A 60,948-nucleotide genomic window follows, 5' to 3' on the forward strand; every position below is an offset into this window, starting at 1 on the left:
CACGCTGAATGGCCTGAGTCTTCCTCTCACTCTTACTCTTCCCCTAGTGCTGGCTGGGGCTGATGAGACTTGTAGTCCAACAACATCGGGAGGCCTCCAAGAGGGTGAAGGCTCTCCTGGAACATCACAACCTAGGCTTTGTCCTTCTTGCTGGTTATTCCCACCATAAAGTTCGCTTTTTATGTTGGGTACTCAGTAGGGCGTTCCCTTTAGTAGGGTATTCCCAGGCAAATCTGACTAGATTCTCCAAGCAGCAATATAAGAAGTATTACATTTGGTTTACAACTGTCATTGTTCCCTGGGTTGGAGTGATAGGAGGAAGAAATGCTCACTAATCTGGAGCATTACTGCAGCCCAAGGGTTTGCCCCATATCCCAGAAGTACTGAAACAAACAAACCGGCGCCATCTGCCGGTCTGAAGAAGGACCAAGAGAAAGGCTGGTGATAATAAACAGAGATCGAGATGCTCCAAGGGCAGAACAGCAACTGCGCACGTAAAAGAACTACACCTTCACGCACGAGAAAGACACCTGCAGTAACGCACACAAGAATCTACACTTAGGAACATGTAGATTTCAGATTGTGTATGGTTTCATGAATCTGATATGCTCAGAATCGGCTTCTTGCATTTGCAGATACACAGCTTTTAAAACGAAACTTGTCCCACTTACTTTGACCCACATTTCCCTTTTGCTTTCCACTTGTGAGACTTCTCGGGTTTCAAAGACCTTTCCAGCATTAATCCACACAACTGCTTGTGGGGTTAATTCAGACCATGCAAACATTATCTATTTCCCCCGTTCGTGGACAGCATGTGTATGTGTCAAGCTGGTTGCTGGCTCTGGTTTGGAAGTTATAACCTGTGTGGATTTTGCACAGCCTACCCTGCATATTTTGACATACAGGTGTATTTGTGATCATGGGGAAAGACTGCATGGTCAGTCTCTGCAAAATAAAAAAAACAAAACAGTTCCTCATCATCATCTCTAACCATACTCAACCTAATTGACTTAACATAGTTGTTGTAAGTATTATTGAGAACTTAGGGGAGTTTGTTGTTGTTGTTGTTGTTGTTGTTGTCGTCTATATAGGCAGAATAATAAGTCCAACATAAACAGGTGAGCAAGCTCAGTCTGCACCGGGGCTGAGATAATGCTGATCCGCAGTGGAAAATAAAGATCATGGTCATCTGCTTTTAGAAGAAGTAACATGACAATCCCACTCACCCCAGCTCTGGATTTATCAATGGGTAGGCGGATCCCACTTCCCCATTGTGACTCTGCATCACTATGCGGGTTTCACAACATATTTTGGTCAGAGTTTACGAGAAAAGGCGGGGGGGAGGGAAGGGAAGGGGAAATTCCAGTAAATGCCTCTAGTTCTTCATTCTTGAGAATAGGAAGTTACTGGACTTCTTGTTGGGACTTTTCAGTTTCTGCTTTAACAAGGAAAAAGGTCTTTGTTTTCTAACCTCTGCCTTATGTCAGGTCCTTGCAGTAGCTGTCAAATACTTATGCCTTTCCCCCGTTAGCACTAGAGATACAGCTTAGTGTAGTGGTTTGAATGTCGGACTATGACCTAGGAAACCAGGGTTCAAATCCCCACTCAGCCATGAAGCTCACTTGGAGAACTTGGGCCAGTATCTGATTCTCAGCCTAACCTACTTTACAGAGTTGTAGGGATAATGTGAGGACGAGGAGAACCACGTGTGCCACCTGAAGCTCCTTGGAGAAAAGGGTGAGCTACAAAGGCAATAAATAATAATAATAAGACTGTGTATTATTATACTGGGCACCTTCATGAGTTTCCCATCAGAGCTTTGTGGCAAAGAGAAAGGAATTGCCTCCCTTTAGAACAAGTCACTGATGAAGACGTGTCCTGGAGTCTTATCTTCCTCGCTGATCTGGTTGGGGTCAACAGGTCTTGATCTGGCGAGGGACTAAGAGTTCCCAGCTTGTAAACAAGCAGCCTTGGCTGCTAGCGCCCCCTCTGGGGAGAAACCTGTTCTCCCTGATTCTACTAAAGCCGGTCACTTGCAGCTTCTGCTGTCTGTATGATGACACATCTGAACTTTGGTACCCCAGTTGCAAAAGGGGCCATGGACCTGGGATGATCAGGGCAAGTGTCTGCTGATCAACCTGTGACAGCATGATGGTGATGAGTGTTCTTGGAATGGAAACGAAGACTTTGAAGTTCAGGGAGAGATCAGGATGACTCAAGCTGTGCCCTGAATACAACAGACATTCTTGCCCTTTCACCTACTTTTCACACTCGCTCGGTTGTAACACCACGTTATACATCGCAGGCACATAGGAAGCTGCCTGTACAGAGTCAGACCTGAAGTCACCATCCAGGAGTTTGGTTTTCTAACTTGACCTTCATCTGAATGCATAGGTGCCAACTCCCTGGGGCACTGAGTTCCCAAGCACCCACAAAATTCCCCATGAAGGGGACAGGCACTCACAAATTTCAGTGCCAGGGCCATACACGCTACATGGCATCCATGGCCCTGGGCACCCACGGTCACGGGTCCAAGCTGGCACTTCTGTCTGAATGGCTGCATAAAAATTAAAAAGCACTTTGATGTGCTTTCGAACTGCTAGGTTGGCAGGAACGGGGACCAAGCAAAGGGAACTCACCCTGTCGCAGGGATTCGAACCGCCGACGTTCCGATCAGCAAGTCCTAGGTTCAGCAGTTTAGACCACGGTGCCACCCGCTATGGGGTAGAAGGGTTTAGAGGGGTGCAAATGTGATCGACTAATCAATCAATTTGTCATTAGTATTTGGGTGGTGCAAAGCTTGCTGGTATGTGTGTCTGTATTAACCAAAGACAGTTCTAAACAACATTGCACTTCAATATCAAGAAAGCTCTAAAGTGGTCCATATTCATTCAGCTTCTTTCTAGAAGATTCAAAACTTAATTCTTCTGATGTGTTTTTAATTGGGTAATTCCCTGCCCAGTCCTGTAGCTCAGGGCAGTTTGCAGCATTTCTACGATATTTCTTCATGCTACCCCAGGGATGTGAAATTCAGCTTTATTTTGGCTTGAGCTTTTTTTTGCTACCTCATCTTCACATGGCTAACCCTTCCCCACCCACTTTTTTTTTGACAATGAGACTACTGTGGAAGGCAGCATGTGGCACGGAACTGAAGGCCACAATGGGAAGGTCCAGAATGGTCATAAAAATAGAAGCAGGGTGACCTTTGACTAGGAAGCCATTTCTCAGTTTTATTAGCTTGAGGAAAACAGGAAGTCTCATGGGTGTAGCCAGGATTTTTGTTGGGGGGGGCTCAGTTTACTATGTATTTTTATTGATTTTTATTGATTGGGGGGAGCTGCCCTTCCCTGCCCCCCCCCCCTTGGCTATGCCCATGAGAAGTCTATTATTAGGATCAGAGGCCCACATGGGTAATGACAGCTTGACTGTGCCGTCTTGTTTAGTTCGTCTCTGAAATGCAGGATGATGCTAAGAAGATGTTGAGAAGGAATTCCAGAGTTTGATATTCCAGCACCCAGTGGGGTTTTCCTGGTTTTTAAAGGATGTACAAATTCATTAGGGTGACGCTAGGAGTAGCCAGAGCAGAGAAACAATGGACACTTCCAGACAATCACTATTTTTGGGTAGAATTCAGTCACATACCACCAAAGCCAGGTTGTGCAATGGCAGCTTTATTTCAACAATTTTTAAATTTATTTTGACAATTTACATAACTGCTGAATTACGATGGTCTCTAAGCAGTGAACAAGAAAGCCAATAGATAGGAAACTAAAAATCTGTTAAAGTGATGAATTCAGAATTAAAATGCCTGAAGGAATAAAGAAAAATCATCAGCAGGTACCAGCAGTTCAACAGTCAGGGGCCCTGTCTGACCTCATCTGGAAGGCAGTCCCATAAAATTGGGCTTGCAATATGAAGTGCACGGCTCCTGGTGGATAGAGCCACGCATCTGAGCCATGGGGGACCATTTACAGTGACCCCAGTGAAGACCTCAGTGACCAGGCAGAGATATAAGGGATCAGGCAGTCCCCTAGGGTATTGTAGATTAAAGCAACCTGTCCCCGTAGCATATGGGCAGCCTGTGCAATTGGAAGGCCTTGCACAACAAACCTGCTTCCCCAAAAGAAGATCAAATATTTTGCAATAAGGAAGGTGATGGGGAAATGAACTGGAAAGCATGGGACAGCATTTGTTTTGATGCAACGTTGTCTTACCTCCCTGCAAACAAGACCGAACAAATGCTCATTATGTAGCCAACATCGTCTAATCTCCCTGCAAACAATTTGAGATGAATGCTCAGTAAGCAGGTTGTCTGGAAGAGTCCCAAAAGCATTTGAGGAAAGTATACAGGAATGGAGATGCAAGGCAAAGTTGCTCAGTGACTACTTGGCACCAGAGCTAAGCCTTCTTCTGGCTGGGCATTGGTTGGGGGCTTAGTTGCTATAACAGGAACAGGGCCGGTCCTAACATTAGGCGAGGTGGACTTGTGAAGCAGCTGGTTTCAGGTGTGATGAAAGGCCATTGTTGTATTTTTGCTGCCAGGGTAGGCAGAGGTGCTTGTGGGATTTCCTGCCTCAGGCACCCAAATCTCTTGACTGGCTACTATGCTCCTGGTCTTGAGAGGAGGGATGCAACTTGCTGCCCCACCTTGTGCAGCATTGGGTGGATGGGTAAGGACTATCTTTCTTAAATGCTGTCTCCTTGCCCTTCTGACTTGCCTCTCGCAGCAGCCTTGAGACAAATGTGCATCTCTCTGAGCTCCATGCACAGAAATGCATTGCCAAGAGCTGCTTCCTGCTCTTGCTCACACTGTGAGTGACTGACCTTATACAGTGGTGCCCCGCAAGACGAATGCCTCGCAAGACGGAAAACTCGCTAGACGAAAGGGTTTTGCGGTTTTTGAGCTGCTTCGCAAGACGATTTTCCCTATGGGCTTGCTTCGCAAGACAAAAACGTCTTGCAAGTTTGTTTCCTTTTTCTTAACACCGTTAATACAGTTGCGACTTGACTTCGAGGAGCAACTCATAGAACGCGGTGTGGTAGCCTTTTTTGAGGTTTTTGGCGATTTTTGAAGCTTTTCCAAAACTTTTCCGACACTGTGCTTCGTAAGACGAAAAATTCGCTAGGCGAAAAAACTCGCGGAACAAATTAATTTCGTCTTGCGAGGCACCACTGTATAGAGATATCTATGATACTTTCATGTGTGCAGCCAACTTTCCCCAATAACTTATGATGGCATTTGGCTGAGTATCCAGCACAGGATTAATGCTGCATTAAGTAAACCTGCCTTTACAACCTCCCCCGCCAACTGAGAACGTCCATCAGCAGCTGAGATTTTTCTGTGCCCTGGACCCTTAACACTGTAACATGAATAAGAGCCCTTATTCACAATACACACATATTTTTAATATACTGGCTGATGCATCCTCCACTAAACTTCTACTTTCTCTTCTGGACTTCTAGACCTTTTCAGGCCCAAATCTCTATTTTAAAGGGGGGGGGGGATCGGTCTTGTCTTCTTCATTTTCTCATTTCCGTATCTTATACTACCCTCTGGTGTGCAGAATATGAATTACAGAAATCTCCAGTGAATTACTGAGTAGTCAAAGTATCACAGGATATTTGCTAGAGCAGTGTTTCCCAACCTTTTTTGGGCAAAGGCACACTTGTTTCATGAAAAAAATCTCGAGGCACACCACCATTACAGCCCCGTGACGTCAGCGCGCAGCGTCACGCCGGGAAGGACATGAATTGCTAGCAAATTACATAATCACCTCCTTGAGGGCTGGCTCATCTTCTCCGAAGGCAGAACCCCATTAATTAACAGCACAGACTCATACCATAGCCAAGACGAGGGGGGAAAACCTCAGTCATGTACAGTCATGCACATGTGGGGGCTAAATGAGGACGAAGACAGGGCACAGAGCAGGGTTCAAATCACCCCACCTGGCCAGGACAATCCCTGGGTGCTCCCTTGGGCTGCTCGCCTGACCCACCTCGCAGGGCTGTTGTTGCGAGGATAACACGGGGAGAACCACGCACGCCCCCGGGAGCTCCTTGGAGGAGAAAGCGGGCGATGAATGCAATGCACGAAATATATGAGAGGCGACCAGGTTTTGCAGGTGAGGGGCCCCCGCCAGCCTCCGCTTCCAACACCCGGCACAATGACGCCGAAGTTTCCCCCCGGGCTCGGCTCGGGGAGCAGCGCTGCTCCCCCCGGCTCCCCTTCGCCCTCCCGGCTCTCTCTGCCGCCCACTGGGGACCCCCCTCACCTGCCAAGTCCAGAGCGCCGGTGGAAGTTGCATGCATGCATGCAGGGCGCCGCGTTGCCATTGCATTGGACTGCACTCCATGCAACGCCTGCACGCATGCATTGCCTTGCACGCCCGCCAAGGGGTCTCCCCGCGGTCCGATGCGTCCCCTCCGGCGCGGATGCAGCATTGCAAAAATAACCCCCCCCCGACGCAGCCCTACCTGGGGGGCAGCCTCCGCCGCTCCGCCTCCGCGGGGATCCCCGGGCTCCATCCTGCCGCCCGATCTCCGCGGGGGCGCAGGCAGGCTGCGCGGGGTCTGCGCGGAAGAGCCCCTGCCCGCCCGGCCGCCGCCGCCGCGCTCATTCCATGGCCGGGAGAAGAGCACTTCAAACAAAACGCCCGGCCCGCCAGGCCACGCTGGGAAACGTAGTTCGCGCACCCCGCGCGGGCGCGGAGCCCAAGGGCGAGGGGACTACGGATCCCGGCAGCCCCTGCGCCAGGGACGGAGGGGGAGAGGCCGGGTGCAGGGATGGAGGGACGGGTGGGCGAGCGAGTGAGTGAGTGGCAGCCGCCAAGCCTTGGCCGAGAGCCAGGAAGGGCCTCCCCGGAGGAGGAGGAGGAGGAGGGAGGCGCAGAGCGGGAGGGAGGGAGGGAACCCCAGGGGTCATCTAGTGACGGCGCCCCAATCGAAAATTTGACTTTAAAAAAAAAATCTTTCAATTTTTTTAATTTTTCCCGCGGCACACCAGGCAACATCTCGCGGCACACTAGTGTGCCACGGAACAGTGGTTGGGAAACACTGTGCTAGAGAAAACAAGCACAGCTACCCCTCTGAAATTTGAACCCAACAAACATTTATCAGTTGCAGGTATGTTTGATCTTAAAGGCCCAAGGGTGAAATGCCTCTGACTAGAACCTAATTTTTCTAGATTCTTAACTTTCAGAAGTAGTGAGATAAAATATTTTGCAGCTATAAATCATGAACACTTGTAGCTTATATACAAAATAATAAAGCATGCAATAGCAATTTTTAAGACGAGGGTTCAAAATTGGTTGTATCTTTAAAGGGGGCATGAAAATAAGTCAGAAGCCAAAGATATGAAATTTTGGATTTATTATTAATAAGGGAGATAATCCATAAGGAAGCCAATGCACAAATTACACAAAAAGTGACACACACACCTTTATATGACCGGTGTAGGAAGCAGCCATTCCCCCTAGAAACATAGCACTTAAATTTAGATTATCTGGTGGCTATCTCTTTTTATCCCACTGACCACGTGCAGTCTTTAAGATGTGCATAACTGCTCAGCCACCATCATTTTTGCAAGAGAGACACTGCATCTGAGCTGTGCTTTTTTTGGGGGGGGGGGGTTGCACATGGCCACACTTGTGCCAGAAAATGGTGGGAGTGGTATCTTTCAAACCACCAACCAGGGCTTCCAAACCAGGGGTTCCTAGTGCTTTCCAATCATTGCACTTCCACTGTAAGCTGCAAGCATGCTATTGAGAAGTAGTGGTGACCCCTACTTTGCCCATGGTGCACTTGCTCCTGGACCCTCTAATCTGCAATAGTTATCAACCAATTACTAATATATATGGGAAGGCTATTGAGAGGGTCATGACACAGCAGCTGTAGATGCTCTTGGATGAAATTGATTATCCAGACCCATATCAGTGTGGCTTCAGACCTTGTTTCAGAACCAAATTGACCTTGGCTGTCCAAATAGATGGCCTTCATAAAGAGAGGGATAAGGGGAGCGCAACCTTGTTTCTTCTGCTTGATTTCTCTGTGGCTTTCAATGCCATCACCCTGGGCATCTTCCAGGACTGGTTCTGCAAGGTGGGTGTCAGGAGCATTGTCATACAGTGGCCGTTGTCCTTCCTGCCGAGTGGATTTCAAGGAGCAGTGATGGGGAGACACTCTTTAGGCCCCTGGCACCTGTGTTATGGGGTGCCACAGGGCACTGTGCTATTAATATCTATGTGAAGCTGCTGGATGTGGTCGTGAAGGGAGTTGGAGCAAAGTGTCAGATGATGCACAGTTCTATTTCACTACAACATATGAATCTGGAGGAGGTGTGCAGGCTGTGGACCAGTGTCTGTGTGCTGCGGTGAGCTGGCTGAGGGCAAATTAACTGAATCTGCAGGTGCTCCTGGATCCGTCTTTGTTACTTGAGGCACAGGCAACCGTGATGACTTGGAGTGACTTTTACCCACTTTGGTTGGTAAGACAGCTACAGTTCCTGGGCAAAGATAGCTTGGCCACTGTGGTCTTGGCATTGGGAGAACAGCCTTTACCAAAGGTGGCATGGGCTTTGAAGATGCTCAATCTCAGGACAAAAAGAAGAAATGTGCTAAGAGGAAGGCACACTTGGCAAACCCTCGCCGTGATCAACTCCCACCTGGAAACCTATGTCCCCATTGTGGATCCAGAATTGGCCTCCACAGTCACTTATGGACTCGCTGTTAAGACCATGTTCATGGAAGACAATCTTACTTGGCTATGAGTGATTGCCAAAGAAGAAGACTACAATGCACTCTCTGTGAGGCTCAGCCCAGAAGCTGCAGCCAGTACACAAAGCAGAGGCTAGATTGTTGACTGTGGTACCCCACTGAGGAAGCTGCACTGACTTCCAATATGCTAATCGAGCCTTGAGTTAAAGCCTTAAACAATTTGGGACCAGGTGACATAAAGGACTGCCCTGTCTGCATTCCTCAGATGGGACACTGCTCTGGGTATGGCATGCCCCAAGAAATGTCTAGTTTATTACTGGGTTTTTCATGTTGCAGCTCCAGTCTGTCAGGAGCCGGCGTGAGAAGCAGGTCAGCAATAAAAAACACTGGTGTGAGTGAAGTTAACTCTTTATTCAAAGAAACAAAACAGCTCAGCCCTAGTGGTCCCAGCAACCCATCCCAGTAGGTCTTGCCTCAGTGAGGCAGTTGTGAGGACCACTCTCTAAGGCTCCTCTCCCAATTCCTTCCCAAGCAGCTTAAGGCTCATTGCTCCGCCCTCTTCAATTCTGTGTGTGTTTTGGGAGACTGGAGGGGAGCAGGTTGCAGCAGGAGGGGGAGACTGTTTGGTCACTGTGAGAACAGGATGCTGGGCTAGATGAGTTTTGGACAAGACAGGGCTCTTCTTATGCCATTCTGTTCTTCTGGGCCAAAGAACTCACCTACATTTGCTGGTAGACACAAGTCGAGGGAGTCTAAGCTTCTCTCACTGTCCCCATTCCCCCATCATCCTAATGGAAGCTTTCTTGGTGCATCTGCAGGTGAGACTGCTGTTCTTTTTGTGGTGGGGATGGAAAGGAGCATCTAGATTCTGCAGCATAAAGAGGTACAGGGGCAGCATCCTTAGGAAGATGTTAGTTTTGCTGGCCAGGTTATAGGGAATTAGTGGGAGTCTAGGTGCATATAGGAAATCCCGTTTGCAGCAATGTTTATAGGTGTGTGGGTGAGCATGTGAATGGGAAGACACATCTGCAAACGTTGGCAAGTCTCCAGTTCTAACAATGTACTGTGTGTGGCTTGAGTGATGCTTTTGACACAATTCCACATGACAGGCTCATAAGCAAACTAGGGAAATCTGAGCTAGGCAGAAATACTGTGACTTACAAAACTGGTTGGAAAGTTACAGCTGAAAAAATAGTTTTCAAAAGAATCCAAATACTGTTTTCATTTTGCAGATGTTGAAATGGCGGCTCAAGATATGCAACAGCCTCTCAGCAAGGCTCCAGTCATTCCAGCTCATCAAACGAGTCGTCCTCCTCTTCCCCACGAGCCGAGTGTGTAATGGCCTTCATCCACCGCTGCTTCAGCTCCTCTGTCTCTGCCACCAATGTATAGACCTGCTTGGACTGCACCACTTGGAAGATGTGACGGGGGTCGCTCTGGGGCATCTCTTTGACTTGGTAGCCCAGCAGGGGGATGGAAGTGTGAGCCTTGACGTCCTGGGAGGCAAGTGGGAAGAGAGGGGGGGCGAGAGGCTCAAAAGGAAGCAATTCCAGATGTTCCAAACTGTCTCCACAAAACCAATCCAGAGTTGCTCCCTGTTTAACAAGGGGATCATTTTCAACGTGAGCTGGTTTTGCAATGTTTAAGGACTAAAACTATTCATGGCATGCAGCTGCATGTATCTTCTCACTTACGTAGTTATTTCTTGGTTTTTACCAAAGGCAGCCTCAAGAGGCCACTGTAATTTAAGCAGAGAAATAGCAGGGGATGCAGTTGCTTAAGCCTTTCCTCTCTAGCCATTTTTGCACTCAAGGTTTCTCCCAACAGGAACTGCCAGAGGAAGAGCTGGGAGCCTCTGCTCCTGTTTATGGTGGGCCTGTGTACTGAGCACTCAGAACAGCAGCTTGGGATATCTTGGCAATTACCGTATTTTTCGCACCATAGGACGCACCGGACAATAGGACGCACTTTGTTTTAGAGGGGGGAGAACAAGAAAAAAAATTCTCCCCCTCTCTGCCCAGCGCCCCTTCAGTGAAGCGGCAGGAGGCGCTGCGCATAGAGGGGGAGAACTTTCCCCCTCTTGTTTTCCCGCTCTAAAACAAGGTGCCGTTTAAGGTGCGTTCAGGCGGCTACCTTGGAAGCCTGGAGAGCGAGAGGGGTCGGTGTGCACTGACCCCTCTCGCTCTCCAGGCTTCAGGTTCCTTTCGACCTGCTCTTTGGGGCTGGTGGGGGGAAGCCCACCACCAGCCCCAAAGAGCAGGTCAGGGAGCAGTGGAAAGGCGCAGTGGAGAGGCTCCTGCCATAGCCGCACGTCACCTCTCCAGCCGGGAGAGGGTCGCGGGGCTATGGCGTCTTCGCTCCATAGGACGCACAGACATTTCGCCTTCATTTTTGAAGGGGAAAAAGTGCGTCCTATAGAGCGAAAAATACAGTAAGTACCCTCAAGGGACGGAGAACCAGTGTGGCCCCTCCAGGTGTCCTTGGACTCCCACTCCCATCAGATGCAGCCCGCATGGCCAATGGCCAGGGATGATGGGAGTTGTAGTTTGGCAACATCTGAAAGGCCAAAGGTTAGCCACGCCCGTTGTGAACCATCTGAGCTTCCACACAAGAACAAATTCTCAATAAGCCCACACATACCTGGGGTGCAGCATAAATGTACAGCACAAGAGGGTCATCTCGTGGGATCACAAACCAGCCACGCATGCTCCCCTTTCCGTTCTTATCCAACAGCTGCAGGAAACTGCACATCAGGCTCTGCCCCGATATTTCTGCAGACTCTTTCTGCCAATTAAACAAAAACACCACACCATTCCCTTAATGCTCTTTAGCCTAGAGGCTCCTACTGGCTCCTGTGTCTATAGATTGTGATCTACAGAATGGAACACAGCAAACAGTTCTGGGACTCAGTAACACAGCTGCAGATAAAATGTTTTAAATGTGGTGTAAAGTGCAATATACAAATCTGACACTAGGTGGTATAGTGAGCTATGTAAAATTCAATGTGTTTTTCAAAACATTTTTTTAGAAAAGCATTTTCACAGTGTTTTTTATATGTGTGTAAATTCCACCCTGGTCCTGGTTGCACCGCTGGATAAAACAGGCAGGGAGAATGACTGTTTTCACTCCTTTCTGGGTCAGAATGTAAGGATGGTGCAGTGGTTAGAGTGTTGGATTAGGACCTGGGAGACGAGGGTTTGATTCCCCACTTAGCCATGAAGCTCACTGGGTGACCTTGGGCCTGTCAGGGCTGGAGTCAGGCGTAGGTCATCAACAAAGCAATAACTCACCCTGGACCAGTGAAGTAAACTCTTTATTCAAGGAAACAACCACAGCTCAGGCCTAGTGGTCTCAGCAACTCTTTCTAGGAGGCCTTGCCCTGATGAAGCACTTGCAAGGACTGAAGGTCCCCACCTTCCCTGTGCCCACTAGGACTCCTCCTCTCCAGGGTCTTTCCCCCGCAGTCTCAGGCTGCATCTGCGCACAACCACCCTCTGCTCTGCCCATTTCATTTCTATGAGAGTTCTAGGAGACAAGTGGGAAGGGGAGCTGGTTGCAGCCTCTCTCTTCTCTGCCTCTTGGCCACCCTCCCTCCAGCCTATGCTTCAGCACAAGAGTGTGAACTGCTCTCTGCCATGGCTTCTTCACATTCACTAAACCCTGTCACCTCTCCTGCTGCTGACACCTCCTCCTCCGAGTCTCCCTCTGACCACTAATCCCCTGTCTCTGAGCCTTCTTCCTCTGGGGGTTCCCTGGGGAAGGGGTGTTTTCCTGACTGGTGACTTCCACCACTCTTCTGCATCCAGCCAGTCTATAACACTCCCTCTCAGCCTAACCTCCCTCACAGGCTTGTTGTGGGGAATAAAGGAGGAGAGGGAGAACTACGTAAGCCACACTGAGCTCCAGGGATTAAAAGGTGGGCTATAAATGCAATAAATAAATAATACCAAGAAAATCTTCAGTGCCTTGTGTCAACATAATAGGGGCTGGAGGTCTAGTCTATTGGTTTTTCAATCTTCAGTACCATGGACAGAGTCCCTCTCACTCCCTTGTCCCCTGTCTTTCAGCTCCACTTCACACCTTTTCTGTGGCAACCAGGTTCCATCACTATTTCCGGCAGTAAATATGTAGGGCGCAATGAGCAGATGCTTGCAGGGAGCCATTATTTGCCAGGATACTCCAGTGCTTTGTCCCATTCCGTTTGGTGTAAGCATCACCCCCTACTTACTTTACTTGCCTAATTTGAAGAACCTGAATGGACTGAAAGGAGGAAATCCAGCACAGGTGACCAAGCCATGGCTGAAGTGGAGGAAAGGCAGGAAATGGGCCAGGCAATTAACTGAGACAGAGAGGATGGAGACGTCTCAGATCTGCTTCCTCCTCACCTCCAAGATGCCTTTATGCCTTGCCTGCCGTTCGTCGGGCAACAAATGCCCTGTCAGGAAGATGTAGCACTCCACGCAGACACGCTTGGGCCCGCTCTTGTCGTATTGCAATTCGGCCTTGTACTCGGAGCACCGGCCACACACCACCTGCCTCCAGGAGAGGAACCAAACGGTTGCTGCAGCGTAGATTCACAGAGGAAACCCCCATTCTTCTTTAAACAAGACCTGAACCAAAACTGAACATAGAACTGGAAGAGTTCAGCATCTGTCCCCACCACCACCGGCACCCAGATGCGGCTGGACCAAGCATGGTCGCTCTTGGGATAAGTTCTCTGGACTGGCCCTAAACCAACATGGAGTCCCAAGGCCCTTCCATGTGGCTGCCCTACCCAAAGGAACTCGGAGGAGGTGTACTCACATAGCCGCAGGCCCGGCAGTGGTGCCTTCTGCGTGTGATCGCATTGAAAGGGCCCTTGCAACGCATGCACATGGTCACCAGCTTGTCCCTGATCCACTGAGGAGCCCTCTTGCCCAGCTCATCAAACTGGCAATGCTGGGGGTAAAGCAGACCATAAGAACATGAAGATATACCCTGGTGGATATGATCAAAGGGCGATCTAATCCAGTATCCTGTTCTCCCAGTGGCCAACTAGGTTCTTTGAGAAGCCTGCAAGTCAATGTCAGCAGGGCTGGCAACAGCATAATGGCAGGGGTAGATGTGCTGTCTGAAGCAAAATCCAACCTAATGCAACCTAATGGCCCCTGCCACAAGCAGAGCATGAGTGCAACAGTGCTTTCGGCAACTTACGATTCCCAGCAATTAGTATTTAGAGATATATCGCCTCCTACAGTGGAGGTAGAACAGAGCCATTGTGGCTAGTAGTCGTTGATAGGACTTATCCTCCAGGAATTTGTCTAATCTTCTTTTAAAGCAATCCAGGTTGGGGGACATCACTACGTCTTGTGGGAGCGAATTCTACAATTAAGCTATGCACTGTGTGAAGGGGGTTGGAATCAAAGAACCACTGTGATGGACTCTCTGGCAATGAAGGCAATTATGGCTACAGCTCACAGGGTCCAGGACATGGATAAGTATGAAGCCTCTTCCATATTGCTTAGTACCATTGCCAGAGCCTTGTTAGGTACCTCTTTTGTGCACATTCCACTCATCTGTCTTGTCCTCCAATCATCACACGCTTTCCATTTCCTTGTTGCAGATTTCAGAATGTTCACTCATGGCCTTCCTATTAGGCAGGCATGTGCTGCTTTTAGCACTGGCTCAAAACTTTTTTATTCCAGCAAGCCTACCTAGGCATGTCATTTTAGCATGTCATTTTTGACAAAAGTGTTTTAATATTACCCATTTTATCTTACAATTTTCGTGTAATTTTTTGTGTGCTTTATTTGTATTTTTTTTAAAAAAAAAGACTGCATAAAGCAAGCTGCTTAGTTGTTCTATTAAGTGATCTATACATTTTGTGAAATAATTAAAATACGGTAATACAGGAAATGCTTTTAGAAATGAGGTGGAGACATGAGGAGGAATAGAGAAGTGGAATGGACCGCCTCAGAGAGTAGTGGACTGTCCTTCACAGAAGGTTTTGGATAGCCATCTCCCAAGGATTCTTTAGCTGTGGGTTCCTGCATTGCACAGGGTTGGACACCTCTACAGTTCTATGATTCTATAATTCAGTGAGTGAGTACAGTCAGGAGGATTACAGTTAAATCTTGCATCTCGGAATCCGGCCCTTGGATCGCCACCTTGAAGGACCCACTGCTTTTCTCCTTCTTGTCAATGGCAGACTCAAAGGCCTGGAGAAGAAAAGCAGAAGTTGAAATAAAGCTCTGAGGCTCAAGCCACACATGAAAGTAGCAGGTTGAAGCCACATCTGCCCCACTCACTTCTGAAGTATGGGAGTGGGGAGCTGGCAGTCAAGGGGTGCTAAACTCTCCCCCTCATCCCTATGCCCATACCAAACGTTACATACGTTTTTCCTCCCAGCAAGTTCTTGCAATAATCATTTACAATTTCATTGATTTTGTTAAAAAGGGCAAACACTTTGCCTTTCTCACGGGGCAGGACCTTGACACAGGGTAAAGGGTAGAAGCATGGGTTACCTTTATCCAATCATTCATCTCTTCCTGGGACCTGCATAGAAAGAGAAGTCACCTGTTAGAGAAGAGTTGTCCTCATCGTTCTGCGTGAGAATCAGAAAAGACAAAATTCTTATGCCAGTTACCTGGTTTGCAGTTCTAGAGTTCGTTGCTTCCCTGATACAAGGAAAGCATAAGGAAACTGCACATCATTCAGCTCCCGAACCTGCAAGTCCAGATAAGCAAAATAATTAGTACTGATGTGGGCAAAAAGTTGTTGCTGCTGTTTCTCTGATGGCTTCCACTGCTGTCATATTCAATTTACATCCATACCACTGAGATCAATGGACTTTAGTAACAGGTCTTTCAAGGGGTCTGCACCTCTCACTTAAGTAATGGGATTTCAGTCAGTCTGCTCTGAGTAATGCAAGTGTTGGATATTTTAACACCCAAACAGTGAATTTTATTTTTTCATGCTTTGTTCCGTGAGCTGTCCTGGTAATTTTTGGAAGTTGAAGGGGTGGGGTACAAACTGACTAAGTAAATACCGTATTTTTTGCTCTATAATACTCACTTTTTCCCTCCTAAAAGGTAAGGGGAAATGTGTGTGCATCTTATGGAGCAAATGCACGCTGCACAGCTATCCCAGAAGCCAGAACAGCAAGAGGGATTGCTGCTTTCACTGCGCAGTGATCCCTCTTGCTGTTCTGGCTTCTGGGATTCAGAATATTTTCCCTCCTCCAAAAACTAGGTGCGTCTTATGGTCTGGTGCATCTTACAGAGCGAAAAATACGGTAATCAATAAATCAAAGGGAAGAGAGCAGCAAGCAAACACCTGGACCAATCCACATGCAAAAGTTTGGCAGGGAGGGGGAATGGGGACAGCTCACCTGAAGCATGCAAATATTTAAAGTCCCAATATGGTCAGATATATGCCATACCCTTCCTTGGGTAGCATTTATAAATATATGGGCCAAATTCAGCTAGCTGTTCCTGCAGGCGAAAGCCCACTCAAAGACTTCTGCTATCACAAGGGGGCTTTCCTCCCTGCACACACAAACACCCCCAAATTGGCTGAGGGGGGTTCAGGAGAACCCCCAGAACAGGGTGTAGGAAGAACAGAAGGAATATTGTTCCTTCAAGCAAGCAGAAATGGTTGCACTGAGACTGTGATCTCTTTAGCACCACATTGCATTCCTCCCCTTATCAGTTTTTCCCCTACATATGCATATTTCAGGGGGGGGGTCCTCTGCTTCCTGCTCTGCTTGTTATATTTTTGTTTTATGTTTCTCCAGATGTGGCCATCCTGTGGAAAAATATGGGGCAGGGCCACCCCCCACCCCACGAGTATAATTAAAGGGAATAACCTGCAATGAAATTCTCTGACCTTCATGCCCTCCACATCGATCCGGCTGTGCACCTGAAACGCTGCGCCCACTTGGATGACTTTTGGCACACAGTACAGCAGCAAGTTATTGAACTGAGAGAGACAAGAGGTGGGAAAGGATAAAGCCTTGGTGGGAGGGGGGCACATCAAGTCTGAACAAAGAAGGGCCAAAAGAAGAGAGCAAATGTCAAATGAACCAGTCAATACAGTACAGTGGTACCTCGGGTTAAGTACTTAATTCGTTCCGGAGGTCTGTTCTTAACCTGAAACTGTTCTTAACTTGAAGCACCACTTTAGCTAATGGGGCCTCCCACTGCCGCCCTACCACCAGAGCATGATTTCTGTTCTCATCCTGAAGCAAAGTTCTTAACCCGAGGTAATATTTCTGGGTTAGCGGAGTCTGTAACCTGAAGCGTCTGTAACCCGAGGTACCACTGTAATAGTTTGTCTCAGTTAATCTTTCCCTCTGAAGACTAGAGACTTCAGAATATGAACCATTCCAGACAAGGGAAGAAGGAATTGTTGCCACCAATGGGTCAAGAAAGAACCCAGTGCATGTATCACTTAGTGCTATGCCAGCCTTTAAATGTCCTCCAGATGTTCTGGACACCAACTTCCATCGGCTAACAAGGTACTTAACTACTGCAGGGGGGGTGCAATTTATTACTGGCACACTTCTCATTCTCCCTGCTTGCTTGAAAATCAGAATACAATTATCATTTGGATTATGCACTTCAGAGGCAGGAGGGCAATAGCCCTGCTCTGCTGTTGCCACCCAGCAGATGGTATTCATGAACATATTGCCTCTAAGCCTAGATGTTTCAAATAGCCACCATGCCCACCACTAGTGGCCACTGGGTAAATTATCTCCCATGAATTTGTCTCGTTCCCTTTTCAGCTCATCTGAGCTAATGTCCAACACCACATCTTGAGGCAGCAAATTCCAAAAATTATTTGGGTGAAGAAGTGCTTCCATGCCAATCAGTTTCATTGGCTGACTATCTTCCTAGGTTCTAGCTTGAGGAGAGAGGGAGAGAAACTTCTCAATCTATTTTCTCCACACTGCACATAATTTTCAGTGCAATCCAGTGCATGCTTACACTCAGTAAGCAAGTCTCATTGTATCCAGTGAGGTTTACTCCCATGTGGATATGCATAAGGCCACAGCCTTTATAAGCCTCTGTCACAGTCTCAGTCACCTTTGTCCAAATGAAAAAGTCTCAGGAGTTTTAAGCCTTTCTTTGTAGGGAATCAGATCCAAGGGTCTTATTATTTGCCCTTCCCTATACACTGTAGGGAACCTTGCACATCTTCCCAAACTCCTATACAGTATATAGATGTGCAAGGTTCCCTACAGTGTATAGGGAAGGGCAAATAATAAGAGCCTTGGAGATATATATATATATATATATATATATATATATATATATATATATGCAGGTTTTGGTGTCTTCGGGTGTCTTCCCGTGTAAGAGTCGGGGTGTCTGTGCGACGTTTCGACGAGGTCTCACTCGTCATCTTCAGGCTGGTGCTTTCGGCTTCTTGTTACTGGAACAGAGCAGAATCTGGTGTTTGAGTTCCTATAAATACTGTTGAGGGGTGTGGTGTATAGCCTCCAACGTTCTGGGCAGAGAGGAAGTTCCTAGATTAGTGTGCCTTTTCTTCTTTTGTTCCTTAATTACTTGAGGGATATCTTGAGTGATTTCATGAGTGATATTCTGAATACCACTGGGTGGGTCATTAAGTGTAGATTAGTTGCTAAAGCTTTCGTGTCTTGACCTCTTGAGCTTGTGAAGAGTTTTTCTGAGAAGATGGCTGTGCTGCATTTAGTTGTGCTCTGGCTTGGCTTCGTGTATAGGGGCGAGCTGTGGTTTTGTGCCTTGTGCCAGCCAGATCTGTGTAGGGATTGCAGGGGGGTGCAGCATCCGGAGGTGCCACTATAGTTTGGCTACTGGATGGAGTCTGTAATATGTCTGTGGAGAGGGTCTGGGTTTGGGTCTGGTGTGGTTGATTGGTGACGGCGTTCTGTGTGCCTCTGGTTCTGGTGTCGGTTTTTGTGGGGAGGGCTAATTTCCAGATGTCTGGCAGGCGGGACGTGTCGTCACGCTTGTTCATGTTGTGAGGGTGTTTCTCTATCTCGATGGCTTCCATGATTATTCTCTTGTGGTGATGTTCCATGTTAAAGAGCAATTTGGAATCTGCAAAATTAATTTCGTGTCCTGTTTCTTTCATGTGTTGGAAAAGAGAGGAAGTTTTTTCTTCTTTTTTGACGGCATTCTTGTGTTCTGCGATACGTGCATTTATTCGTCTGTTTGTTTGTCCAATGTACGTGGCTGGGCAGACTTTGCAATCCCTACACAGATCAGGCTGGCACAAGGCACAAAACCACAGCTCGCCCCTATACACGAAGCCAAGCCAGAGCACAACTAAATGCAGCACAGCCATCTTCTCAGAAAAACTCTTCACAAGCTCAAGAGGTCAAGACACGAAAGCTTTAGCAACTAATCTACACTTAATGACCCACCCAGTGGTATTCAGAATATCACTCATGAAATCACTCAAGATATCCCTCAAGTAATTAAGGAACAAAAGAAGAAAAGGCACACTAATCTAGGAACTTCCTCTCTGCCCAGAACGTTGGAGGCTATACACCACACCCCTCAACAGTATTTATAGGAACTCAAACACCAGATTCTGCTCTGTTCCAGTAACAAGAAGCCGAAAGCACCAGCCTGAAGATGACGAGTGAGACCTCGTCGAAACGTCGCACAGACACCCCGACTCTTACACGGGAAGACACCCGAAGACACCAAAACCTGCATTCCTGTACCCGTGAAAATCTACGAAAGCATATATATATATATATATATATATATATATATATATATATATATGCAGGTTTTGGTGTCTTCGGGTGTCTTCCCGTGTAAGAGTCGGGGTGTCTGTGCGACGTTTCGACGAGGTCTCACTCGTCATCTTCAGGCTTTTCGGATTTCTAGTTTCTCGTAGGTTCTTGTCAGCTGGAAGGTTTCCTCCCCGTAGAGGTGAGATATTTGCTTTCGTAGATTTTCACGGGTACAGGAATGCAGGTTTTGGTGTCTTCGGGTGTCTTCCCGTGTAAGAGTCGGGGTGTCTGTGCGACGTTTCGACGAGGTCTCACTCGTCATCTTCAGGCTTTTGGTGTCTTCGGGTGTCTTCCCGTGTAAGAGTCGGGGTGTCTGTGCGACGTTTCGACGAGGTCTCACTCGTCATCTTCAGGTCTCACTCGTCATCTCACTCGTCAGCCTGAAGATGACGAGTGAGACCTCGTCGAAACGTCGCACAGACACCCCGACTCTTACACGGGAAGACACCCGAAGACACCAAAACCTGCATTCCTGTACCCGTGAAAATCTACGAAAGCATATATATATATATATATATCTTTCTTTCTTTCTTTCTTTCTTTCTTTCTTTCTTTTATCCAAACAGCAGCACAACTTCTCTGAGTTGTGCAAAAGAACACAGATGCCCAACAGCAATGTATTGCTATCTTCCCTTCCCGCCATCCCCCAACCTGATTAATCTCTTACCAAGAACAGGTATTTCTCCGTTGTGTTGTTGTGCCGGAATGAGATTTTCTGAATGGGTCCCTCTTTTATCAGCTCGTTGGAAGGGTCCACAATGTCGTCTTCAAGCCCCAGCCTGTGATACACCTCCCAAAGGTTCTGGAGTCGTTCCTGCAGGACCATGAGAATTAAGATGAACAAGACAGGGACCAAACAGCTCCGTTGCAAAGGTCTCTGGCTGCAAGGAGTCACTCGCATGAGGTCAGTGCACTCACCATTTCTGCAATGGCAGCATTGGAGTGTTTGGCTGCAGTGAAAATCATTTCCAGAGCTTCTGCAAAAACACCAGAGAAACATTAAACTCTCAAGGCTCTCTCACACAACCCATTTGCACACCTGTATTCCTTGCTATGGCAGCACTGGAGGGGCGCTCTATGCGCCTTTGAGTATTTCCCCTTGTGCCCGCAGCCCCCATGATAAAATTACATTGGTGCCATGGACTGGTATTTTAATATGTGATAAGAATTAATCTAAAGAAGGAAATATGAAGATGGAGCGATCCTGGGTAACCAATAGGTGTGATCAGGTTTTTGAATATTGAATTGAATTGATTGCATAAATATCACCAGCCCCTTTTGATATATGATGTATGAATTAACTGGATGATTGTTCTCCTTGCTTACATATATAAAGGGAACGTAAAAGTAATTACATGTATATATGCATACGTACATTTAAATTTAATAAAAAAAGATATAGGTGAACCAGGATCATATTTAGGAGGTGCAGGGAGTTTTCAAAACAATGACGTCAGTGACACATTGATGGACCTTCTATCTTTGTAGTTCTTAAAGCAACAGAAGTCCAGACCTGAATGGAATGCATGCAGTAAGCTCATTGCCCGATCTCCAACACTTTCCCAAGGTTCTAGGAGTTGCATGGCACTGAGCAGGAGAAGGGAGGCACAAGCCTAGCAGGGGAATTTCAAATCAACCCTGGTATGAAAGCCTTAGAATCACTCAACTAGCAGGTACATGTGTGTCACTGCTAAAGGACAGTCTCCCCCAACAAAACAACTCCTCTGTCAACTTTCTTCTTTGCCCACATCGCAGAATGGACCGAATGGAGCTCTTACTCTCTGCATCCTCCCTGTCCGGTGCCTCTGGAGGTAGCTTTCGTATGTAATCCTTCAGAAGGAGTTCATATCTAGGGATTCTCTGTACTGGCTCCAGCATATGATGTTGCAAGGTTAAGTTGGCTGAGATCTCCCGTCTCTGCTCAGGATAGTAACAGTAGCAGAAAGAGAAAGCAGAAGCCATCATAGACATGAGTGTATAAACATTAAACTACAGATACTTGGCTGGCCTCACCATTTCACAAACCAAGATGACCATCTACCACAACCTTCACCAACACAGTGCTCTCCAAATGTTTTGGACTACACCTCCCATCAGCCTCTGGGCTGGTTGAGGCTGATGGGAGTTGTAAGCCAAACATCTGGAGGTCACTAGCTGGGTGAAGGCTTATCTATCATGTCTTGGTGGTATAACAGATGGAAGAAATTTCATGCTTTGGTTCAAGTCTTTCTACAGCACAGAGATGGAATGTTTGAGGTCCTGTGGAAGCAAGAAATTCCCAGCCACTGCAGCAGAAGGAGTCCAGTGTCTCAGGAAGAACGTGAGACATGGGACCAATGCAATCTTTTGAGACCTGGGGTACAGGGCCCACAAAGAAGCACAGAAAGAACTACAGAGCCTATTATCCCAGCTGAGAGCAGCTGGCTAAAGATGTAGAAAACATTAGTCACCAGGCTAGGCAAAATGAGTGAAGAAAGGCTAGTCTGGATGGAGAAGGCAGTGTCCTTCCAGTATTTTCTCAAGGAGAAGAAAATACCTACGTTCCATGCTATACATATACATGTACACAGCCATGGTGTGGATGGCCTCGCAGGTAGAAGCTACTCTGAGTTTTAAAAAAGGTTACTGTGCAATAAGCTCTGAGACCCTTTCTACAAGACCAAGTTCAAGGTGTTACTTTTAGTATTAACAGCTTGAGACCAGTTTACATGGAAGATCATCTGACTCCACATATGCCCTCTTGACTGCTCCAATCTGCAGAACTGGCACTACTACAGGTATCACATAATACTCATTCTGCATTTGTAAGGAATTAATCTTTTAGAACCCACACTTCCAAACTCCCTGCCTATTGACATCAGGTAAGTGCCTTCACTGTTCTTGTCAGAGCCTGCTAAAAACATTTTTCTTTTATGTACTGTATATGCTTAATAAAAATTTAAAATAAAATAAAATAATAAAAATAAAAACATTTTTGTTCAGGGGAGCCTTCCCAGATATGTAGAATTTTGACATTCGTTTTTATCAGGGTTTCTTTCTGGCTTAGCATTGATTTTAATTATGTTTTGAAGGTTTCAAATTGTTTTTTAATTGAGAATGACGTTCTTTCGTTATTTTTGTAAACCACTTCAATGTGTTCCCCTACCCCAAACAAGCAGTATAAACATTTTATGAAAGAATAGCAAAAGAAATTTCACCTGAATGCTTGAGATGAGTTCCTGGAATGGCAAGGACTTTTCGGACCACGTGGTGATCAGCTCGACTGCCTTGTCAAAGTTCTTCACGTATTCGCTATACATCTTCAGGAAAGGGGCTACCTTCTGGATGATGTCCCCAATCCTGGGATTGGAATTCCTGCAGGCAGAAGCCAAGAGAACAGGTCTGCTGTTGGCATCTCTAGAAAGGCAGCCAAAACGGTCCAGGGAAGATGCTTTGGGAACTGCCTGTCTGCCTCTATCCCTGGTCTCGATTGCAATACCCAAGCATCACTGGCACTGGTTTGTGACATTTGCAGGAGTCACTGCTGGATGTTGCCCAGCTTCTACACAGTTTTAACAATACATCACAGCACAAACAATGCTGGCTGTCTCTGTTTATTAACATCTTCAGTAAAAAAGTAAAAAGCTAGGAAGTGAAATGATTGTCCTCATACGCCCTCCCATCACAGGAAGACAAACAGATACATGCGAGAAGTACTGCTGATTTAGTTCTTACTTATCTAAGATATTTCCGCATTGCCCTTGATCATATAATTGCAAGTATTTGTACTATAAAGGCAAATGTTTGCCAAAGTGCCCTCTGCAGACAAAGGAAGTATGTAATATCTATTGTTTCACACCAAGATTAGTCCTTTGTCAGATGGCATAATAGAGATCTATTTCATGGTGGGACAAAGAATTAAGGTTTTAACTCAAAGTGACGCTTCCACAGACCTCTTGTACAGTATCTTTTCAGATTCTAGACTTCAAATAATACAACAGTTGCTTTCAGTTGCATAAACCTTCACACACACCCTCACTTCCCTTTCCAGGAATGCAGTGGGGAAAGGGGTGTGGCTGCCATAACTCACCAGTTCTCCATACGTTTCTGCAGCTCTGGCAAGAAAAACTGAGCATGGAACTGGTAAATGGATGAGATGTTGGAGAATATCATTTTCACCACCTCTTCTGGGAATGTTCTTCCACTCCTGGCTTCCTTCAGCAGCTCTGAGAAAAACACCTGGAACCCAGGGATGGACAAAGCTGTCAGTTTTGGTTTTTCTCGGTTGCTCGTTTTTCCAGCCTTAAGTTCAGTCGCCCACATTTCTGCATCAACTTGTGATTTACTTACTTATTTATTTATTTTACACACACACACACACAAAATAAGTCCTCCTGAAAATTCACCAGCTTTTTCATGCACTTTTATTTTAATATGAACAATTTCCCAAAGTGAACTTTCCCTTCATCTGTCCCTCTAGAGCAGAGGTTCCCAAACTTATTTGGTCTACCAACCCCGTTTCAGGAAACAAAAACACCATTACCCAGCACCCCCTGTCAAGTAAACTACAGGCAATCCTCATTTTGCACTGGGGTTACATTCTGGACCCCCTGCACGCATCAGCGGAACCCGCGTAAAGCAGTCTGTCTAGCCCCCATTCCACTCTTTCAGTGACGTTTTAGGGATACTTCCGGATTCAGTGCCGACCTGTGCATGCATGCGCAATCGTGCGTCAATCAGAAGCACATAAATCTGTTGTCGCCTGTAACAAACCAACCTGATCCAGAAGGTGGAGGCGGCTGACATAGGCCTGCTCTGTTTGCAGGAGCTCCAACGCTATTTTTTTCTCTTCTGGCTCCTGTGTGGATAAAGAGAAACTGTTTGATCATGGGGAGCATTAAGCATGAGCCCAATGGAGTAGATCCTGCTCTCCTGTCGGTGGGGGCACTGCAGATTAGTAGGGCTGGGTTCTCTAACTAAGGCTGCGTTTGTGTGTGTACACAATTATGAATATACATAGGAACATAGAAAGCTGCCTCATACAGGGTCCTGCCATGGGTCTATCTAGGTCAGTATTGTTTACAGTGACAGCCAGTGGCTCTCCAGGATGAGAGATAAGGGTCATTTTCAGTCCGATCTGCAGATGCCAAGCCTTTTTGTTTGTTTGTTTTATTTGTTCATCTTTAGGTTTTACTGAATTTTTTTCTCATTTTTCATGAGATGAGTCAGGATTTCCTCTTTCTTTCTTTCTTTCTTTCTTTCTTTCTCGCTCTTTCTCCCCCCCCCTTTTTTTTTTGGAAACTATTTTTCTGTATCAGAAAACCTCTCATTACCGCTTTACTCGCGTCCCATACTATATCCAGCCCATACTATATCCAGTTTAAAATTCACAGCATGTACCACCATAAAAGAGAATATAATGAAAATGATGTACCGATGGTACTTAACACCTGTTAAATTGGCAAAAACGTATAGGATGAGCTGTAAAGTATGTTGGAAATGTAAAGAGAAGGATGGAGATTTCTACCACATGTGGTGGACATGTGAGAAAATAAAACTATCCTGGGAATTGATTTATAACAAATTGAAAAAGATGTTCAAATATACTTTCCCAAAAAAGCCGGAAGCTTTTTTGCTAAGCTTGATGGGAGAGAAAATAGAAAAAGCAGACCAAAGGTTATTTATGTACGCTACGACTGCTAGCCCAAAAATGGAAAGTACAGGAATTACCAACAGAGGAGGAGTGGCAGACGAGAATGGTGGATTACGCGGAACTAGCAAAACTGACCCACAGGATCCGAAACCAGGAGGAAACAAAATTCCAAAGAGATTGGAGTAAATTTATGGGTTATATAAATAATAACTGTAGAAACCTGAAGACACTAGCAGGACTGAAATAAATCTGACGACGTGGACTGGATAAAACAAGAAACTGCGGAAAGGAGACTGAAATAAGAAAACCTGTTGAAGGGAGGGAGGGAAGTAAGTGCTCAGCAGAGCGTTGGGTAAGGAAGTGGGTAGATGATTGTTGAATATTACTGTATTTTGTTTGTTTGAAATGAAAAACCAATAAAAAGCATTAAAAAAGAAAAACAGGTGCAGGAGGAGGGAAAGATAAGTCAGGCAGGTGTAGAGTCGAGGGTGTGCCCACCCCCAGGGGTGGAGGTGTCTTTGGCCTCCTCAATATCTGCTGGCAGGGGGCCGAGACCCCTCAATATTGAGAGGGCAGAGGAGGCCAGCATGGTTCAGTGGCTGGCTCCTCCTGAGCTCGAGAGAGGAATTGTGCTGTGCTGGGCTCCAAGATCAGCCTTCTCCTGACGATGCAATATCATGCATGCACCGCGTTCATGACATCTCACACACACGATGCACCACGCCCCCCCCCTCCCCAATCTTGGGCACAATACAGCACCTCTGGCTGCCACACCTCCTCCTCCTGCCCCCACCTCTCGTGCTCCACTCTCTGCCAGGACCAGAAGAGAACTGGAGCAGAAGGAGCAGAAAACGGTTATGCGTAGACAAAGTCTGCACCTGCTTGGGGAGATACATCAGCTTCGGTTGTGGGTGGGGCCTCTCTGTTGCTGCAACTGCCTCGTTGGGCGCACACCTAGGAACAGCGGAGTGGGGTTGGGCTGATAGACATGCCATTTCCTAAGTCTACTTTTGATAACAAAGAGATGATTCCTCACTCTAGACATTCCTTGCCTGACAGCACCAGTTGCCCATTGGCCCTCCTCTACGTGATCTGTAACAACAACAACAATAGTAATCTGGTGGTTAATGACCTGGTTTTTGCTGCTGCTGGAGTCGGTCCTGAGGCTTGCCTGGAAGTCTGCATCTTGTGGAATCCTCCAGTTGCCTGCACTGATCTTGCCATGGAAAGAGCTGAGACACTTGACTGTGAGCCCTCTGGGAGCCTCTCGTGGCTCCATCGCTGATTCTGCATAGCAGGGCATTTGGCTGTGCGGTACAGGCATTTGCTTGGCTTCACTCATAGCTCTTCTGCTAGTCGCAGGTGGAAGCAGGTAGGACACCATGAGATTTGGTGCTCTCAAGCAGGGCCCAGACTGAGGAAGGATCTGCTCCTTGCTGGGACTCGGGCAAGCTCTAGCCACAGAAAAGACAAGCAGTTTTAGAATGACACTATTCAGCCCACTTCTGCAAAACACAGGGCACAGCCAAGCAGTCTGTGTGGTGAGATCCAAAGCAAAAGCAAAACATTCAGAGGCAACATGGGGACCAAACCATCAATATTTGCACCTCTCTGAGTTTTACAGTGCTGTTCTCCAGCACTAAGGGGCAGGAAATGTTCATGTCACTGAAAATAACATTCAAAATCACACTATAGTAGGGGAAATGTAAATAATAGGGAAAATACACTGTGTTAAAATGTACGTGGGAGGCAAAATTGCCTTTCAAAAAAGAGAAATTAACACTGAAATGCTAGTGAGTTCTTATGAGGACTTTTTTGTAAAAATGTGGGGAACTGAACTTTAGTTTGGAAAAATGAGAAACTGAAACAAACTAGGATTGACAGTTTTACCCACATCTAAATACAGGCAGCTGTATCGTGACTGCCTATTTCCTCCTTCCCACCTAACCAGTAGCTGGGGGTGGGGGTGGGTTAATTTACATCCAGAAAACAGAACTAAAATAAAAGATTAAGCAAAAAACAACAACAACCACGAGATCAGATCTCTAGCCTCCCACATCCACATCATTATCTGTTTGGGCCCTTTGGAACAGGGACTTCTGAGACAGCAACAAAAGCTCTCCGTCCTTAGTTACACAACAGCATCAGCAATTGTAGCTGAATAACTAAGATTGCAAGTCACTCCATCAAAGAAATTAATTGTATGAGTTTGAGTTGATTCATTGATTAATGCACTGATTGCAAACATTTTTAATGCTGTCTTTGGGGTGGTTTTTGGTTTGTTTGGTTTCTGGATAATGCATGCATGTGTTAGAGCAGGCATCAGCTTAGAAGAGGCATACTATCATACCTGAGAGAAAAGGAGAAGTGCTTGCTATCTGCAGAGTTTTTCTTTCTTAAATAATGGGTGAGATCTGCCTACCAGTGGAACAGGCTTCTTCTTGTGCAAACAGGCCATTCCTTTCCTCCCCTTCTCCTGCAGCTGACATGCACTCACAAAATTTGCTTCAGATGGTTGGAGAATGCATCAGAACAGATTTTTAGGGCAGCAAGCTGCAGGCAGGAGGTCAGAAAGAGGACATCCCACAACATAAGCAGAAGTCCGCCCATGTGACATTGGATTTCATCATTTATTTTCAAAAATCTGCACCCAGTTAATCTAGGGCATTTTTTTTTGTACCTACAAAAATCTTTAACAGTGCAACCCTACACCAGAAAGTAAGTCCTGTTGAGTTCACTTTCCCAGGTAAGTGAGTAATAGGACTACAGCCTAAATCACTAATCAGTTGATAAACATTGCAACCCTGCAAATAACACAATAGGCATGGATGCATAATGGATACATAAAGGCTTTGCATCCATTGCATCCATCATGCCTACATATGTGAATAGTGTACCACTGGACACCAATTCATTGGCCCATGAGAAGCTACAAAAACCAAACAGTTTGCCTGTCTTCTCTTTCATAGAACTGCTTATGCCTCTTGTAGACCAAAACATCATATGAAAGCTATGTACCTGCACATTAAGGGTCATGATGTAGTGCTTAGAACTGTGTTTCTCAAACTTGGGTCTCCAGCTGTTGTTGGACTACAACTCCCATCACCCCGGCCACTGGTCCTACTGGCTAGGGATGATGGGAGTTGTAGTCCAGCAACAGCTGGAAACCCAATCTTTGGAAACACCAGGAGTGCCAGAGAAGGACTTGGGAGCCCAGGGTTCAAACCTCCACACAGCCATGAAGCTCACTGGGTGACTTTGAGCCAGTCACTGCTTCTCCAGCTAACCTACCTCAGAGGGTTGTTGCGTGGAGTAAATGAAGAGGGAGAGAACCACGCATGCCACCCGAAGTTCCTTGGAGAAAAAGTTGGGCTATAAATCAATTAAATAAATAATCCCGAGAACTGTAATTTACCCCTCCCAGAGCTATTTGCCAAGGCCCTTAAAAGCTACAATTCCTAGGATCCTTGCAGTGGGGAGGGGATGTGCTTTAAAATGTATGATACACAAGCCCTAGAGCAGGGCTGAGGAAGTCTCTTTCGCATTTACATTGAGAGTAGCTACTGAGGGCTACATCCTTTTTTCTGTTCCACAATCAGCCGTCATTAAGCTTCCTCATGTATCCAAAAGTCAGCTTTTATTTCCTCTTCCGAAGCAATGTTTTGCCTTTCCAAAACAAGCCACAGCTCAAGATTAAAAACAGAGGCAGCAGTCTTGCTAAAGGGACAACACCCTCTGGGCTGACATAGGGAATGGGCAAGTTAAGGGAAGGAGCTGGTAGAGTGTTTGCATGTTCCCCACCCAGAGACCACAGCGCATGTCGTGGGGCCAGAGAAGAAGGCAGATTCTGCCTGCTGCCCTAATCCTCCTGCCGTCACACATTCAGCAGAAAGCCTGAAATGAGCCTTTGCAGGGATGATGGTTTTGTTGCACAGTGGGAACTCTGCACCTTTAGGGTGGCATCTTGACTGAAAAACCTATGTGCCTTTACAGCTGTCATTGCACAGAGGCGCTTTTTGGAATTTCTCCCCTGAACACAGGAGGTCAGGGAGTGAGGCCAATGGGCAAAAGCCACCCTTCCCTCTGCACATCCCATAGAAGTGTTGAGAAGATCTGAAAAGGGCGATAGTTGCCAGGAGATGACAACAATGCTAAAAGCAGATACGCTGCGGGTGTAATATATCGTGGCAATTTAATTTCAGGGTGTATACTCAAGAACATGGACCCAAGAGATTTTAGAGGCACTTCTCAAGGCAAGATGCCTGGCAACCTAGAGTGGTTGCTGACGGAGAAGTATGTGTACTTGAATACAAAAGAAGTACAGGTACATATTAAATAACTGAGGGAATAAGCTCCTCTTTTCTAGTCTTCTGTCTATGAAAATATGGGCTTCTTTAAGGTGTAAGCTTCCTTCAGTTTCCCCTTGATAGCTCAGTTGATGGAGCATGAGGTACTTAATTTGAGGGTTGCATTGGGCAAAAGATTCCTACATTGCAAAGGATTAGACTAGATTACTCCTGAGGACCCTTCTAACACTACAATTCTATGATTCACTTGTGATTGAATGAAGTTTGTGCTTGGGATGTTTTTTACACTTTGAAGAAAATATCACAGTAATATCACACACATACATTAAAAAAGGTAGTCCTCTTCCCACTGGCATATTCCAAATTGCTTAGGGCCTATAAAAACACCACAGGAATTGTTAAGTTGTGGGTGAACATATCAGACGACACAGCAATTCTTCAACAGCTCTTGTTTATTCACAGGCCAGAAGAGATCTGAACCGAAGGGTTCAGCCAGCCTGCTTATATAGAGCTCCACTACAACACAACAGTAACCACTTTCAGTAACTATCCAATCACTGAACGTCACTTTCAATCCCTTATTTGCATATGTGGACCTGAGTGAAAACTATCTACTGTATCCCCCTGCTGGCCCAGGGTGAGAACTTCAGTACATAACAGGAATATTCCCTCTCCCCGCCGCCATCAGCACCTTGTCTCAGAGAAACTTCTCCTGTTGTTCAGTTTACCTTGGAAGAAAGAAGCTCCCAGGCAAATGCAGCTCCATAGCATTTGACCATTTCGTCTTGGGAGTTTCAAGGGTTCTACTTTACAAATTCAGCCCTTAAGAGTTCCACTAGGTCAAGCGCTTAGAAAATGAAGGTGACAGTCAAACTGTAGGGTGGGACTGGTATAATGAAGCCAAAGAACTGGAAGCAAGAGAGGCAGTGGGTACGTCATGTCCAAGAAAGCAGTGAATCCCGCCAGAAACGCCAAAGCCATTTCTATCCCTGAACCTTTCCATGCAATCAAGACCATCCACAAACAATTCTGCTTCTGTTCCAGCTTTTGACTGCTCCTTTGTGAGACACAGACTGAGAGGGAGAATATAGTCTCCTCGGTCTGCGTCTACTAATAAACAGGAACAGCAGCTTCACAGTGTGCTAAGGAAGCACAGCAACAAACACAGTGAAGCATAATTTCCCCTGTTTCATTTGACACATGAGGAGAAGGAGACACGGAAGGGAAGGAAGCGTTGCACTGAGATCAGGCAACAAAACAGTGGCAGGAGAGCAGGGCTGCCCTTTTGCCAAGTCAGGCCATTGGTCCATCTAGCTCAGTGTTGCTGACACTGACTGGAAGCCGCTCTCCAGCGTTTCAGGCAGGAGTTCTTCCCAGCCCTACCTGAAGATGCCAAGGACTGAACCTGGAATCTCTGCAAGCAAAGCATGGTGTGTGTGTATATTCTCATATTTGCATGATGAAATCATGCCACTTTGCAATGTAATTCTAATGCTGAGGTATAATAGAAAAGAAGGATGCCAACTTAAAAAAAAAAGTGCAAAGCCACATCTGGACTTAGGATGCTGCAAAAAGACAACCAGATGGCAGTCTTCATAAAATCCAAATCCATTAAAATATAAATCAGGCTGATATCTTTTCATCTGACAAATAGCGCAGAGTCCAGCCACTGGATTTATCAGCAGGAGAAGGGATGCAGCATTTCAAGGGTTTACGTGGAAATCCCTTCCTTCTCTGAGCTACTGCAGAGTGCCAGGGCTCTTGAGAGCAATGGGGTCAAATCCCCCTGCAGTTTTCTATTGGTTCTTAATTTGTTTTGGTTTTACTAGAAAATGCCCCTTCTTCATTTTGTACAAACCTGTGCTCCTATTTCCCTATTTAGCACTGAAATATCATGTTAGCAATGGATGAATGTATAGCAGAACTGTCAGAGTGCAGGAAAACTTGGCAAATGGGGGGGGGGCTTTTTTTGGATCAGGCTACCACTCTGGATGCCCAGCGAACAGCTGCGGCCAAAAATGTGCACCAATTTAATCAGTAGATCAGAGTTATCTACAGTGAGACATGCAATGGTTACTGTGTAATATGTTCTGCATACAGCTGCCTTTGAAGGGCCTCTGGAAACTTCAGGTTGGTGCAGAATGCAGGAGCAAAAGTGCTCCCAGAAACACTGGTGTGTGGACATATTACTCCACTATCAGAATAGCTGTGCTGGTTACCAATACATGTCCAGGTTAAATCTGAAGTGCTGCTTGTCACGTCTGAAGCCCTCTATGGCTTGAGCCCAGGGTACCTTCACCCACAACATCCTGCACCAACAAGCTCATAGAATTCCATTTAGGTGAGTGTCTGAGCTGCCAAAGAAGACAGGGAACACTGAGGTTTCCTGGCAGAGGAAATGGCTTTGCTCACTCTGTGGCCAGCACTGAAGCAGATTGGGCTACGGAAGGAGAGTGCTCCTCCGCAGCTTACAGTAAACTTGTATTACTTATGAGAAAATAAAGAGTAACACCCACCCACACTGATTTCTGCTTCTTACGGGCAAAGCTTTCACACTTCAGCAATGTGTCAGAATTATGCATGGATTGCAGCACTATCTACAACGGTTTAAATGACCTTTTAAAACAGGGATGGGGAACCTGTTGCCCTCCAGATATTGTTGGATTCAGTCATCCCCAGCCAGCATGCCCAATGGTCAGAGACGATGGGTGGGGGAAAAACATAAGAATAGAATAAGAGACTGTTGGATCAGGACAATAGCCCACCTAGACCAGCATCCTGACCTCACAAATGTAGCCAAACAAGCTAGCCACCCCATTATTTATTTATTTTTATTATTTTTATTATTATTATTATTATTATTATTATTAATAATAATAATATATTATATATTATTATTATTATTATATTATTATTAAATTTTTTTAAACAGCTAAGAATATTTTTTAAACAGCTAAGCATCACAACAACGGCGTAGTAGTTGTATACAACAATGAAAATGAAACAGCTAAAACAGATTTTAAAAATAATGAGAAGAAAAATATGCTTCTTCACCAGTAAACGGATCCTGCTGGGACAGCCTGCTAAAACTAAATAGTTTTTAGCATCTGACACAATACTGCTTTTTACCCTGAAGTCCACAAAGTCTGAATTTTCTTCTTAGCCCTAGATGATTGTCTCTGTGGGACAGGGCAAAGGCAAAGCTGCTTGTATGACTGCAAATTCCTCATTACACTTCCCAGTATGGTCTGTGGCTGCAGACCACATTCCCAGGTGACAATTTGGATTGGCACTGATGTCTCTGGGAGTGACTCTGAATGAGCTTTGCAGTGTCCATGACTCAGGCACATTCTATGCCAGAGGCAGGAATCAGGGGAATTTAGCAATTTGGTTGCCAAAGGATTATCAGAATTAAATAAACAGCAAAATCATAGCGGGTTTTTTTTTACCATGCTAATTGAAACGGTCCTTACACAATTTCTGCTCTTTAAAAAACTGGTCTCTCTTATAACATCTCCAGGGGTGCGGGGGAGAGAGAGAAGATTTATTGTACCTGAGTTTCTCAAACGCATCCACCAGGTTAACCACAGAGGTGGCTGTATAGCTCTGCTCCTCCATCGTACTGAGACCTGTCAGTCTGAAACTGGACTTGCCGTTCTGAAGTAATGGTCAAAGCAGAACGCACACCGAGGATGCACTGATTTTTTCACAGCTCAGTCTTTCTGTTGCTTGAGGTATTTCTGAATAATTTCTTTTGAACCACTGGACAGAATATTCAAATTTCTGAACAGTTTGCAAGCAAACTGGTGCCTTCAGTGGTATGTAGGGGGGGGAAACCCTTCTGGTTTACCATAAATAGAAAAAAAATATGAGGAAGTACTGAAAAGCAGAACGCTGGCAGAAAATGAGCAAGATTTACAAGGGTATGCAAGGAATGTAAGCCTCTTATTAAGTATATGATTTTATTTTTTAAGGAAATGTATCGGAAGTGGTCTTTTCATTTAATTCTGGCTCTGCCTTGACTCTTGTTCTGGTCATGCACTGTAGCTAATATTTTCTGCTGCAATACAACTTCAACTTGCAATTCCCACCTCTCACCATCAGCAATGCAAGAAAGAAAGAAATTACAATTATTTGTGACAGAATAACTAATTACATATGTAGAATGTAAGATTTTCAGGATTTTGCTGCTTATCTCTTGTAGTCCAAAACATTTGAGGAAGGCTGCTCCAGTTTAGAAAGTATTTTCACAGTATCCTGTGCTTGACAAATTTGAACGCCAGGGGGCTCCATACAGCTACTCCAGCATGTACAATATTAGGCAATTCCCAGCTATAGACAATACTGTACATATATAAATTGGCAATTCCATTGCCTACTCTATAGACAGAACTTCCTGGTTACATCTGACACCACTGGGAAAGGAATTCTCAGAGGTCTAAAAGTAGCAACTGCTCAGAGGAGACAACTGGAAAATTCAGGACTATTATAGTTTTACCTAACACACTAGAGAAGACAGTTTTCATACTCCTTCTCACTCAGATCTTCCTATGTGAGGAAAACTTGAGATTTTTATTTTTTATTTTAATCTAAAAAAGTGCTCTGCCAATGTTTTTTGCACCAGGACAGGAAGGGAGAAGTAAACTGTCAAATATTATTTCCCCTATATTGCGGCTATAAGAAGGCATGCTGAGATAGACAATAGTTTAAAACAATCCTGCAATGTAGACCAGTATCACATCCATTTCTGCAGGCTGAGGCAGAGTGGCAACTCTTGCATATCCAGTTAGCAATCAGTAGGAATGAGATGGAGTTAGGTGCTAAGTGATCTCCAAGTTCCCTGCAATTTAGCCCCACACATTCTCCCCATATTGCAAATTGCTATAAACCACTGTTTATTATCATGGTCGCAGCCAGGATTTTTGTTAGGGGGCAAGCTTTCGTTGGGAGGGGGACAGAACCTCAGATTTGTATTGATTTATATTGATTGGGGGAGGGGGACAGCTGCCCCCACCCATGTTTATTATGAACTCCAAATGAGGGTGAGACGTATAGATACTGGCTTAACAGCAACTCTATTAAAAAGACTTTAAGAAACTGTCCTGTTTTCAGTCTTTACTGATGAAATAAATACAAATTTGTGGTACAAGCACACTTGGAAGACTGTAAATTTCTGGTCAGCACACCTTACGAGAGACACTGAAGAGCTAGAAAAGGTTCAGAAGAGTAGTATGCTTCTGGATATCAATTGCTGGAAACTGGAGGAAGGAAGAGTGCCGTTGTGCTCAGATCCCACTTACAGGCCTCCCATGTGCATCTGGTTGGCCACTGTGAAAACAGGATACTGCACTAGATGGGCCATTCGCCTGATCCAGCAGGGCTCTTCTTCGGTAGGGCTGTGTTGTTGACACATGAGCATAGCAAATCTGCACCCCACAACACCACACCACCCCGGCCACTGTGTCTGCATGGTCCTGACTCCACCACCACCCTGTCCCAACCCCACCATGATCCAGATGAGCTTCTGCAATGTCCATGTTAGTTAGGAGGGTGGCTCTGCCGCCCCAGGTGGGCTGCTACTGAGAAGCAGTAGGTCTCTCTCACTTGGTACAGGGTGAGACTCTTAATCTCAGTGTTGTGGGTTTGAGTCCCACGTTGGGCAAAAGATTCCAGAATTGCAAGGGGTTGGACGAGATGACCCTTGTGGTCCCTTCCAATTCTAGGATTCTATGAATGCCAGTTGGCAGGAATCACAAGTGAGGAGGGTTGTGTGCTCAGGGGGTCTCCTCGCCATCTACGTAGTTGGTTTGCTGTGAGCAGAAGATGCTAGATGAGACGGCTCTTTGGCCTGATCCAGGACAGCTCTTCTTCGGATTCCGGTGCAAGAATTCACACACCAAAAGCTGTCAAGAGACAGAGACGGCCAGTGGAGCAGTTGCACAGGGGTTCACTATTCAGGATGGACGGGCTCGGACTCACCACGCAAGGTTTGCGTGTCTGCAGCTGCAATCCTATGCCCACTTGCACGAACTCAGCATGACTTACAACCTGAGCAGACATGCAGAGGATTCTACTGTCAACCAACCGAAACCATCCCACGACTGTGTTAAAACAAAGACAGACATGGGGTGCGTGCGTGGATATGCTCTCCTTCAGCAAAAATGGTCTCTTCCAACCACCCAGTCGAATGCAAGACGGCGCTTCGGCTCTTTCCACACAGACCCGCCGAGATTTTTACCTCTCGAGGAGCGTAAAATGGAGATTGTCAAACCAAAAGGCTGGGAGTCAAGTCTTTGCTATCTCTATGTTGCTTACCGCCCTAAACAGATTTAAATGGTTCCGCCCCCTTAATAAGCTGGGGGCTCCTGTCGCCCAAGGGCGCCCTTGGACTCGTTTCCACTGGTATTTGCCAGAAGGAAACATGCCTGAGAAGGAACCGGGCGTCTCCGACGGCAGCCTTCTACTCTCCCCTCTGCACAACAATGGTATCGTCCAATGGTTACAGAGATAGGAAAATGTAGACTTCGAATGGTTCCATGGCTCTGCCTCGGGGCGCACTTCGAGCGCCATATCCCTCCCCGCTTTGGGTTGAAATGACGGCTCGAGCAGAAAACAAGCACGGAATCCCGGACCCGTGCCTGGGCAAACAGGTCCAGCAGTGGCCTCAGGGGCGGATCTTTTGCGTTTTCTAATGCAGACCATGGATCAGAGGGATTCCGAGCGTAACTGAGAGTTGAATCGAGGGTCGCAGAAAGGCCACTCCAACTGCAGACTGCAGTACTGGCAGCTGAAAGCCTCGCTTTCGTAAGGCTCTCTCCCTCCCTGAACATTTTTAAGGGTTCACCACTGAAAATAAAGCTTAAAATCACATTTCTTTCAAATGAAATAACATCTGAAGTAGGAAACGACCCTTTTTCCTGGGCGTTCCTGGATGGATCGCTTCTAACTCAAAAAAACCTCTTGAAACTCTGATTCATTGTTTTCACTATTCGCTAAAGCCCGCTTTCACGTCCGCCCCAGGATGGGGGGGAGGAGGGTAAGCATGAAAATAAACCCGGAAGTTATCGTTATCCGTGGTCACTCTAGATTTTCTGAGTCTATGCAAGGAAGCAGCCAGTTCCTTCTCCCTGCCGCAGCCCTTCCCCTTGCGTGATGTGATGACGTAGAAGCCCGGTGACCGAAGGGCTCGGTCATGTGACGAGGGCAGGGAGCTGTACCCGGAAGTGCCTTCCCTTGTTGGATGGGGGCGGAGGGGATGGCGGCTGTAACGGTGGGCCCTGGGGTACCTCCCGCAGCCGCTGGGCCAGGAATGGGGCCGGGACCGGCGGAGGGGGCCGACGCTCTCTTCGTGGCCTTGAGCGCCGGCTTCACGACCTTGAGCCACCCTCTGCTCTATGTCAAGCTGCTGGTGCAGGTGCGGTCGCATCCGAAAGCCGGTTCCGGGTGGGCAGTCTCTGTGGGCCTCTGACGGAGCAGGCGGCCCCAAGAATTTGGGGGTTGCGAAGCAGGGCCCGAAAATTAATTAGAGTTGTTGGTTTTTGCTGTTTATCTTGGGATGTGCCTCCCGGCATCCCTGGGCAAGTAGGTGTAGCCTTCGTCTTAATTATTGGGGCTGCCCCTAATTAGGGCTCAGTTTCCGGGTTTTGTGGTAGGTGTGACCCCTTGCAACAGGTGGAGGAGGGTCAGTACCTCATAAATGAGGTTTATCTCCTTTTTGCAATTTATTTTAAATATAAAAGACACTGTCAGAACTAAAAAGGTGTGCCTGTGAGGATGATTTGGTGTTTACCCTTCACCATAAGGGTTCTGATTTGGACTGTTTACCCTTCACCATAAGGGTTCGGAGTGGGTTAGAACAATGCAAAAAGACAATACTAAAATTAGCTATGAGGCCCCAGGCCTGTAAATCTTTTAATTCAGCAAAGGGTTGGTGTTGGTGAAACTGAGAAAGAACTGAGAACAAATGGGGAAATGTACCATCTATATAGGATGTAAACTTATGAATGAAGAACATTGGTATGGGGCAGTCTTCCAAGAAGCAGATGTTGCCTGACTGGTATCTCTTTTAAAGGTTGGGCATGAACCTCTTCCTCCAACTGTCGGGAGAAACTTGTTGGGAAGAAAAGTACTTTACCTACCTGGCTTTTTTACATATGGTGAGCATACTTTAATAAAAATCCAAGGAAAGTTTGTCAGTACAGTAGTACCTCTGGTTACAAACACCTCGGGTTACAAACACTTTGGGTTACAGACTCTGCTAACCCAGAAGTAGTACCTCAGGTTAAGAACTTTGCCACAGGATGAGAACAGAAATCGTGTGCCGGGCAGGAGGCTCCATTAGCTAAAGTGGTACCTCAGGTTAAGAACAGTTTCAGGTTAAGAACGGACCTCCAGAATGAATTAAGTTCTTAACCCGAGATAATACAAAACTTAGAAATGATAAGTCAACAGTAGTATAGTGCTGTGATAAATCAGTTCTTTTTTTTTAAAAAAAAAGCCTTTTCTGTGAACAAAGTTGTTTTTTTATGAGAATATAGATGCTGCAGGAGGAATACTGCTTAGATCATCTTGATTTGCAATGATCACAGACAAAGACAACAATAAAGTGATAGCTAAAATTGTATGGTGCACTAGGTTTTCATAGTTGAAACTGGGAGTACTCTCCAGTAGACCTTATCTTCTGAGTAGGCATGTGCTGAATTGCATTATTGCCTTTTAAATCTTGTAGGCACTGGCCCAGTTGCATGTAATGCTAAGTCATACTGTATCTAAGCATGAATGCATGAATATGAAGGTACTTGCAGTAAAAAAAAGCTGCTGCTGCTGCTCTACTTAACATGAAACCATGGTTTGGCACTACTACAGCTGAACCCAGGCACATAGCTAGTCTCACTCCAGACAAACCATGAGTCTGGGTTCAGATATAATGCTAAGCCAAACCATGTCTTCATTTTGAGTAGCTCAGCAGCAGGACTGGGGGAGAAACGAAGTGGCTGTAATTTTTACAGTGAGTACCCACACGCTTAGCCATGGTTTGGCTTAGTACTGCATGCAGACCAGGCCAACACTCTTTATCTCACTTATATTGCTAGTCATTTTGTAACAGGAAAAAAGTATTGTCTGTGCCACGGATTGTATGGAATCATTGTTGGTCCTTGTTTACTTAGAAAGGGTTTCATGTGCTGCAAAAAGTGCAGTTTGGTGTGAATAATATCTACTTATTTGAATAATGCTAATAACAACAATAATAATATTTCTTATACCCCACCCATCTGACTCGGTTGCTCCAGCCACTCTGTGTCACTTCCAACAAAATTACAGAAAGAAACAGCAGCAACATACCTAGTGTTAGGCCAGAAAACCCTTTTTAATTGATAGTACCTTTTTTGATTTTGGGATATCCATTTAGATGGATAAGGATTTCATCCTTTTTGTAAATTACTTTGAGGGTTTGTTTGTTTTGCAATCAAGCAGTGTATAGATTTTATAAAACTATCAAATTATAAAATAAATCATTTCGTTATAACAGATATTAGCTGTGAAAGTGTTACTATGAGTAGTGGTATGATTGTTGAGGATTTAGTTTGCTATTTTCAGCCATACCACTTACGTGCTTCTCTTAGAGAAATGTTTGGCACCTATTAAAAAAAAAATCATTAGCAAACTGTTTTGCATAAAACAGAATTTTAAAAGACAGATACATTTATAGCATGTAGAGAGGCAGAATGTGTATACATCACTGCATGAATCTATAATACTCCTTGCTTTCTATATATATAATGGTATAGAGCAACCATACTGTGACTTAGAATCTGGGGGGGGGGGGTTGCTAATGAAGCTTTTTAAATGCATTTCTTTGTGATTGTTTTATTGTGTGAAGCAGTCAACTGAAGAGCTAGTCAATACAGCTGTTTAATGAAGATCACTTTGTAGATTTGCTCTTACAGAAACATTTTCTCTCTTTTGGGAAAAAAAATACAGCTAGGAAAAAACACTGCTTTACAGCAACCTGAGGGTTGGAAAAGTGGAATTAGTCTTATATTTCCACTGTAGCAAACAACCACGGCATTATACTATACTAGGAGCACATTTGAGTTTTTCCTCTCTGTCTTACCATCTGATGCTTGTAATAATTTAGGCTCTATGCAATTCCTTTCAAAACGTTTTGCAGATTATAACCTGAACCCCTTGGGGTGGAAGGAGGCAACACAGCTAAGCACGAGTTAAAGGAATCTTCACACTCTGACCTAGCCCAGTAAAATCCAGTGTAACTCTTTAAGGTAGGCAGACCACAGCTGAAAGATTTAGTTGGCAATGTCAGGGTTCTCCTCATTTTACAATGGGATCTTCAGTATCAGTGGATAGTCTAATGCCCTGAGACGTGTTATTCCAAATAGATGTTTAGTCAGCTGCAAGTTGGAGCTTCTGAAGACTGACAACGACGATGATGTGACACCACAATCGTTTATTTCCTAGCCAGACACATTGTGGAAGTGGATGGGAAAAGGGGCCTTTTCCGTGGCCTTGCTCCTCGAATTCTCTCTAGCACTTTATCCACCGTAAGCAGAGGGAGAGTAAAGAAGGTAAGGATCAAGTTTGCTCTCTGCACTCAGTGTACTGAAGGCTAGTTGTGAATGACTTTTTTTTAAAAAAAAAGAAAGTCAGGTCAGCATTTCACTATAACTCAAGTGTCAGCTGACACCACTGTGGAGTGAGAAGGAATGAGCTTCAAGAGCAGCCACCACTGCCACTTCTCTGGTTGTGGCAAATAGCCCTTTCCTTCAACCAGAGGCAGTAAATCCTTTGCAAGAGCCTGAGTTGCTGAGCTGAAAGAGCAGCAGCAGCTGCTGGCCTTATGCTGAACGGAGGCCCTCTGAGCATGTCTTTTAACTTTCTCCCTTTTTCATTCTGTGAACGATTTCCTGAATCCTCAGCATTTTTTTTTTTATTACGGTCCTACACTGATGGCCCTCTTGGACCATATTTTAAATTAATTGATTATTAAGTCACCATCAGGCTGCTTTAGGAATGTCTTGAGTGCCTTCAGCCTCCCTAAAATAATGATGTGCTGATCCTCTCTTAGTGACCTTTTATTTCCTGTGAAAGCCTGTTAGTCTGACACTTCTTGGCCTGCTCAGTCTTTGACAGTGGGGCTGTTGATTTCACTTTTCTAATTGTCAGTGACAGCTCCTCATTAAGGATGGGAGGAGTGCTGCTCTGTCTCCTGCCAAGATGAGTTGGCTGCCTTCCACTCCGTCCCCTCCTGCTGTGCACAGGAAAGCTCCGAAAGCTCAACACTGCCTGATTCAGCTCTATGGTTCGGGAGCCTGCGCCGGCTGCCACTCCGTCCCGTCTGTGCATTGCTTGGAAGTGGGAAGAGAGGCTCATTCACGCTCCTTCAGTGCTTTCGAGTCTGGGCCTCCTCATGCTGATTCTCTTCCTGCTAATGATGCTTTAGACACAGGGTGATGAGCAGGAGGCAAGTGCATGCTTCCAAGCTGGGCATTTTCAAAGTGGAGAGCAACTTCCTTCTCCATTTGTGTGAGGCAGAAAAAGTTGTGTGTGTGCGCACACACACACACACACACACACAACAGGGCTCCCTTGCAGCAAGAGCATAGGGAGAAGGGAAGGAAGTTGGGGAAGGGCCATAGCTTGATGATAGAGCACGTGGTTCGCATGCAAAAGGTCAGAGGTTCAACTCTGGGCATTTTCAGGTAGGACTGGAAAAGCACTGGACAGCTGTGGCTAATCCATGTAGACACTTATCTAGGTTGGCTAATGGACTGACATGGTTCCTACTTCCTTAAGGAGGAAGGGGGAAGCAAAGATAGGGGTGTAGCTCACTGGGCAAGTCACTATCTTTCAACCTAATCTGTGTAACATGGTGATCCCCCCTCATGTATGGTCCTCTGACCTCCTCTCCCATTTCCCCCCAGCTATATTATTTATTAGAAATGGGGAATAGGGAGCCTTGGGAACACCCCTAAGAGCAGATGCATCAAGTGCCATTGCTCATCATAGCTAAGTCTCTGAAGGGAGGCGAGCTTAATGTCTGTTCAGGATTTAACTTCCTTCCACAGGGCCTGTAAGACAGAGCTGTTCCACCTGGCTTTCAATTTGAACTTAGCCTGATCTTTTATTCCCCTTCCTTTCCTCCCCCTCCCCTTTTTATGAAGATTACCCGCTCTGGGATCCCACAGCTAATTCTCCCCTGGTCTCCTCGCTGGCCCAAATAGGACTAATTTAGCCAACTAGCCCTGGTGATCATCTAATGTTTATTGGATGGATTTTCCCCCAAATTGATTTTTGAATTCTGAATTTATTGTTATTCACGTTTTATACTGTATTTTATGCTATTTTTTGTTGCATCAATTAAGTGTTTTAAATTTGTTGTTAGCTGTCCTGAGCCCGGTTTTCTGAACTGGGAAGGGCGGGGTATAAATAAATTTTATTATTATTATTATTATTATTATTTTATTTTGTCTTTTAGGCCTTTCCTTTGGAGGATATAGAACATGTTTCTAACAAGGATGATGTGAAAACGTCCCTTCTGAAAGTGGCAAAAGAGGTGGGATCCATTATCGAGCAATCTTTCTTTTCTTAATCTTTTACCTAGTGTTTGGAAAAAAGCAACACTGTTTTGCAACTTTGCATTCTCATAAATCTAGGAAAGTTAACATGGTTCATTTCTCCCCAACTTCCTGTAAGGCTAAACTTAGTTTGGAAAACTGCCTGGGGCTAACGCTGTAGTGGCACGCGGGTGGCGCTGTGGGTAAAACCTCAGCGCCTAGGACTTGCCGATCGTATGGTCGGCGGTTCGAATCCCCGCGGCGGGGTGCGCTCCCGTCGTTCGGTCCCAGCACCTGCCAACCTAGCAGTTTGAAAGCACCCCAGGGTGCAAGTAGATAAATAGGGACCGCTTACCAGCGGAGAAGGTAAACGGTGTTCCGTGTGCTGCGCTGGCTCGCCAGATGCAGCTTGTCACGCTGGCCACGTGACCCGGAAGTGTCTGCAGACAGCGCTGGCTCCCGGCCTATAGAGTGAGATGAGCGCACAACCCTAGAGTCTGGCAAGACTGGCCCATACGGGCAGGGGTACCTTTACCTTTTAACGCTGTGAGAAGATTGGAAAGGTTGAAAATGCAAACGTGGGGTCAGCCTGATTTCTTAAGATTTTGGCTCTTCTGCCATCCAAGAAATTAAAAATTAAAATGAATGGATTTAATCTAACTAAATAATTGAAGAACAGTTTCTGTGAGCACAATGGAATTTCACTACCCCCCCAAAAAAAAAATCTTCTTCAGAGAGAACCTGCAGAGGACATTCGGCAGATGAGTGGGGAGAGGGAAGGGAAGTTCCATTGCCATTGTAGAATTTTTTCCTTCACTTGCACAACCGAGTGTTGCAGAATACACTCATGGAAGGGACTTCCCTTCCACCCCTTGTGCAACCTGAAATCTGCTCCAGAGGGTCCTCCAATGCTTTGGAAGAGATTTTGAGATGGAGGGGTTGCAGAGGGGAGAAGGGAGAAGTTCTGTTGTTCAAGTAGCAGCCTGCTGTACAAGTTCTGTGGCAGCATTAGATACCATCAAACGATTTTTGAAAAATGGCATAATGAGAATATAAAAGACCTGAAAGTGGTCTTCCAACATATATAATGTGAGGCTTGAAAAGTTTCAAAGAAAGCAGAAATTTGCCTTCAGACATGGGTATACCTCTGAGGTCAGATTGTTTGTGTTACCGAAGCTTCACCATCTCTCCTCTCTGAATTATCTTGTATACAGTTACATCAGAATAAAGATATGTGGGAGGCAGGTCTTGGCTTGGGGTAACGAGACTCTGGGAATTGCTGCCTTCTGTGTAGTCCCCCCAGATTTGTTTTTTCAAAACACAAAACTGAAATACTTAAAAGCAATCGGTTTCCCAACATAGTCCTAATGACAGTGTGATCAGTTGCAGCCATGCGATTTCTCAGAAGGTGGTTCATACTGCACTCTGCTTGACCTTCTTTCTCAGACCTCCCATGAGATGATGATGCAGTGCGTATCCCGGGTTATCTCTCATCCGCTGCATGGTGAGTTGTGTGGTCTGCTGTCTTTCAATCTCTTTCTAACCTTGAGGGTTGTTGGGTTTTTGTTTTACAATCGAGTGGTATAAAAATTTTGATAAAAAGAAAGATTAGCTTTTAGTTTGTCTCTTGAAGCAATTGTTTTAAACAAAATTGGGGAAGATATTCCTAGCCATGACAGGAGCCTGATCTTGAGTCAGACTCATTTGAGATGTTCTTACTTACTAAAGAAAACATTTCTCTCTCCCCCTTTCAGGTGTTAAAACCTATAGAGAAGGAAGTTTGCTGTCACTAATGATTGCTGAAGTAAATTTGACTCTGCATAGCAATACAAGAGACTGAGACTTGTTCCATTTCATGACATTTTGGTCCTACAGCTTACATAATAATAGGTGCATGTGCTGAAGTGTAAGAGGGATATTCACTCTACAACTGAAGAAAATATTTCATACATCTGACAGGGTGGATTCTGATGCAGGCATGAATAACCTGTGGCCCTCCAGACATTGATGAACTACAGTTCCAATCAGTCACAGCCAGCAAGGACCAGTGATCAGGGATGCTGGGTTGTTGTGTGGCAGCATCAGGTGGGCCACAGGTTCCCCATAATCAGTGAAATCTTATGCAGCTTGCTAATGTTTAAGGAGCCACAAGGTGCTCCTGGGGTTTTTGCTGCTAGGGAGGTATGCATTTATATCTCTGTTAAGCATCATGAACTAAGAACTATGACTGATAGAATGTTGCATTTTGGGGGTTGGATTTCATGCCTCATGTACTGCTTGATAGATCCTGATGAAGCGATGAAATGGTTTGCAACTGCAGTTGCTTAAATGCCTTTGTTTCCCTGCAGTAATTTCAATGCGCTGTATGGTCCAATTCGTAGGACGGGAAGTGAAGTACAGGTGAGATTGTTCTGCCCTTTGAGAATTGAGCCTGAGAATAATAGTCTTGCATAAACTATTTCCTCAATGTGAACCAAGCAGCACCAGCATGAACAGCTCCCCGTTCTTCCTCTTACTTCACTGTGTCTTTGACGCTACATATCCATTGTCCCACTAGAATTTTATTCTAGTTTCAGCATCTTCTGTTTCAGACAAAAAGGAGGTGAAACACCAATACAGTTTCATAGCGGTCTCCCTGTGCAGAAATTTAAGATAGTGCAACTATGCAGTCACAATTTTAAGTATTTATTTGCTTTCTATAAAAACATGCATATGATGCTTTGGGGGACATACTCCACCTAAGAAAGCTCCCAATATTGTAAAAACGCAATTGTCAGGGTTACTTCCAGATCCTAGCTCACAGAGGATCACGCTAGCCAGCGGTTGTTGATTAAAAGTCTTTATTGAGTTACAGTCTCCATTCTTGAGCTGCTGCGTGCAACCCTACGCCTTATGCTTAGGTCAGCGAAGCTCCTTCTGAGTCTCCGCCCCTTGCGCACCAACTTAATATCCTAGCCCTGCTCCACCTTTTCCGCCTGACAGTTCTCCTCTGGGTCCCTCTGCCCCCCTGGGTCTCTCCCTTCCGGGATTCTTCTGACGCTGACCCCCCTGACTCCCCTGTCTCCTTGCGCCGGGCTTTAGGACCTGGCTCTCTTTCCGGGCTGCCTACTGCGCCACCTTCCTGTGCATTTGAACTTGGCGCGCGCGCCCAACCTTCCACTTTCCGTCTAACCGTCACTTCGCTCCCCGATGAAGGTGTGGCCACTCCTGACTCGTGCCCTCCCTCCTGTTGTGAGCTGCCAGCGCTAGTTCCCAGGCGCTCTTCCTCTTCCCTACTCTCTGGCGGTGACGTAGGTCCCGATCTCCAACTGCTCCCCTCTGAGTCCCCTCTGGCTCTTTCTTCCTGGGGTGTCCCCCTAGTCTCCCCCCTTGCCCTTGCCACTGGTGCTCCTCTTTGTGAATCTTCTGATTCACTGGACAGACTCGGAGATCTCGGGTCGTCGTCGTCACTCATCCTTTCTTCTGCCTCCTCCCCCTCGCTCTCTGTTTCCTCCCTTGCCCTCGCCTCTGCTCCTGAACCCCTGACATCCATCCCCCCCTCAAAGCCCCCCCTTCCCCCCTCCCCTCCCTCCGGTGCGGGAACTGGGTGCTGCAGTGTCAAAGGGACGAATGTCGGGTACAGTTCGCTTCCCGTGGCCGGCCTCCATCCGCAGACTCCCGGTTCTTCCTCCCTGCTCTCGTCAACGACGGTCACCTCTGCTTCCATCTCCGTGCCGCCGTGCTCGAGACCCTGGTTGTCCCCGAAAAAGTCCATGTCGGTCTCTCCCTCGCTTCCTTCTGTAGGCGTAGCTCGTCCTGGACCCTCCAGCCACTTCCTGCGCCACTGCTCCTCTGGTCGATCATCCCACCAATACGAGGGTTCTGAGGCAGATCCCGAGGGTGACCCCTCCGGGGAACGGGCGTCTCGTGTCGGTTCCTCATCCGAGTCGAACCCCCGGAACGTGCTGGCTGAAAGCGTGGGCGTGAAAAGCCAGTCGTCGAAAAAGTCCGCCGGCATTGGCCTATGGGGAAAGAGGGCATGAAACTCTTCCTTGAGCAGAGGTTCATCTAGAGCGTAGCCCGGCACCCAGCTGTTGGCATTGGCCGGGGTGCCCTCCTTAGCGAGAAGGTATTCTACCCCCTCTTCCCCCCATCTGGAGTCCAAAATCTCCGTGACTTCGTTGAGGCGCACCTCCTGTGCCACTCCCCGTTGCCTGGTTCCCTCTCGGAGCGGACTCGGCACCGTGCCGGGTTCCTGAAACCTGTGCGGTGCCTTGTAGGGAGTGAGCACCGATCTGTGGAACACCGGATGCATTCTGGAACCCTCCGGAAGCGCCAGCCTGAAAGCCACCGGGTTGACCTGCTCTTCGACTTGGTAGGGCCCCAGTTGCTTATGCCCTAGTTTCTTCTTGGCCAACGACCTGGCCGGCACTGCGTGGGCTGCTAACCAGACCCAGTCTCCCACCTGGATCTCTTCGCCAACCCTTCTGTGTTTGTCTGCCTGCACCTTGTATGCGTGTTTGGCCAGCTCCAGGTGCCGCCGCAGCTGATCGTGAACCTCTTGCAACTCCGACGCGAACGCATCTGCTGTCTGCGGCTCCCCCTCCACCAGTCTTTCCAGTCCCGGGAAGGTTCTGGGGTGCCTCCCGTTGTTGGCGAAGAACGGCGTGACCCCCGTGGACACGTGCTTCGTGTTGTTGTAGGCGAACTCGGCGAGCGGCAGGTAATCCACCCACGTCGCAGGCTGTTGATTCGCATAGCATCTCAGGTACTGCTGCATGATGGCATTGACCCGCTCCGCTTGCCCGTTGGTCTGCGGGTGTCTCGCCGACGCCAGGTTGATCTTGACGTTTAGGAAGCCCATCAGCTTCTGCCAGAAGTTTGAGATGAACTGCCGCCCGCGGTCGGACAGAATAGACCGTGGCAGACCGTGAACCTTGAACACGTGGTCTATGAACAGTTTGGCGGTTTGTTCCGCCGTGGCCACCTTCGCACACGGGATGAAATGCGCCATCTTGGAGAACAAGTCCACCACCACCAGCACGGCCGTCTTGCCCCTCGAGCTGGGCAGATCCGTGACGAAGTCCAGGGCGACTCTCTCCCATGGCTCGACCGGAGTTTGCAGCGGTTCCAACAGTCCGGCCGGCGGTCTGTGCACTGGTTTGGCCCTCTGGCAGGTGTCGCACCTCGCCACGTAGTCCGCGACCTCCCCTCTCATTCCGGGCCACCAGAAATCCCTGGCGACTAATTCCACCGTCTTCTCCTTGCCAAAGTGCCCGGCAGTGGGCGCGTCGTGCAACTGATGCAGTACCTTGGCGCGAAGTTCGTCTCCCGGCACGTAGATGGCCCCTTTGCGGATGAGCAATCCATCTCTCAGCTGGAACCCGTTGGTCGCTGCCGTGCCCCTTCGCATCTCAGCCATCTTTGCTTGCGCGAAAGAGTCATTCTGCAACGCTTGTCGCACCGCCTCCAGGTCCACTGTCACCGCAGCGCACGCCCACACTGTTGGCGCGAAGATGTGCATGGCGGCCGCTGGCGTGGCGTCCTCCAGATACTGTGGCTTACGGGATAGCGCGTCCGCCATGATGTTGGTGTCCCCCGGGACATACTCTATTCGGAAGTCGAAATTCGCAAAGAACTCAGCCCAACGTATCTGCCTCTGGTTCAGGAACTGTGCCGTGCGCCAGTGCTCCAGATTCTTGTGGTCCGTGCAGACCTGCACCGTGTGCTTGGCTCCAATCAGGAAGTGCCTCCATGCTTTGAACGCTGCATGAATAGCCAGCAACTCCCTGTCCCAGATGGTGTAATTCTGTTCGGACTTGCTGAGCTTCCTGGAGTAAAACGCTCCGGGCCTCCAAACCCCCTGCGGGTCCTTCTGCAGCAGGACTGCTCCGACGGCCCTGTCCGAGGCGTCTGTTTCAACTCTCATCGGCCTGCTAGGATCGACATGAAGCAGCTGTTCCTCCGAGGCGAAAAGACGCTTGAGTGCCTGAAAGGACTGCTCCGCCTGCGCTGTCCAGATGAACTTCTTTTTCTTGGAACTTAGCGTGTCTGTAATGGCTGCAGTCTGCATAGCGAAGCCTTTGATGAACTTGCGATAGAAGTTCGCGAAGCCGACAAATCGTTGGACCTCCTTCCGGTTGCGTGGGCTTTTCCAATCCAACACCGCTCGAACCTTGGCGCTGTCCATGGCGAGCCCCTTGTCAGACAACCTGTATCCCAGGAAATCCACCTCCGTCACGTCGAATTGGCACTTCTCCAGCTTGGCGTAAAGCCTATGTTGCTGGAGCCTGCTCAGCACTTCCCTGACGTGTCTGTCATGCTCCTGCTGCGATTCCGAAAAGATCAGGATGTCATCCAAGAAACAGACGCACGTCTTGTAGAGGAGCCCCGCCAACACGTGATGCATGAAAGCTTGAAAAACGTGGGAGCCATTTTGCAATCCAAAAGGCATAACTCTATATTCGTAGGTGCCCAGGGGTGTGAACATGGCTGTCTTCCACTCATCTCCTTCCCGCATGCGAATCAGGTTGTACGCCCCTCGCAGGTCCAACTTGGTGAACACGCTGCCCTTGCGTACTTTCGCGAGGAGGTCGTCGATTCGGGGCATGGGGAAGTCCGACGGCTTGGTGACACTGTTCAAAATGCGGTAGTCCACCACGAGCCTTTTCTGGGGCGTGTCTCGCTTCTTCACAAAGAATACAGGACTGCCCCCCGCTGCCTGGGACTCTCGGATGAAACCGCGTTTCAAATTATGATCAATGAACTCCTTGAGTTCCTGCAGTTCGTCTTCAGACATGGAATACAGCTTCCCTTTGGGCAGCGCCGCCCCCGGCAGCAGGTCAATCTTGCAGTCATATGGTCTGTGGGGGGGTAGCTTGTCTGCCTCCTTCTCGCAGAAAACCTCCAAAAATTCTGCGTACTTGTGGGGAATCGCTTGCAGCGTGCCGAGCAACAGCTGTGACTCCTCTTGCTCCCCTTCTTGCTGGGGCATGATGCAGTGTTCAGCACAAAAGGAAGAACCGAAGGTCAGCTGCCTCTGGTACCAAGCCAGCGTCGGGCTGTGCCTGTCCAGCCAACTCATGCCCAATACAATAGGCGTGTCTGAGAGTTGAGTGACGTTGAAGCTGATAATCTCCTTGTGATTTCCAAGCCGCAGCACCATAGGTGGCGTCTGCTTCACCACTTGCCCCCCTAACAGCTCCCTGCCATCCACCGTGACAACCTGCAGTGGCAGCGCGGCAGGCAGCAACTGTATAGCGTGCCGGTCGACAAAGTCCTGCCCTATGAAGTCTGCATTGCTTCCCGAGTCGACGGTGATTGGCACGTCCATGGTGATTCCATTGGGTAGCTGGAGCGATGCGGTGAGCCTCACTACTGGCTTGGGCGGGAGGGGGTCCATGGGCGGTAAAATCTCTGGGGACTGCTTCACTGACACGTCTGGCTGGGCCCCAGTGCCTCCTCTTCCAGCCAGACATCGTCGTTTCCCTGCTGTGGTTCTCCTTGCTGCGTTGCTGCAGTCACCATTGCTGAGGCTGCAGTGTGCTTGTGGAGCCTCCGGGGACACTCTTTCGCCAAATGGCCTGGATCCTCGCAGATGTAACACTTCCTGTTCCCTCTAGGAGGCTTCGCTTTCACTGCTGCCGGTGCTAGGGCTCTGGCTGCTGACTGAGCCCTTGCACTCCCAACCTCCATCGGTTCCACCCCTCCCCCTGTTGGGGGCGTGGATTGCGCACGCGCTGCTTCTCTGGGAAGGAAGGAGGAGCCCCTGGCTGGTTCGCGCCCGCTGCGCCCTTCGTCCCTGCTCCACGGACGTTCTTCCAGCCGCACTCCCACCGCCAGCGCCCTCTGAACGATCTCCTGCGTGGTCCGGGGTCTCTCCCCCCTCGCAATCTCATCTTTCACCGAGCTGTTCAAGCCCTCCCAAAAAAGGTCTCTGACGGGAGCCGAATCTCTGTCCCATTCCAGGGCACTGACCAAAGCGAAAAAGCGGGCATGATATTGCCGTACGCTGGCCCTCCCTTGTCTTAGTCCGTGCACCTCCCTTCGGGCAAGATCCACGTCAATGCTTGATAAAAAACAGCCATCCATCGCTTTAATAAAGGCGTCCGCATTTTGGAGCGCAGGATCCTTATCCCTCCACAAATTGCGCAGCCATGCTTTAGCGTCTCCATGCAAATGGGACATGATGAACCCCACTTTCTCTTGTTCATCTCTAAAGTCTTTGTGCAGTAGCTGTAGTGCACACATTACGTCTGCTCTAAAATTGGGGTACTGTTGCAAATTCCCATCGAAGTGCGAGACCAGACTGCCTGTGCGTCTCCCCAACCCAATCCCCTCTGATTTGGGTGTCTGTTGCCCCTGCTTCGTAAGCACGTCCAACCTGACCTGGAGATCCCTGTAGGCGGCCGCTGCGTCCTCCTCTCTCTTCCTGGACGCCACCGCCTCGGCAGTCAGTCGTGAAACCGCGTCTCTGAGTTCCGTTATTTGCTGTTCGGCCGTCATATTGTCTACCGTTCGTGAGCTTTCTTGTAGGCACCCGCTTTCCCTCCTCTCCGCGAGGTCGTGGATGTCCACAATTTGAAGAGAAGGAGCTTACTGTCAGGGTTACTTCCAGATCCTAGCTCACAGAGGATCACGCTAGCCAGCGGTTGTTGATTAAAAGTCTTTATTGAGTTACAGTCTCCATTCTTGAGCTGCTGCGTGCAACCCTACGCCTTATGCTTAGGTCAGCGAAGCTCCTTCTGAGTCTCCGCCCCTTGCGCACCAACTTAATATCCTAGCCCTGCTCCACCTTTTCCGCCTGACAGTTCTCCTCTGGGTCCCTCTGCCCCCCTGGGTCTCTCCCTTCCGGGATTCTTCTGACGCTGACCCCCCTGACTCCCCTGTCTCCTTGCGCCGGGCTTTAGGACCTGGCTCTCTTTCCGGGCTGCCTACTGCGCCACCTTCCTGTGCATTTGAACTTGGCGCGCGCGCCCAACCTTCCACTTTCCGTCTAACCGTCACTTCGCTCCCCGATGAAGGTGTGGCCACTCCTGACTCGTGCCCTCCCTCCTGTTGTGAGCTGCCAGCGCTAGTTCCCAGGCGCTCTTCCTCTTCCCTACTCTCTGGCGGTGACGTAGGTCCCGATCTCCAACTGCTCCCCTCTGAGTCCCCTCTGGCTCTTTCTTCCTGGGGTGTCCCCCTAGTCTCCCCCCTTGCCCTTGCCACTGGTGCTCCTCTTTGTGAATCTTCTGATTCACTGGACAGACTCGGAGATCTCGGGTCGTCGTCGTCACTCATCCTTTCTTCTGCCTCCTCCCCCTCGCTCTCTGTTTCCTCCCTTGCCCTCGCCTCTGCTCCTGAACCCCTGACAGCAATAAATACAGTACTCTAAACTAATCACAACTAGCAAAGGCTGCAGCCTTAATAGTTATTAAAAAGACCATTTAAAAGAGTTAGAGAGACTAATAAAACAACTAAAGAGTGCTATAGTATGTACCAATTCTGGAAATAAATTAAAAATTGCAAAAGGCAGCTTGTAAATGATGACTTTTAAAGCTTCATTTAAAAATCTGCAGCGCGGAGGCCATGCACACTTCTTAGGAGAGAGTTCCACCTGAATAGAGATAGCTTGGTTGCCAACTACCCATCTCCCGGTAACCTCATGCTTAATTTACTGCAATGCAGCATATACACAGCAAATTTCAAAAATAATCCAGAAACTGCAGTTGGTCCAAAGTAAGACTACAAGATTCCTTGAATCCTTCTTCAGCGACTCTACTGAAGAAGGTGTATACGCTAAGCAAAGTGAAGTGGGGGCTACTAAGGAGAGAGGGCCTTCTGTGTGGTGGCACCCCAGTTGTAGAATGCCCATCTGAGAGAGGCTGGCTCAGCACCTCCTTAGGGTTCTTTGGTCCCCAGGTCAGGATTTTTTAAAAAAAAAATCACAGGCCTGTTAGGTATCTGAGAGTAGGAGTGTTCTGAATTGCACTTATGTGCTATTAATATGCTTTGATTCATCCCTGCTGGACATTTTTGTGCTGCAAACTGTTATTTTATTATGGTGATGGGAAGCTTTTTTGGGAGAGAGACCAGGGGCGGGGGGGAGAGATGCATTCTGAAGAGAGGGTATTTGGTTGGAGGCTGTGTGAGTGGGACTGAAGGTGGCTGTGGGCAGGGCCAGAGCCTTCCCTCCCCGCAACCCCCTTTCTCGCTCCCTTTTCTTCCCTGGCAAAGGAGAGATTACTCCTGGCCAGAGGTCTGAACTGCTGCTTGCTGAGGGCTTTGAAATTAGGCCAAGGGTCGCTGGTTGTCCACCCCTGTGCTAGAATCATAATGCTAATTTAGCTGTTGGTTTGTTCCAAGGAGAGGAAGACGATTCTTCTTTCCCCTGCTTGAAGCATACAAGTAGCAGCTGCATAAATGTGCTGCTGACTGCAGAGGCGTGTGAGAATTTCTTCCCCAAGTCTTAACCATTTCCTTTCTCAACAGGGGCGTGCTCAGCTCCATTGGGACAATTTGGAAGGAAGAAGGGCTGCTGGGATTCTTTGTGTACGTGAGTCTGTCTGAATTCCTAGCACACCTTACTCAATCTGAAACTTTTGTTTTTGATCAGTTGCCACACCCTGGGCTAGCTCTTATTCCACACAGTCATCTGCCAGCAGAACGGGAGGTTGCTGTTCCCACTCCTTAGGATTCAGTTCTGTACTCAACATTTTTCTACCAGGCAGTGCATAGGATGCTGCTCCAAATAGGATACTCATTTGGAATTCTAAAACTCTGCAGGTACATAGCAGAGATAAATTTTGGCCCGTCATGACCAGGCAGCAGTGTCTCCTGCGTGTCACATAAAAGTGATAAAAGCAAATGACTTGGGGCTTCATAGGCAGCACCTCAGCCTTGGAGCTCCTCCCTGCATTATGTCAGAGCCTAAGGCACTTTTTGGAAGGAGTCCCAGACTTACTACTTAAGCAACAATAATTACTAGGAATGGCTCGGTCAAAACAGCAATAAGGAGATCAACAAATCTTATTCTATCTGTGATTACTTTTTAATCAGCACTGAGGTTTCTAAAATGCATCTGTGCTGTAGAATGCCATGTAGAATGAGTTAATGATTTCCTTTTGAATTAACAGACCTGGAGGATTGGAATCTCTGTATCAGGGTAGGGGTTAGCCACATTTTCTGGTCACTCTTGATGAGATTTTTGTCTAAATTGCATCTTTCTTTTTTTTTAAGGCAACGGTTCTGTTTTAAACAGCCACAAAACTCTTGTAGTTTAACTCAAGTCTTTGTTATCCAATTTTCCTTCTTGGTTTTTCAGCGGTTTAGTTCCTCATATCCTAGGCGATGTCATATTTCTATGGTGTTGCAACCTTCTGGCTCACTTGATCAACACCTACGCAGTGGATGACAACGTGAGTGGTGGGGTTTCTCATCCTGTTGAGTTGCTTGTTGGTTTAGTGCAACAGTGGATCTCTGGGTGATTTGCCCTGAATCAGCACACACACACACACACACACACACACCTTACTTGTGAAAAAGAATGCTTGGGAGAAAACCAGGAGTGGATTTTTGTATGGAAGGACTTCTAAACTTGGTTTTGATAGTATCATTGAATTTCTGGACTTCTTAGTGTATGTCCACCTTTCGGGACTACTAGTTAGTACTGATATCACAGAAACATATGGGTCGGAAGAACTTAGCAGACTTGCTTATAGCTGAAATAAAACATGCTATGTTTTGATAGCAAAAGTGTGAAGAGAGAGAGAAGCAGGAAATTTTCAATGACATATTTGGACCTAGGTTGAAGCCTTGATTTGCAGAATGTTCTAAACTGAAGGGGGAGGGGTGTCATCTGTAAGTGAGGCCTCTCTCTGCTTTGTTTCCACAGCTCAAAGTGAGCATGGTTTTAAGTAGCTGACAAATCTCAGCAGAGAACATGAACCTCCCCCCACCCAGCAATACTGTTCTGCTCGTCTGTAAACTTTACAAGCTCGAGCCGTCACCATATAGCAGCCAGGAAGTGCCTTTGCCACATTCTAGCCAACTTTTTCTGTTCAGTGCACATGGTTTCTCTTAAGCATCATTGATTCCCCATACTCAGTTTTTGCCTCGTTTGCAGCATGCTAATTTAGGCTAAGAAAATATCAGAACTCTCAGACCTGTTTGCTGGGAGCTGCTTGTTAATACGGCTCATGAAGTCTTTTCCCCTTTGGGGACATGGGATTAAAACAGGTGGAGTTTAACTATGGAAAAGTTATTTCCAAAGAAAAGCAAGCTGAATTGCCTATACTTGTGTAACAACTCAGCAGTCTTTGTGGAGTTGTGTTTACAATGTCTTCAATCCAGTGCAGAAATGGGGAACCTCTGGCCCTTGACCTGTTGCTGAACTACAATTTCCATCAGCTCCAGCAAGCATGGTCAGTGACCAGGGTTGGTGGGGCTTGTAGTTTAGTGACTTCTGGAGGACCAAGCGTTCCCCACACCTGGTTTAGTAGGTGCCTCTTGTCAGTTTAAAGCTGTTGCTGCCTGCGTTAGCTCAGATCTGGTTTAGATTATATCTAGAACTGTGCCAGTCTCTTTGCATATTCCATGCAGCCTTATTGATAACCGGTGATCTGCTTGTATTTGCTCAATGTGTGTGATGGTCTGAGCCTGAAGAAACCTCTGATCTCTCTTTGTTTCAGTTCAGCCAAGCCTCTGTAATACGAAGCTACACCAAGTTTGTGATGGGGGTATGTAAGCGATGGTGCCTGTTGGGGGAATTGGTCGACATACGACTTGTTCTCCTTCTATCTTCCACTGTTCTAGGGAAATAGTGCACACCCATGTATGACGTTGTATAAGTACTGAGTCCTGGCAACTGGGAACTTCAGATCTCAGGGTTTGAACGGTTGATTTATGACCCTGACTTAAAGCAATAACTGGCAGCCTTTTTGGCAAGTGTGCTTCAAATGTGGTCCAAAGTATGAAACAGTGCCGCTACAAGCATTATTGCACACTAGTAGCTGTAACCCATCCCAGGCCTCTGCTCCTGGCCTCTTCTCATCAGCATAGCTTTGCAGAGGGAGGCAGGCTGTGTAGACTTGGCTCACTCCCATATACAGTCATACCTCGTGTTGTGTTCCACTGCTTACGAATGCAGCAACCCTGGAAGTGTTTACTTCCGGGTTTGCCTCCCGCGCATGCGCAGAAGCGATCAGCACCCTTCGTGCAAGCGCAGAAATGATCGATTGCGCTGCACACATGTGCAGAAGAGGCGCTCTAGTTGCAGACTTTTCAGGGTGCGAACAGCACCCTGAAATAGATTAAGTCCACAACTAGAGGTACTACTGTACTGGCTCCCACAGTCACTGCCTCTTGCTCCACCAGCGATGGTGCTTATGCCACAGGTTGGCCACTTTAAAAAATCTGGTCTGCTTGAGGCGAGGTGAGTTAGATGAAAGACCCAAGTCTCCTACCTGTAAGTCCTATGAAACTGCAACTGGCGAGTGGCCAAAAAATTGCTGGTCAACCCAGATTCTCCTTGGGCTCGAGAAACTGCCATGCTGCCAAACCAGACTCGAATAAACCCACAATTAATAAAGTGCAAGATGTGGGTGGGGAAACCAGCTGTCATCATAACTTATGGATCTCTTTCCACGTGTAATTTTTAACAGGCATGTGCAACTCTGTTGTTAAGCATCTTTCAGCTGCAGTTCTTCCTGCCAGTTGATGTATATCTGGGGCCTGTTATGCTGCTTTTCTACATAACTGACAGTTAAGCTGCCTCGGGTGAAAAAATTTCTCTCTCTGCACACTCAAAATATGCTGGTCCTGTCTTGTTGCATGAGGCTTCTTGCTCATTGTTTTTTGGGGGGAGAGGTGGGGGACAGTGTCTCGCTTTGCCATATGGAAGGGAATGCCTTAGATATGTCTTTGTTTCAGATTGCTGTGAGCATGCTGACGTACCCCTTTCTTCTTGTGGGAGATCTCATGGCGGTGAACAATTGTGGGTATGTGATTTCACTCTCCCCACTCCCACCCCCAACCAACGTTATTAATAAAAACTTAATAAGTTGGCAGAACTACTTATTCTAGTCATATTTTCCTATACTGAACAGCTTAGCCTGGACATATGCACACACAGCATGAAAAATCACGCCCTCGCATCCCTGCACGCACCTAAAAAAATGATTTGGGACAGACAGACTTCAGGCTGATGTGTTTGGAGATGATGCGCACTGAAGGAACCAGGAGGAAGAGAAGACCTCGGCTGTGTGTATATGTGGAAATAGCCCACAGTTATTTTTGCTAGCCAGCCAGCATTTTTAGGTCAATAAACATGAAGTGAACAGCCTCTGTGTCTCTCTCAGGTTTGTGAATGTTCATGGTCATTGAAGGAGATGGAGTTAAGTCGGTGGCTTTTTGTAAAGTTTCTGCAGCTTGTAGAACAATGAGAGGGTTTGGTTTTCTGTTGTGTATTGCCCCCTTTTTAGAGCAAGGACTGTATATATTTGTGTCTGTCATAACTGAATAAATGAGAGCATCTGGAGGCAGTAGTGATGTTGGTTCCTGTTTACACCTTGATTGCTTGCTTCTCTCGCCCTCAGTTTGTTCTCTTCCTTGACTGCTCTCTTTGCTGTATAGGTTACTTGCTGGCCTCCCTCCACGCACCCCTGTGTTTTCCTCTTGGATTCAGTGCTGGAGACACCTCAGTGCTCAGGTGAGCAGCCGTGTTTCCTCTGAGATGAATTTAGCCAGAGAAAGTAAAGCTTTGGTTCCTGAGCAGTTCCTTAGTACAGATGGATGGCAGAAGCATGCATCCTTTCTTGTCCTGAACAGAAGTGGATGATTCTTAACTTTTTGCAAATCTGCCTTTGCAAATTTAGCCACAGAAGAAGCAAAATGTCACCCCCAACTCCCCTGCCGTTTTTACTCTTTAGTGTTTTCATAATCTTTAAAATCTTGTTCAGACTAACATCAGTAAGGATAATCTTCCCAGTAAAGTCTATTCCTGTGAGATTTGGTGTTTGTCTTTTTACACCACCGTAATATTATGCAGGGTTTCCCTAGACGTGTATAAAATACAGTGGTACCTTGTTTCTCAAACTTAATCTGTCCCGGGAGTCCGTTCGACCCCCGGAACCATTCAAAAACCAAGGCGTGGCTTCCGATTGGCTGCAGGAGCTTCCTGCACTCAGTCGGAAACTGCGTCAGACATTCAGCTTCTGGAAAACATTCACAAACCGGAACACTTTGTGGTGGTCGGGAGCCGATTTGTTTGATGACTAAGCCGTTCAGGAACCAAGGTACCACTGTAAGAGGAAGAGGGAAAAAGGAATGCATATGGGGGATTACTATTTGTATTTTGCTCCTGGTTTACTGTTGCTGCATCCAGCACCCTTATTTACTATACATTTTTTTTAAATGGCAGTTCTTTTAAATGTTGGTTTCCAACACTTCTCCTGTTTTCTTCTCCCTAGGGGCAGCTCTTCAGAGGCTCCAGCCTACTTTTTCGTAGAGCATCTGCACCAGCATATCTTATTGATTAATCTCATCTGGGAGAAAGAGGTCAACCTAGACTCTTGTAGAAGAAACCTTCAATGCTTGCTTTGACATTTCCTTTTTAATTTTGAAGTCAAAGGTGAAAGAGCAAGAGCATCTTCTCCCCAGCAAATTGGACTGGCTTCCTAACTGCACCATGTTGACTTAAGTTGCCAGCTGATCTTGCCAGTCAGGGTGGGGCAGGAGCACTTTTCAGTGCCAGCCAAGCCTAAAGTCCAAAGGGACAGCCTTACTGGAGAACGGTTATAGCTTCTGAAGGCTTGGCATGCACATGGCTCTCTGGAGTCAGGGACACAATGAGAAGTTTGTTTACATCATTCTTTGCACTGCCTAAACCAGCCGAGACTTCAGGTGGTTGCAGTCTCTCCTCGGTGCCATCGTTAGAAAAGTAAAATAGAATAGCCATTCTTGCATTAGTCTGTGGACCAGCAAAACAATTAGACAAATTGGAGAAGCTAAACTTAGCTCTGTCAGCTTTGGCCTCTGCCTCATTGGCTAGCCTACATGTTAAAATCCCAATTGGTTTTAGAATATTTTTCATACTTAGGATTCAGGAGAGCCACAGAAAACGTACCGTAAGTGGCAGTATTATTCATTTTCTAACAATGACATGCAGAGAGCTGAATCTTGGTTTAACATAGCATCTCTCAGGTCTTCCACCACCCAGATTTTTCATGGGGTTCTTCTCTTAAGTTGGCACATAAGAGTAATCAGTTTTATCTGGGTTTTGAACAACCTGAGCACGGGAAGGGGGTGTTGAACACTAAGAGGGAAGATACATCATTTCCTAAGGGGACATAACTACAAGCACCTTAAGATTGAGCTGAGTGTTGCTCACTAATGAGATGTTTAAGCCAGAATTGGTATAGCTAGTGCTATTTTTCTAGAAAAAGAGGTGTTGGAACTCACCATGAATGCCTCCCTTGTTCTCTCAGAATGGCAACAGCACCCACTTGATTGGTGCTGGAACTGAGTTCCTGCAAGTTACAGCTGAAAAAAGCCCTAGCACAGGTAACACTAATAGTGTCCACAGGGCCACATGTGGATACCACATGTGAACACTAGGGCTCTTCTGCCACTCATGAAGCCAGGGGATCTTCTGGGGTGGGATTCAGTAGCACACAAGGGGATGCAGCTGGGGGGGGGGTGAATCATGGCCAAACTGAGATAGCATGTAAGCAAAGAAAGGGAATGTTTTCTCTGGGACAAAAAACACATGTTGTGCTGACCTGTATGTGAATAAGCTTGTCAGACTTCCTGGTCTAGACCTATTTCCCCAGTTTAGCAGTGCTCCCCACTGTGAGATGATGCTGGGCAAGAAAGTCTGCCGTGTTAAGGACTTGTAGCTTTTTTGTGTAGAACGGAAAGGTTTTTGCACATTGGTTGTCATAGCTGAGGCTGCCTTCTGATCATGTGAATTTGGGCCATGATTAGTTTTTCTAATTTCTGCTTCAGAAGTTCATGTGAGTTGGCTCTGGTTGACATGAAGACTTTCATTATTAGATCAATTCCACAGTCAAGGGGGAGTCGTGTGGCTACTTCGCCACAAGCATGGCTGACAGTTCAGTCCACAGTTGACTGCTTCCCCCACTTTCGCATCTTTGCAGTAGCATGGCAAACGTTGGGAAATTATCTTCCTGGCAAAGCATCTACTTTACCAACAATTTTGAGACTTCTCTGCTAAACACAGATTCTCACCACACTTTAGTTCTGTGAATTGGTGCTGAGCTTGAGACAAAGGCCAAGCCAACTCTTGTCAATTAATGTGGTTGTCCACATTGGTTGCTTTGTGGTTGCTTTGGTTCTGCAACTGTTAAACTACTTGATCTTGTATGCCACAACAGTATATAAGAAAGGTCAGTTTATTTGTGAATTGCACTAAAGTAGTGTTTCATTTCAGCAAGGATGTGGTTGTAGCACGCTGGCTCAACTTAAGTTCAACTATTAGTGTTTGTCTTCAGGAAACTAGGTGATGAGGGAGTGAAAATCCAGCATTGGGATTCTAAAGGCAACCAACTCCTTGTCCAGTAAAAGTGTTAGAGGCATTCCTTTGTTTGTGATCAGAGCTTATTTATACACACAAAAAAATGGCTTTATTCCCGTCCAGTGCTGCTGTACATAGGCTTTCCCCGTTCCATTTGCTGAGTTATTAGTTCTTTGTTGTATGTGCATGAGTGGTGTATGTGTTACTAAGTAATTCCAAATGCATCTGTGCTGGCTTCTGCAGTGCCTGGGGATTCTTTCTGGGTCAGAAGGAAGGGCATTAATTTTGTAATGTCATACAGTGAAAAATGATATGGATGTCTTGTGATTTCCCCCCTCTAAATCCTTGGGGAGCCCAGGAAGAGCCTGGTCTTGCTTCTTGTTTTTTGCATCCAAGGAACCACAACAATTCCTCAGAGGAGGAATAGGGTCATTTGTTTTCCAGATAGGTGTCCCAAATCTTTTACTTTCCAAACATTGTCATTTGAACAGATACTTGTCTTGATGCTTTGGAGATCTTGTCCTGTATAGCATATTAGTACATGTGGGAGGCTCTTGTGGTATCTAAAATATCTACTACCTTATCCCTTTGACCCAACCCATCACTTTAATGCTTTTACCTTTACCATAAAACTGCATGATATTGTTTTTATAACTGTTAATTGAATTCACTTTGAAATAAAACTGTGGGAAATGACATCCCTTGAGCTTCTTTAATGTTATGCATGAACCCAAGGACTGTAAATCTCAGCCGTCTAGTCTGCTTGTTTTTAAATCTAAAATATTCACACACACAAAAACACCCATTGAGGTTATGTGCTATGTCCATCCTGCTCAAATGAGACTGTAAAGGTCAGACCCAATCAGAACAATGAAACTAGAATGAAATGTTCACACTGCACCACAGTGTTGCTGTGCAAAGGCTACAAAATACAGTTGTACCTCAGTTCTCAAACATCTCCATTGATGAATGCTTCAGAACTTAAATGCCGAAAACCCGAAAGTAAATGCTTCTGTTTTCGAAGACACCTCGGAAGTTGAACGGCTTCCGCTGCTTGTTTTTCAATTTTCTCAATTGAATTTGCAGACAGTCCTTTGCACCTCGGTTTTTGAACGTTTCGGAATTCGAATGGTCTTCCAGAATGGATTACGTTCGAGAGCCAAGGTACCACTTGTACTGGTATGTTTTTCAGTAAGTCAGTTTTCGCATACCCACCTTCCTTGTTTATGCCCTACTAAGACTATTGGCCATGTTGGCTGGACTTGATGGGAATAATAGTCCAGCAACCTCTGGAGATCACCTCTGATTTGTAGGAACATGGGTATCAGGGTTGGGAAGGACTCCTTTCAGAGACCTTAAAAGAGTCGCTGCCAGCCAGAGTAGACAATATGGGACTATATGTTCCATGGTCTGACTTGGTATAAGTCACCTTCATATCACCTGGCCTAAAGATTTTTGCACA

General features: G+C 46.7%; 2 protein-coding genes across 5 annotated transcripts; one reads left to right on the top strand and one right to left on the bottom strand.

The window, feature by feature from the left end:
• Positions 1–9,101: 9,101 nt before the first annotated feature.
• On the bottom strand, positions 9,102–35,198 carry FGD2 (FYVE, RhoGEF and PH domain containing 2). Of its 3 annotated transcripts, none has more exons than XM_082227116.1 (16): positions 32,974–35,198; positions 26,246–26,567; positions 24,238–24,318; positions 23,551–23,699; positions 22,679–22,835; positions 21,260–21,398; positions 20,400–20,458; positions 20,149–20,295; positions 16,578–16,670; positions 15,337–15,416; positions 15,215–15,245; positions 14,816–14,908; positions 13,515–13,649; positions 13,097–13,243; positions 11,352–11,495; positions 9,102–10,207 (listed from the first exon to the last, which is right to left on the bottom strand). In XM_082227116.1, the coding sequence occupies exons 1-16, from the start codon at positions 33,036–33,038 to the stop codon at positions 9,995–9,997; spliced, it is 2,055 nt and encodes a 684-aa protein (XP_082083242.1). In that variant the 5' UTR covers positions 33,039–35,198; the 3' UTR covers positions 9,102–9,994. The 3 variants fall into 3 exon arrangements, with proteins under 3 accessions (XP_082083242.1, XP_082083243.1, XP_082083244.1); XM_082227117.1 differs by lacking the exon at positions 32,974–35,198 and adding an exon at positions 30,149–30,201; XM_082227118.1 differs by lacking the exon at positions 32,974–35,198 and adding an exon at positions 27,464–27,629.
• A 1,407-nt stretch (positions 35,199–36,605) lies between these two features.
• Positions 36,606–60,182, top strand: MTCH1 (mitochondrial carrier 1). Of its 2 annotated transcripts, XM_082228250.1 has the most exons (12): positions 36,607–36,834; positions 37,492–37,576; positions 39,897–40,003; positions 41,914–41,991; positions 43,439–43,496; positions 44,341–44,392; positions 52,445–52,504; positions 53,277–53,370; positions 54,643–54,690; positions 55,883–55,950; positions 56,585–56,660; positions 57,421–60,182. In XM_082228250.1, the coding sequence occupies exons 1-12, from the start codon at positions 36,661–36,663 to the stop codon at positions 57,487–57,489; spliced, it is 969 nt and encodes a 322-aa protein (XP_082084376.1). In that variant the 5' UTR covers positions 36,607–36,660; the 3' UTR covers positions 57,490–60,182. The 2 variants fall into 2 exon arrangements, with proteins under 2 accessions (XP_082084377.1, XP_082084376.1); XM_082228251.1 differs by lacking the exons at positions 56,585–56,660; positions 57,421–60,182 and adding an exon at positions 56,059–56,291 and having other exon boundaries at positions 36,606–36,834.
• The last annotated feature ends 766 nt before the right edge of the window (positions 60,183–60,948 follow it).

The sequence above is a fragment of the Podarcis vaucheri genome (genome assembly GCF_965113315.1).
Source record: "Podarcis vaucheri genome assembly, chromosome: 6".
NCBI lineage: Eukaryota > Metazoa > Chordata > Lepidosauria > Squamata > Lacertidae > Podarcis > Podarcis vaucheri.

Excerpts from the sequence above, each read along its gene's own strand:
- FGD2 (XM_082227116.1), bottom strand. The coding sequence starts at position 33,038 with ATGGAGGAGCAGAGCTATACAGCCACCTCTGTGGTTAACCTGGTGGAT. Across the intron at positions 20,296-20,399 it reads ATGCTGCCATTGCAGAAATG|GAACGACTCCAGAACCTTTG; the intron begins GTGAGTGCACTG and ends ATGGTCCTGCAG. Across the intron at positions 15,246-15,336 it reads ACTCTAGAACTGCAAACCAG|GTCCCAGGAAGAGATGAATG; the intron begins GTAACTGGCATA and ends CTTTCTATGCAG.
- MTCH1 (XM_082228250.1), top strand. The coding sequence starts at position 36,661 with ATGGGGGCGGAGGGGATGGCGGCTGTAACGGTGGGCCCTGGGGTACCT. Across the intron at positions 37,577-39,896 it reads ACCTGGCTTTTTTACATATG|CCAGACACATTGTGGAAGTG; the intron begins GTGAGCATACTT and ends TTTATTTCCTAG. Across the intron at positions 53,371-54,642 it reads CCTACGCAGTGGATGACAAC|TTCAGCCAAGCCTCTGTAAT; the intron begins GTGAGTGGTGGG and ends TCTTTGTTTCAG.